The sequence below is a fragment of the Pinus tabuliformis genome, chromosome 3_1 (assembly GCF_031772625.1).
Source record: "Pinus tabuliformis cultivar Carrire ecotype Pingquan chromosome 3_1, CPIR1, whole genome shotgun sequence".
Classification (NCBI taxonomy): domain Eukaryota; kingdom Viridiplantae; phylum Streptophyta; class Pinopsida; order Pinales; family Pinaceae; genus Pinus; species Pinus tabuliformis.
The window spans coordinates 781,797,538-781,869,626 of record NC_142301.1 but is presented as its reverse complement, the minus strand read 5'-3'; the positions used below and the strand labels follow the sequence as shown (position 1 = coordinate 781,869,626).

The window sequence follows — 72,089 nt, the reverse complement described above, 5'->3', positions numbered from 1 at the left end:
TCCACCTGTTATGCCTTGATACCAAAGGTACATAGAAACAAACTTGGTGCTAGAAGTCGTGAGTGTATCTTTCTGGGGTATTCAAACACCTCCAAAGCATATCGTCTCTATGATGAAGTAAATAAGAAGTTTGTTGTATCTAGAGATGTAATTTTTCTTGAATCATCCAAAACCGACAATGTTGTTGAGCGGCAACTTGATCGCTTGGATAGATTTGCAAAAGAAAAATCATTTCAAGAATTTGATAATCAGATTCCACATCTTGAAGGGGGGATTCCTATACTAGATCAACATGTGGAATCTTCTTCTGAAGAAAACTCTCCCCTGCATGAAACTCCAACAACGGATGATGCTTTAAGTGATGTGATTGACAGACTTGGGAGACTCAACCTTGATTCAGTCCCAACTCAATCAGCGGAGCAGCCTGGACCATCTGAGAAAGGTCCCCCAAAGTGGCTGACAAAGACACTTGAAAGTGTTCATCCTGATGAGGTTGGAAAGACAGGAACTCGAAATTCAAACCGGAAAAATGGAGGTGATGTAGATGACTCTAATTCACCTGTTGATATTGATGTTTCTTATGATTGTGAATTGAACTTGTCTACAGATTTTGAATCAACTTCCTTCAAAGAAGATGCTTCCCATGATGAATGGAAAGAAGCGATGCAAAAGGAGTATGATGCCCTCATAAAGAATGGCACTTGGAAGCTGGTTGATCCTCCATTAGGAATCAAACCAATTGGCTGCAAGTGGGTCTAAAAGAACAAGTATAAAGTTGATGGCTCACTTGACAAGCACAAAGCTAGGCTTGTGGCAAAAGGTTTTGCACAGAAGGAAGGGGTCGATTATGAGGAGACTTTTGCCGCCACAGCAAAATGGGCTACCATCCAGACACTCTTTGCCCTAGCAGCTCAGAACAGTTGGAAAGTCTATCAAATGGATGTAAAAACATATTTCCTAAATGGAGATCTAAAAGAGAATGTTTTTATTTCCCAGCCTGAAGGATTTGCTGTGAAAGGATATGAACATAAAGTATGCAAACTGTTGAAGTCCTTGTATGGCCTCAAACAAGCACCGCGAGCCTGGTATGAAAAACTAATTGAGCATCTTCTGAAACTCAATTTCAAACATTATGATCTGGATGATGCAACCTTATTTGTCAAGAAAGTTGGAAAAACAGTTGTATATCTTGTGGTATATGTAGATGACCTTTTGATGACAGGGAATAATGAAAGCTACATTGCATCCATAAATAAGGAATTGGGGAAAAGTTTTGAAATGACTGATTTGGGTTATGTTCATTACTATCTTGGCATTGAAGTAACCCAACATCCGAAGTCCATATTTCTTTCTCAAAAGAAATACATTGGAGATCTGTTGAACAGGTTTGGCATGACAGAGTGCAATCCTCTTACTACTCCAATGGAACAAAACTTAAAGCTCACATCTATTGAAGGAAAAGAATTTGAGGATGCAACAAAGTATAGACAGCATGTAGGAAGTCTCAACTACCTAACTACTACCAGACCAAACATTTCGTTTGCAGTTGGAATCCTCTACAAGTTTATGCAAAAGCCTTTTGAGGGACATTGGTTTGCTGCAAAAAGAGTTCTAAGGTACTTGAAGGGAACTCAAGACATTGGAATCAAGTATACACAGGTGGACGACTTCAGCTTGATTGGATACTCTGATTCAGACTTCGATGGAGACAAAGAAACTGGGGTATCAACTTTAGGATATGCTATGAGTCTTGGATCAGGAGTTGTCTCCTAGAGATCACGCAAACAATCAGTTCTAGAAGATTCCACAACAGAAGCAGAATACGTGGCAGCAGCTGAAGCAACAAAAGAAATTGTGTGGCTCAGGAAAATTCTTGAAGATTTGCAGGTAAAACAAGTACAATCAACTCCACTCATGATTGACAATACCTCTGCAATAAAGTTGGCCAAGAACCCAAAGTTCCATGATCGAACGAAGCACATCAATACTAAATATCATCTGATTCGACATCATGTTGAGGCCAAAACAATCCATCTCCGTCATTGTTCCACAAATGAGAAAATTGCAGACATCTTCACCAAAGCGCTTGGAAGAGAAAAGCTTGAACGATTCAAAATGATGCTTGGACTCACCAACATCCCTTCAGATTAAGGGGGGGAATGTTGACACCTAATCCTTGTGATTGGGTGAATTTATGTAAATAGATAAATAAGAAATATGAACAGTCATCGGGAGATGAACTGAACAGTCTCTCCCTCATGTATATAATGAAGACCTACCTGATGGAATAGAACACACGAATCATTTTTGCCTTATGGAGTTACTGCCTGGCCTGACACTCAAGAAAGGATGAGGATGTGGAAGCATTGTTTTGTGCCATTTCTATTATCCAACCAGATTGGATAAACGAAGCAAAGGATGAATGGAAGAATGACGAAGAAGTGTAGGCACTCATCAAAAAGTTGCAGCAAGATCCCAGTACATCTAATACATTTAGTTGGAAAAATAATTTTTTATGGTATAAAGATCGCTTATACCTCTATAAGAATTCCCAACTCAAACAAAAGATTCTTCTAGAATTGCACTCCTCTCCCTTAGGAGGGCACTCAAGATTTTTAAAAACTTACCACAGGGTTAAAAATGATTTTTTTTGGGATGGCCTTAAATCTAATATTCAAAAGTTTTTGGAAAAATGTTTGGTTTGCTAACAAAATAAAGTTGAGACAATTAAGACCCCGAGTCTGTTACAATCTTTATCCATTCCAAGTCAACGAAGGGAGGAGGTTTCAATGGATTTTATCACAGGTTTACCCAAGTCCGAAGGAAAGAGTGTCATCATGGTGGTAGTTGATAGACTTACCAAGTATGCACACTTTTGTGCATTATCTCATCCATTTAAAGCCAGTACAGTTGCTACTGCATTTATGGAAACAATTCAAAAGCTACATGGAAACCCAAAGATTATTGTAAGCGACAGAGATCCTATTTTCACTGGAAATTTTTGGACAGAATTATTTTCTTGTTTGGGTACTCAGTTAGCTCATAGCTCATCTTATCATCCCCAATCTGATGGGAAAAATGAGATAGTGAACAAATGTTTGGAAGGATATCTTCGTTGCTTTGTATCTAATAAACAGACACAATGGGTCAAGTGGTTGCCTTTGGCTGAATGGTGGTATAACACTTCCTTCCATACTGCAGCAAAAATGACCCCATTTATGGCACTTTATGGATATCATCCACCGTCTGTCACATCATATTTAAGAGAAAAATTGAAGGTTCACGCAATGGAAGATCACATCGAGCATCAACAAGTTCTCCAACTCTTAAAGGATAACCTCAATTTGGTGCAGAATAGAATGAAACAATGGGCATATCAACATCGCAGCGAAAGAAGTTTTGATGTAGGTGACTGGGTATTTCTATGATTACAACCATACAAACAAATGTCCCTCAAGAAAGCTAAGAAGGATAATAAATTATCACCAAATAATTATGGTACGTACAAGGTGTTACAAAAGATTGGTACTATGGCATACAAATTGGAGCTTCTTGCATATTCTCGAGTGCACCCAGTTTTCCATGTGTCATGCATAAAGAAGGTTATAGGTGACAAGCTCCCAGTTCAAACAATATTGCCAGAACTTGACGAGGAAGGAAAAATCATATTAAAACCTCACGCAGTCACAAAAACAAGAATTTGACAACTATGAAATCGATCAATTTCAGAGTATCTCATCAAGTGGAAGAACTTACCCGCTCATGATTCCACATGGGACAATGATAATTTTATACAAAAGCATCCAGAACTACTCAAGCGTTGAGGAAAACACTTTTTGGAAGGAGAGGAGCATGTTAGGTCACTATAATAATAGTGTATTCCCTTATTATTATTTTCATTGAAGCCCTTATTATTATTGTTGTCCCCATATTGTTATTGTTGTGCCCCATAGAAGCCCACTATTGTTATTGTTGTGCCTTTACATTATTATTGTTATGTTGGCTCTGATTATATTGTGACCCTTTAGACTCCTATATATAGAAATGAGGTTTTTTCATTTGAATCGTCCAAGAATTGTTCATTTGTGTAATGTAAAGGAGGTTGCCCCCTCGAAGGGGCTGATTTTGAAGTCGTTGACCTATATTTTCTTCTATTTTGTGAGCTGGTTACATAAAAATACCTTGTTAATTTTTTTTCCATCATAAAATTGTTATATTTACTTAAGTTTGAATCCTTGTGTCAACACTAGACAAGGGGTCCTATCGATGAAGATTTTGTAAAAGAATAGCAAATATTGTCATCATTCCTCTCTCAAAAGCACCTTGGGGCTCAAAGTCAAAGGACGTCAAACAAATGCTTATTGCTTTTCAAATGAAATGTTTGTTAAAATAGAGGCCAAACTAAAAATCGTCATCCCTCCATCTCAAAAAAGGTTTCACTGCCTTTCTAAATACGTTCATAATACTATCTTAAAAAGTCAAACTTGACTAACTTTCATTTTCTATTATATGCTCCTTGATTTCTACAATTCCTTATAATACTTTCCAGTCCTTTTATCATTCCAAGACCCAAATTATACACTTAGCACATAGAGCAGTTCATTGAACATGGTTATTGAGATATGTGCACGACTCCTCAATCTCTCAAGGTAAAACACACTAGTTGATTTTATTGAAGGATTTTCATGCTTCAAAATCATCCCAAAGAAATGACATAATAGGTCTCTCAAATCTCCTATGGACACTTAAAGATGGTATCCAATATGCAAAGTGCTAGACATTAGAGGTCATTAAAACTTTGTTACATATTTGGAAGCAAAGTGTTAAATACAATTTTCGTAACTATTTTTCAGTTTTCCTTTATGCTTCGTACATCACTATAGTTATTCTCGTGAATCCTAAAGGATAATGGAAAATATACCCAACATTTTAAATTATTGTATGAAATGAATCTATATCCATCCTCTACTCAACCACCATATTGAGGCATGTTTAACATTGTATGTAGCAGTGAATACTAATCTACTTATCACTATATCTTGAAGTTAAGTTAAAGGTATCCACATAGTGCATTGTATTTTCCCCTGATTTGCAATTCTCCAAAATGCTAAAGGAATGAATCAATATGAAGTTTTCATGAAGTAATTTTCTTCATTCAAGATCATGAAGGGACTTCCTTAAATGAGACACAAACTAACTCTTTTGCAATCAAATAATTGAATCTGTCTATCACCATGACATGGAGGAGGACTAGAGAAACATGGCAACCTTGTCTACGTAATTTCAAAATTTCCACACCTTTGTATTTTTCCATTTTGATGGAAATGTAAGCTAAAGAATTTATAAACAAGTATTTCAGTAGCCTTCAAATTAGAGGCCCCAAAACCTAAGGCCTTGAGCCTTTTTAAGATAAAGGCACTCTGCCTTATTATAATTCTTCACAAAAAAAAAAAATGCGCACGGCATCAAGCCTAAACATTTCACTCCACCTATGACCCTCCAGTGCACAATAATCTTATCTAAAATTAATCACCTTTCTAGAAAGGTATCCTGCTCAAAAGTATAGTTTTGGGCCCATAATATAATAAGCAAGGGATTCTATGGATATGCTATAGCACACATTCAATAACATGACAAACATCCAACTAGTGATTAGCTTCAAGTCATTGCTCATGTATATAAATTTAGCAATACCTTTGTTTAATATTTTTTCTAATTATTACTTTCCAAATGCTTCTTCAAACACTTGCTTCTAAGCCACAAAATTCCCATGTAGCCTTGTAAATTTACAAAATAAACCATCTAATCTAGAGACTTTTAATAAGCATCTCTAAAAGAGTTTGGAATTGCTCATTCATTTCAACAATTGGTCATACATCCACCCAAACTAGACAGCGTTCATGGGATAATGTCCATAAAGGGTTGCATGGCTTATTTTTATTCATTTTTCCTTAAGACTAGAACACTATTTTATAATGGGATATGGATTGTTTTTCAAACTCAACTAATTGATATTATGTCTTAAGCATGGAGATTCTTTTCAAGGGAATCCCTAAGAGACTCATGCTTCAAAGACTCTTTGGTTTCTCTATCTCACTTACAAAGCCAATGAAGTCTAACCCTAAAATGAGCTTCATTGGGACTTCTCATTTATTTGACCACTTTGATACAATGTCGAAGCTTCATGTAAATGGCATTATAGCTATTCATTAAACAAATTGGCCTAGACAGTCATTTCAACTTTGTTCTTAAGTGTGTGACATGCATCGAATATATAGATAACACAACATCCTCAAGTTATTAATGCCTAACCATATTGAAAAATTAATGGGATGATGATTTGAAAAAGGTAGGCTTGGCCGCTAAACAAATCTTGACCCTAACAATAAAAGAAGAAAGTGTTATGCTTTAATAGCATCACTTTATTGATCTATTTGAGACCTTGATCATTGTTTTTTTTTTAATTTAACCACAAAAGACAAAACAAGATGGATCCAATCCTCAATTTTTTTTAAGATCATGAGGCACAAGTAAAAGTCTCAAGTCATTCCAAGTTTCTTTCCCTATCGCCCAACCTCAGGAAATGCAAGGTTTCTAAGTCTTGTAGATCATATCTATAATGTCTAAGCACTAAATATCAACACTGTGTTTCAAATAGTCCATCCCCCATCCATTTCCAAAATCTTTCACATTCTCCAACATCATTAGACATGTACAGGTTGACCAACCATTCAATTTCTTTGAGAACTTGTTCATTGTTTTTTTATTATAAAATTTAACCACAAAAAACAAAATTGGATAGATTCAATCCTCATAAATTTGTTTAAATCATGAAAGCCAAGTCAATGTCTTAATCCATTTTAGGTTCCTTCTCCATAGCACCCAACCTCACAAAATGCAAGGTTTCTACGTCTTCTAAAGGATATCTATAATGTCTAAGTGCTAGACAACATCGTTTCTCTTCTAAGGGTTCATGCCCTATCCATGTCCCAAAGCTTCTCCTTTCTCTAACATCAGTAGACATGCAATTTGACCAACCCAAACATGTGGACAATTAGATTTAGTGGAATCCATACAAGTTGAGATAGGTCAACGGTCAATGAAAAACACAAGATAACTTAGGGAAGACCAAGGTGGAAACTCTCTTTGACTTATTCATGGCTAGACAAGGATTTGGTTAAATGAAGTTATATGAATTATTAAGAACAAAACCAATAATCTTAACTTCTTGAAGGCAAAAACATTCGACCCCTCAAAATTATTTTGTTTGAAACATCACACAGTCAATTTGCGAGTGTCTTATCACCTAGAGCATTCCATGACATCACTTTGATCAAGTTGTGGTTGCAAGAGACTCAATAGAGATGTGCTTTGCAATATTTCTCAATCCTATAAGGGCATAGAAAGGGTTGAATATGGATAGTCCCTTTAAGATCTAGGTGAAATAATTCCATGGTCCTCACTCTTGCGCACATCTCAGGAACCACAATATTAAAGAATCCCTAAAAAATCCAAAGTCAAGGGGTACAATGTTTTCGCACTCTTTCAAGTGTGAAGCTTTTAGAGGAGCAAGCAAACTCCCCAATGGGATTGTCAACCCTTGGGCTAATTAGCAAAAGTGCATCGCATCCTTTAAACCTTATTAGCTTGAAAGTTATCTAGACTATTTAGGCCTAGCCTTCCTCATTTTTAGATGGGCCCTAAGGGGTTAACAAAAGTGTGGGGAGTCAACATTGCATAGGCTCAAGGTTTTATCATCAAGGGGCAGTCCATAGCACTGTGATTTAAGAATTTCACATCTAGAACATGTGATAGGGAGATTAATACAATAGACTTACTATCAAACTTTTATTCACCCTGTCCTTCCCTAGGTCCCAAGAGAGGTCTACTTGCACACGCTTTTAAAACAAAGATTGTAGAACCTTTCTAGTTCATGATAAACAAACTTGCCCGAAGGTATAGAAATACATTTTTAAAATGTCAATATTGTATAAGAAAGGTTAGGAATTCAACCCACATAAATCTTTTTTCATTTTTTTGGCAAAGAAATCCTCAAACCTATGTGAGAAAGCAATGGTGTTTATACAACTTAAGGTCTATGTGTGATGAATTGCTCACAAGCCTTTTGGTCAAAGGAAAACAAAGAGGAAACCCTTTGTTGGGTAGTATTTGATTTGGCACCACCAACATGCTCTCACACTTCAATAATACCCATGGCTTGTGGGGGGGGGGGTTGATCCATAATGTCATTGGGCAGTGCATTTTATACATACCAAGTAGAAGCCCTATCATACTCTAAAACAAAAACATCTAAAATAATTTCATCAATTTATAGAGCTAGCTTGTAATAACCCTGTGGATACTTGAGCAACACCTTGGAAATTAATTTAGACAAAGCAAATAGCTTGGATTGAAACATAATGAGCTCAATGGAACCCTGTGGACATAAAATACAATGGGCAAAAGCCAACCAAGCAAAATGCCAAGTAATAAATACAAACACAAGCACTAGAGAAACTAAAAAGCACATTAATTTTCTTGTATATAATAATTTGCTAATTTTTAATCTCTAATAGATGAAGAAGGCACAATATAAAGGTAATTGTAAAAAAATACTTAACCTAGTATAATGTACTTATTTAACACAAACACAATAATATTTGACATGACCTTTTGAGGTAACAACAAAAGTATAAAAAAGTCTTAGATACCAGCATCTCTAATGACACTCCCGTGATAACAACTAGTTCAAACATAAAAATGAAACAGACGCAAGCCAACCAAGTTAAATGACTATAAATGCAAGTGCAAGCACTAGAGGAACTAAAAAGTATGCAAACCTAGAAGTGTTATTTTCTTGTAAATTGTGTCTCAGAAATGAATCAAGCACACTAAAAAGGTAATTGTTCAAAAACACCTACTCCATTGTACTTTGTTTATTCAAGGCAAACACCATAATGTTTAAGTTTTTAACCTGAGTTTGACATCTAATAGCACAAGTATGCAAAGGTTTCGGATAGCATCATCACTAATGACGACAACACTTTGTGATAACCAATGACCAGGTTGGATATTGTTTTCAATCCCATTCCCAGAAGGCATTAGTGATTATCTAGGGTAACCTACCATGCAGATTCTCATCTTTGGGACCTATTATTTTCCTTTGTTGTAATTGCACCTAGCATTTGGATACTATTATTATCACACCTAGTGGCACAAACTTAATAACCGCAACCATTTATAAAAGTGGAGATATTTAATGATTATTTTGTAAATTTTATACTAAAAATAATTAAAATTTGTCAAGCACAAGCTTTATATAAAAGCCCCTAAAACTTTCCTGGCTGAAATTTATCATCCTTGGAAGGGTACAATCGTGCAGACTCTCAATAAATCTTCAGAAAGAATCCAAGCTATTATTTTTAATTACATCTCATCCTTACTATTTATTCTAAAGATCCGGCACACATGTTATACTTGTTTGTGATGGACTCTTTGAATAATCTGATGCTCTGATTTCTTGTGCACCTTTACCTTTGAACAATGCTACAATATCTCCACCAACGAAAATCTATGTAAGCGAGAATACCAGTATCATCTACACCTCATAGATCTTCCCCATCACATCAAGATATTATTTATGATTATTGGTTAAAAATTAAATAAATTTTGAATATTACAATTCTTAAATCAAGGTGTTGGTTTGGTGGTGAAGATCAAGGCTTGTTGCACCATCCACCATGGCTGCAATCTACATAGGTCCTTCCACACCTAACAGTGTAACTGGGTAAGTCATTGACAACTTTACTGAAACACTTACCCCTCAAAATATAGAAAAACACCTATATTTAAACAATAGTATTGCCAAAATATAAACATACAATATATAAAGTTGTGCGGCAAAACCTATCACAACATACCAACACTTACATGGATTTGGTCATGCCTCTGCTTTTACTTTCCCACGCTACTCAAGCAATGTTCATAACATGAAAAGGGGTCTATGTTATTCCTTGTTCTTGTGGGATGCCCTATGTTGGTGAAACTTAGCACTCTATTAATCAGAGGATTCATAAGCACGCAGTTGGCATTAAGCATGGGAGGACTCGATCTTCAGCCTTGGCAGAGCATGCAGAGAAGACCAAGCATCATATATGCATTGAGGAGACCAAGGTTATTGCTAAGATTGCTCACTTTCACCATTATAAATTTAGGGAGGCCATAGAAATCAAAAGAAGGCCGAGCAATCTCAATAGGGATGACAACTGGAAGATTAGTAGTTGTTGGATCCTGCCCTCTCCTCCTAGCCCCGTCCGGCCACCTCCTCCCTTCTTTGTTCTAGTTGTTTCCTTTCCTGGTTTTCCCTCGGCTATTGTATTGTTTGAATTCCCCTTTGTTCCCTTCCCCTTTGTTTTTAAATTTGCGTCGATTAGGTTCTTCCAAAAAAACGAAAAACAAAAAACAAAAAACTTTTTAATTCAAAATATTTGTATTAAAATTATTAATTTTATTTATAAACACAAAGAGTTATAAATAGGTTATTTATATCATATAATCTTATTAATGGTTTTAACTAATTGTTTGATTCCATTTATTCCATATTTATGGCAGAATAGTTTTAGTAACTCATTCATCTAAAAGAAATAAGCATTTATATATTTTTTTCATAATGCACATCAATTTAAATAAATATACTTGGTAAAAATGAGTTAACCATTAAGTTATACTTACTAATTATTTAATCATTAAACTTTAATGTTACATGGATTTATCCCTTAACAAAAGTTTACACATAGCAAATTAAATCAAAATTACTATATCCGAAAAAATTTAGCCTGGTAAAAGAAATTAAATACCATATATTCGTATCCCAAATAGAATTAATCTCAATTTACTTGAAATTTATTTTTTTCACAATTGAATCAATATTATTAGGTCTAAAAATTAACTAATTAAAATATATATATATAGTCTCAATTAAATTGAAAAGAGAGAAAAAAATAATAATAATTAACTACGGATATATTAAGTTACATATAAAATTGAATCAAATTTATTCTAACAAATTAACTAACTAATTAGTGATAGGAAGATAACGCATATTAATTAATTCAATTTCAATAATTCTTAATCCCATAACAATAGTTTTTTATTTAGTTTGAAATTGAAATGAATTTTTAATAATAATTATTAACGGTTATACATATGAAATTTAGTTAAAATAATTAAATATTACAAAATTTATTATCTAATTTATTAGTAAACTTCCCCTACTCTTGATCTAGTCAAAATTAATTGTAGTCCAATCAATTGTAGCCGTTTCATGTGGTCCAAATTAGTTGCTTCTTTCTAGTCGTTTGAATGAGGAGTCTCTCTATTTAATATGTTGCCATGATCTGGTTCTTCATCTTGTCCTGACGATGAACCACACTTGCTAGTTCAAAACGCGTCGACAAATAAATTTTGATGTGATTATCTTTGAAATATGTTTTTATAAACTTGTTATGGATCACAGAAGCCTCAATTCTTTAAAAAAATTGATGTTCAAATGGCAACAATCACCCACAATGCTTTGCCCCTTCTCCTTGCCCTTGATTTCACTCAACTCAACTCATCCAAAGTTAGCCCCTTCTCCTTGCCCTTGATTTCACTCAACTCAACTCATCCAAAGTTAGCCCCTTCTCCTTGCCCTTGATTTCACTCAACTCAACTCATCCAAAGTTAGCCCCTTCATGAAGTTGCCCTTGCAATAATTATTACCCAACTCAAGTGGCAAACATTCTTTCTCAGTTTAGTTGACTAATCCATGTTTTGTTTTAAACATTGTATGATGAAAACCTTTTATCGAAATCAGACAATATTGCACATGAATATATTTGTTAACATCATCTTGAATGAACATCATGAGACATAATAATATATGTAAATGCACTTAATAAGAATGTCCCTTAACTCTTGATCTACCAAGTGTCAAGAGGGATCAAATCGCTTTTTACTCTAACAAAGGTTTATATATCAAAAGATTTGATCCCTCTAAGTGCTTGGTAGATGAAAGTTAAAATGAATCTAGCTTGAATTAATTTTCTCATTTAAATAGACTATATTCCACATGAATACCATGGGTCAATACTATAGACCATATTTATTTTTATTATTATTTTATTTTTACAAGGTTTTTTTTTTACCTTTTATTTTATTTTGACCACTATTAAAATGTTTACATTACATTACATTAATCTTTTTATTTAATTCCCTTTTTAAAATAAACTATATTCTATATAGATACCATGGATCATATTTTAATTTTATAAAATTATTTTTTTTACTGAGTTAAAATATTTACTTTACATTACACTAATCTTTTTATTTTATTTATTTTCTTTTTATTTTATTTATTTTCTTTTTATTTTATTTATTTATTTTCTTTTTATTTTATTTATTTTCTTTTTATTTTATTTATTTTTATTTTTGTTTTAGTATAATTTGACTTTGTCAAAATATTAAATGTAATGTAATTTACTCTGCCGGACTCATTATTATTCTCCTTATTCACATGTTTGTTTGCCCTTAAAACTTCTTTGGTTATTACCATTTTCCCCATAGTTGGGTGGCTTATGTGTACGCCACCTGTAATTTAAGACTCCAATGACGCATATAATAATATGCAAATGCCTCTTATTAAGAATCGCGAATAGTTTGCATGTCCGTCAATAATATAGTATTATCATTCTCCTTGTTGAAATGCTTGTTCACCCTAATACTGCTTTGATTATTACTTTTTCTTCCGCATAATTAGTTGACTTGAGCGTATGAAAGGTAGAAAGCTCATTACAGTCTTAAAATTACAGGAAAGACGGCCCATAGTTACTAAACTTGGCTCAGCTAAAAACTCCGAGAAGCAGAATGATCCAGAATTTGGCTCAAACCAGAAAAACACTAAGCAAAAACTGGACAAGTACAAAATAGAAACCTTGGGGTTATAGAGACACTTCGGCCAGTTTGACTTGATCAATCTGAGTTGTACTCGTGATTAATTGCAAGTATAACTCAGTCAAGCCAAGTTTGACTTGCCCCAAGCCAGAAAAAATCATTTTTGATAGTCCGCTGTACTGTGATTTAGCTGTTGAGACAGGGAATTTCCATGTTAATAATCGAGGTTTGAATCAGAGCAGGAATAGAGCACTGGAAAATAAGTTGTTGGTCAATTTTGACAGCGTTACATATGCAGCATTCACTGTTGATCTGAATCAGAGTTGATTCATGATTCACTCACAATTCCTGTTAGATGGTGAGGACACAACCTTAAGAAATGCAACACATAACAGGCCATAACAATAAAATAACAGATTCAATACACCATTCCCATTTACTTCTAAAGATATACAGCACTAGAAAAGAGCAAACTTTACTCAAAATAACGAATAATGTACCAATAACATTTATGACCGTTTTCTAAGTAAAATCTTATAAAGGTGGTCAATGAGGCCTTGACAATGACCAACTATATCTGCAGCATTCCTTCAAAAAAAGAAAATTGCTTTGATGTTGATCTGAGTTAGAGTTGATTCATGACTCAGCAAGCATAACTCGCAACTGCTGTTACATGGACACAACCTTATTAAATGTAACACATAACAAGCCATTAGAAAGATAGTTCCAACATCTCATTCTTACAATAAAATAACAGATTCGACACAACATTCCCATATACATCTGAAGGTACATAACACTAGAAAAGAGAAAACTTAACTAAAAATAACAAATAATGTACTAATAACAATTCAGTGTTTTCTAAGTAAAATTTTATAAAGTTGGTCAATGAGGCCTTGACAATGAGCAACCACACCTGTGGAAGCTAGTACTCAATTACCAAAGTACTCTAATGCAAGTCAAACGTCAGCAGAAAAGGATTATGGATATCCTTCATTCGCAAGCAAACACAACCGCAACCATTCATGGGTGGGGCAAATGAAATTTCAACCATCTGTGAAAGAACTGAATGGTGCCAAGCCAAAATAATTTATCATAATCCTGAAGATCCCTTTCCATGAACATCTGTGCTTACGGTACAAGAATGAGTATTGAAAACATAAAATAAATATTGGTATTTCTGCTTTAATTTTCCCATCTTGTCCCATTTAAAACAACTATGAGACAATATCCATCATAAGCTTCTTTCTCACAGAACTAAGCAGTAATTTCCAGCTTCTAATGAATCATAAATTTTGGAAAAATAATCATGTCTATCAGCATAACATACATGCAAGGCTTAACTTGCAGTTTCAACAGGCCAGACAAGCATCAACAAATAAGAACAAAAAACTGTGCTTGCCAGTCTAAATAATGTCCAAGTCAGTCAACTGCCTTCCCTTTCAAAGCAACATTTTCAGCAGATTCATTGAGGGGACAAGAGGAAGAAAGATGGCCTGGCATACCACAATGATAACATGTTTGTCTCTTTTTCTTCTCTGTAGTGGATTTAGTTTTAGCACTGCCATTTGTTTCTGCATCTCCTTTTGCAATGGCATAGGTAATTTTGATCGGCCTCCCACAAACAACTGTCTGATCTAGCTTTAAGGCCATTGCCAAGGACACTTCATCGGCAAAATCAATATGACCATATCCCTTGAATTCACCTGTAGTTTTATCCTTTCCAAATCGTATAGCAGATATTTTACAATCTCTGAAGACATCTTTCAAATCATCTTCTGCTATATCCCAGGCTAAATTTCCAATGTAAGCTCTGTTGGATTTGTCTACTTTAGTCGGTACAAAACCAACAGCCTTATCATTCTTGGAACTTCTATGGCTTCGGCACTGCTGTATTTTCAAAAAACGTCCCCCCCTGTTAAATTGGTAAGGAGTGAACAATTATTATGAGAATCACAAGAAGGAACTGAAATCACAACTTGAAATAAAAGGATGAACAAAAAATGGCATACTCACATGTCTGCTCCATCAAGAGCTAAAGCTCGTGTTGCAGCAGCTTTAGTCTGTACTACAGACACAGAAGAATGTTATAACCTCCCATGATGTATATATTCAATTCCAATTAATCAACTAGGTAATTATTAATATCCCATGGTTGCATGTAAATGTTTAACATACCATTACAATGCTTGCAATATTCCATAAAACTAAAAAATTGGTGAAATTTGCAGCTAAGGTCTTCCCACTGTTTTGTAGGATATTCAATTTCCTACACATTTTTAAATTTCACGATAGTAGCTTTGCCTTCATTACATACCCCAGCACAAAAATTCCTGAAATCAGGTATCTTAACTCAAGAATATTCTGCTGATTTGATAAATAATAAAACAAACACATTCTGACAGTGAGACCCGAGAGAAATTGTTCTAGCAAATTTTACTGAGTTTTAACGAGTGAATGACGACAAATGTAATGGAAATGTCTTGATGAAAATTTCCGGAGATAAGTTAATCAACAACTGCTGATAACTCATGTTTATTCATTATTGTTCTTCTTTTAATTTGATACTCATCAAATATTGAAAGCCTTAATTTGTTAAACTGCTTTAAAAAAAACATATTGTAAACATATCTCTCAGAATGTTACAATTGAGTGCCTTCAGAGGAAGCTATTCCAGCTACTACATTCACACCACAGTTGTTATGAATCAGTCTCCATTCACCTCGCAACCAAACCTTGATATCCACATCTAGAAGGTAAAACATTAGCATGAGTGGGATCGAGCATGTCAAACATCATACTTCCCATGTAACGAAAACTCCAACGGTTAACATTGTTTGATGTTTATTATCGTTCCATTGATTGAGAGAATGCTCTTATGCTAACCCCAGCAATGCCTATTTGGCCTTTGTACATTGAGAAAACATTTCACTCGGAAAAGTCCACTCTTTAGAGGATATATCCACCATCCCATTTTACTACTTTAGCATCCCATATGGTGTCAAGGTTTACTACAATTTCAATGCACCGCTAGTGCTGCTCTATGATTATAATTTTTCTAACATAGAAGTTTAGGACACATGCAGATGACTTATCACAAGCATCTTTATGTGTTCAATCACACAGTTATGACAACTAAAGAAAACAGATTTGCCCCCGTCAGGTCCCAGACTCACCAGATGTGCTTTGGCTGCATGGATGTGAGGATTCACACTAGAACACATTCATTCAGAGGCTTTGTTGATTGGAGTCATTCTTGGATATTAGAAACTCCTTCAATCACTAGTTGGCCCAATCAGAGGTGTTTCCTTGCAATGGAAATGCCTCCGACATAGTGGGAGTCATATCCCAATAAGGGCAAAATCCCAACAATCAACACGAGAAGAAACTATACACACATAGACAATGGACACACAACCTTACCTAACTTGTAATCATGTTCAAATTCGATGACAACAAAATTTGAAAGAAATTCACCAATGCAGAAAAGTATAATGAAATTCACCATAAAGTTCACCAAAGATGATTTTTTGTTGTAACTTCTTGAAACATGTTATAACAACATATATTGCTCACAAGCATGTCTATCTATACAACCCCAAGGGGGTGAGAATGGCGCAATCCTCATATTCGGCTACAACTAACTCTTTGTCATTAAATTAATGCAATTGGTTGAGCATTAATGCCATCATGTATTGTATTACTATGGTATGGTTAAAGCCGACCTAGTCAACTTTAATATATAGGCTTGATACCCTTCTTGGTAGTGTGCCCTACTTATGTGGGTCCATCACCCCCCTTAAGAAAATGCTCTTCTTGAGTTGTGTAATACACAACTGAAGCCTCATTTGCAAATCATACCTTTTGATCACTGGGCTAAGGCTCTCTGACAAAAATGGTTTGGCCTACAGGTACTACCTCTTTAACATTCTCTTGTGGTAGACATATTTTCTCTTCTATGTGCAATTGTGTATCTCATGTGTATCACAATCATGCTTGTACAGCTTTCTCTCTATGGCACTTTCGTTTCAGCCCTTGCACAAGTCTTTAGTGCTGGTTTTTTCTACTTTCATTGCAGATCTTTTTTTGCATTGTTTCCATTCAATCCCTTTTTCTCTGTTTGTAATCTCAACATGGTATCAGAGCAGATGTAAACCTTGTCTCTACTCATTTCTGTGATCAGACTTGGCATGCAGAAGAAACCCTAACCAAAGAAATACCATGGTCGTTTCAAAGTCTTTTGCTAGTTGGAAAGGCACTTTATTAGGGTTGTTTGTCTCAGCGCTCTAAACTAATTACAGGGATGTTGCCCTTAGATTGGTGGGCCCAACAATAGGGTTTACTTGCTTATTTATTTCCAAATCTGATTTGTTCTACAGGTGATCCAAAGTATTTGCAAATTTTGGGTTTCTTGATCATCTCTCAGGGTTTCCTAAGGTTCTTCCCTCTCGTCAAAATCCAGCACTATATTCTTGTTCATTTCTTCTGCAATATTTTCTCTTGGGATGCATGTTTTTTGGATATGGTTTGTGCTGCCATTACAGAAATAGTGCACTGTAGATTTCATGGAAGTGCTGGTACTACTTCCTTCTCGGGTCTATACAGGGGATTTTTGAAGACTTCACAAAGCCTTCTCCTTTGTTGAACCGAATGACCTCAAAAAGTCTCTTTGCATATTCAATAAGGCTACTTATACTTGGGCAGATATAATACAAAAGAACTCTATATTGAATGGCTATCATATGGAGAGTTGTGTCTTCCAGACTTGCTTGACTTGTCTTCAAGAGATTGAAGAGCTTGTAAGAGTAACAATTTTCAACCAAGATCTTCTAGATGATACTACAAACACAGTTTACAGTGCACATCAAGCCACGCACTGTGCATTTAGGTTTGATCTACTGTGCCAAACCCTTGATCAAGGTATGACTTCATCAATTTAACATTTTAGGATTTTCCGATCAAGCATTTGGACCAATATTCTGGTATATTGTCAATATGATCCTTTCAATACAAATGCCATATTTGATGGAGTTCCTATTCATGATCCGCCAAGATAGTTCCAAGGGCCTCTTTAAGGATTTTTCTATAGATGATTCTCAATCTATTACAATGGACCTTTCTCTACAGTTTGATGTAACTTTCTTTATTGATGTAGCTTCTATGAGGACTTCTTCTACACTGTTGCTAGTTGAAAATATGGTACCAATGACGTGTTTTCTAGGCATTTGTCCTTTTGGCCTAGGGAGACACATTAATTAACTTTAGTCTAAATGATATTATGAGTTTAGTAACATCAAGGAGCTAAAGTTACTTTTTATGGGAGATGTACCTTGTACTTTAAGTTACTAAAGTCACATGTGTTTTAAAAGTCACTTTATGTGAAGTACACTTTCTATTATTAAAGTGACTTTTATATTCTAAAGGTGACTTTATGAGAGAAAAAGTGACCATGGTACAAATATTAAAAAGTACTAGGAGGCTCAATAAATGAGGGGGACCACATGAGGGAGGGGGTCAAGAGAGGGAATGGTCTCCACCCTAGATCTAATGAGTTGAGATTTAATCTCAGCCATTAGATCTGATGGTTAGGGTTCTCCTCACTTTGGAGAGGTAAAAGAGGGAAAAAGAGAAAATCTCTCATTCATTCTCATGAGAGCCATTGAGAAGAAAGCAAGGAGAGAAAAGAAGAGAAAGGAGGTAAGATTGCAGTCCAGGGAGAGTTCGAACAACAGAAAAAGTTCCATTTTTCCTCTGACACTACATGCACAAATCTCGAGAATCCTGGCACAATTGCCAAAAATCTCAGGCTGCTGAAATATGTTGAATTTTCAATGGTTTCCAAGATGAGTTCAGTCTGAAAAGTTTGGTGGTTTTCACACTGAAATCTGTGGTGTTTCTTGGCAAAGTTTAGGCCAGAACTGAAGGTGAAATTCAGAAATGTTTGCACGAAGAAACTAGGCCGAAATTTCTGGGTGAGAAGGCCTAGAGAAATGTCAGTCCGTCAGTGAAGAAATCAAGGTCTTAGCAACACAGAACTCAAGGTTTTCAATAAGAGATTAAGGAACAAATTTCCAGAAGTATTCCTTCTATCTTCAGCTCAAAAATCGAGGCACTGTCCGAGGGTTATGCATATAATTCAAAGCTAAACAATCAGTCCGAGTTCAAGGCTGTGTGAAGGCCATAATTTGTTTGCATTTTTTATAGTGATATCATCAAACTCAAAAAGGAAGATAAGTTGCCTTTTCTTGTTGTACAAATTTCCTTACGAAGCAAATAAAACCCTCCTTAGAACTCGTTTTCCCCTTGTGGGTTTTTTCGTGGTCATTAGACCAAAAAATACTGTCTCTATTTTCTGAGTGCATGTGCTTGCAATATTTCTTGTATTAGTTGTTGAAGTGAAAAGAATAGTGTAGTTCTTTGTTTCAAGTCAAATGCAAAATTAATGTATATATCAGTCATATGTTTATGATGGGTTTTGGGCATTAAACCATGCAAAAACTTGAAACTGCATGGGCTACAGCATAACCATAATTTTCTACATTGCTAGACTTGATGAATTCTACTTGCGGTAAACTTTTCCTATTGGGAGTTACTTGTTCCAATATGTGATGATTTCATTTGACCCCACCACATTTGGAGACATTGTTTATGTTGAAGAAGTTGGTGTGTTTCCAGTGGATGATTCCTTGTATTGTGATGTGAAGCCCACGTCTGACTTATTGGAGTTGGTTCATATTGACATTTTCAGGCCAATGACCACTTGTTCTTGTGGTGGAGCTAAAGTACTTTATCATATTCTTTGATGTACTAGGATATTTAGACACTTCGTTAAAGATCAACTTGGTCTAATGTATTTGTACGAAGACTATATAAAGAGGACTCGGCATCACTTGAAGGGGCATCAATCAAGCATCCACGAAGAAGAAGTGCAAGAAAGGAAGGAAGAAAGCCTCTTAAGCAGCAAAGAGAAGGAGAAGAAGATAGAAGGCTTCTAGTATTGTTTTGGGGTCCCTCCACTCACACGTGTGACTGCAGCTAGGGTTTCTGAAGTAGGGTTATATCAGACTTTAAAGGAGCCGAGATCAAGGTCAAGAAGGAAGCTTCATTACTAGCGCAAGTCGCAAGGAGAGGTGCAAGTCTAGCGAAGGATAAGAGCCTCATTGATCTGCCCCATCAAGCACTCACATGTGGCATCTTGGTAGTTACAGGTAGGCCGAAAATTACAGGTCTGTGATAAGAGGCCGAAATTCAAGAGAAGCCAAGAACAGTGGTGTAGAATACAGTTTGACTAATGTTGACTTGAAGAGGAAGAAGAATTGTCCAAGGAAGCTTTGTGTCTTGGTCTTAGAGAGGTTTTTGGTCAAGGGTCTTGGTCTTGGAATTCATCAATTGAAGATTCTATAAGAAGAATAATTTGTGGGTTTGCCTCTCAAGCTTGGAGAGCTTTTGGCCCTGGTTGATAGCCTATATCTTGTGTCCATTGTCTCATTGTTATTTATGATCTGATAGTTGTTTGATGATAGAGAACACTAATAATAAACAAGAGAAAGAAGAAGATAAATAGGTGAAGTAAAAATATACCACAAGTAGTTATCATTGAAAAAGAAATCACCTACACTTGTTGCCCCTAGATTTCTCAACATGGTACCAGAGCTAAGGTGACAAGTCAAGGGGAGCTCAACAAAGGGCATTTTTTGACCGAAGTTCTAGAAGATTATCAAGGGCATCAAATCATCAAGAAGATCCTCTCATCTCCAAGGCATTTCAAGGTCAAGGATTACATCATAATCTTGAAGGAAGTCAATAGAAGAAAACCTACAAACCCTAGTTCGTTCAAAAAGGATTCTACACTTAAAAGCATAATTGGGAACCTCGCCCAACCATCAAAGGGGAGAACTTAAACACCTCCATGAAAGGAAGGACTTTGAAGCATCTTGAAGTTTACAAGGGAAGCAGGAGAAGGCGTTGTCATCATCATCAAAATCAAGAAGGCAGCAGATTGAAGATATTGTCATCAAAGAGCATCTTCTCAAGTAAGTATCTTTAATGTCCACATCAGAATCTATCAAAATGTCTTTTTGCAAGGAAAGCAACAAGTTGGTTGGGGCTTCAAACTTTCTTGCATGGAAGAAAAGGACAGACCTAAACCTCATAGAAAATGAAGTTATGGAACATGTTAAGGGCTCAATCACTAAACCTCCAAAGGAAGAAGCTCAAGCTCATGCAAAATTCATGAAAGGGGAAGTAAGGGCTCAAAGGATTCTCATAGAATCTATCAAGGACCCCCTCATTCCCTATGTATCAAAATTAGAAACATCAAAAGAAATATATGACAAACTTGTAGAATTGTTCTCTATAAGCACTGCAGGAGAAGTGATCTCGTTAAGACAAGAACTCTACAAGATGAAGATATTAAAAGAAGAAGGAATAGCCTCATACTTTATGAGGGTGTCTGAAATAAGGGACCAACTACAAGAGTTGGGAGAGAAATATATGACAAACTTGTAGAATTGTTCTCTATAAGCACTGTAGAAGAAGTGATCTCGTTAAGACAAGAACTCTACAAGATGAAGATATCAAAATAAGAAGGAATAGCCTCATACTTTATGAGGGTGTCTGAAATAAGGGACCAACTACAAGAGTTGGGAGAGATAATGTCTGACAAGGAAATGACTACTATAGTGCTCAATGCATTACCAGAGGAATGGGGTAACTTTACATTGAGCATCTATGGGAAGAATGAAACTACTCCATTTAATGAACTATGGTCACCATGAAAAATCGAAGAAACCAAGTTGAAGGCGAAAAGTTGTTAAAATTTGCAACTAGGGCCAAACTCCATGTGGGTCACCTCATTTATGGCAGCTGATATTTTTCCTAGATTCCTCTTGTCGAGAAGTGTAGGATTGCTCTAAAGATCATCCAATTCCGACAAGTATTTATGGAGATATGAATTTCTTTGTATTTACTTGACAAATTGTCAAGGTCGGCCAACAGTTAAATGTGTGGCACACGTGTCCAGTGAATCATATAAATACAGGAGAGGTTGATTCATTTTCTCATCATCTCATCTCACTCATTCTTCTCTCTCTCCTTAGCTTTGCGCTATACAAGGAGCAGCTCACACGTGGGAAGGAGAACACATTAGGGCGAGGAGGACGCTGAAAGGAGGACGCAGAAGTTGTTGAAGGTCTGTTTGACCTGTGTTGACCAAGCGTTGACTCATCAAGGGTGCAGTTTTGGTGTCGCTGCCTCTCCTAGGCAGGCCGCAGATTATGGCACAAAAATTGAGGCAATCCATCCACAGGTTTGACTAGCGTTGACTGCCCTAGTTTTGGGCAGCGAGTTGACTTCAATCAACAGCAGTTTGACTGTGTTTTTGGGGTTGTTCAAGGGTTGTTTCTTCAGGCTGTTCGAGGGCTAGTTGACCAGAAATTGACCAAGCATATTGGAGGTCAATTTCAACTTGTTTGACCAAGTTTGACTTTGCTGATCTAGGGTTTGCTACTGCTGATATAAAATTACAGAATTCTGATTTTGTACTATTTTCTCTCTGCTGAACTATTGAAGATAAAAGAAGATTTGATCAAAGGGTTTCCCCGCATTGGAGTTTGTCCCTGGCTAGCTGCCACATCTTGTGTCTCTTGTCTTGGCTTGTTTTCTGTTGATCGTTTAATGTTCTATCTGCACTTTACTTAATGTATATGTGATTGCTAATCTATGGCTAATAAGAAGAAAAGAAGTAAACTACTCTAAGCATAGAACATACCATAATTTAACAAAAGTGATGTAGGATCAAACAAGCAAACTCAAGCATATGCTACCATGGCAAAGAGGAAAATAAAAGTTTGTAAGTTTGGTCCTCAGAAAAGGAAGAAGAATATGGCAAAGGTTCAATGTTGTGGATGTCAAGAATATTGGCACTACAAGGGAGATTGAAAGGGGAAGAGAAGAAGCCAATGTCAACAAAGAAGTGGAAAAAGTTGAAAAGAAGAAATCCAAGAAGGAAGAAGTAAAAGATCTCTACTATGATTGAGATAAGTCTTCTCCACCTAGTTCATTTCAGTTCTTGTAAAATATGCTTATAATGGTAGAAATCATTAGAAGCATGACAGGATGCATCGTTTTAGGAGATGGCATCATAGGAGCATATGACTGAAGCAAGAGCTCAAGACATCATCATAAGAAGCTGAAGTAGAATTCTATGACAGTCATCATTAGAAGAAAGTATCTCTTGGTAACCTTATTAGAAGCATAAAGTAGGACTTACGAGTAGAAGGAAGTCATCTAGTATAGAGCTCATCATACATCATTGGAAAGGAGCATTTGCAAGATGAGGATAATCAAGATCCTTTGTTGGAATCTTCATTAGAAGATTCATTTCTTGGAAGAAGCAAATGTATCGCTGAGAATTCCACTTTGAGTGGGAATCATTGTTTGAAAGAATGATGGTATGAAGACAAAGGAATGCAGCATGTCGACATGGTCAAAATACTTTCAATCACGGGAAAGGAAGTTGCTAAAGGAAGTCTAGATGACCAAAAGAAGGAAAGAGTTATGTATGCATATGTTGGATAAGTTAGGTCATGTCATCATATAGTTGCAAACAACTAGGATAGATAATCTACCTCATGAGTATGATCAAAAGAAAGGGTTATCTTCTGTTGGAAAGATGCATTGAAGGCATGGTTCACATATTAACTAGATGAAATCAACATAATGTGTCCTCATATAAAATATGATGCGGTTGACAAAGCTGAAGGAACTATACTTGAGAGTTCCTGGGAAACAATACGTGAATAAAGAAAAGAAGAGGTCGCAAAAAATGCAACTATGGTCACATAAATAAGGCAATCAACATCTGATGACTAGGAGAGTTGGCCATGATATCTCCATGGGAAAGATATGAAGACCTTGGAAAAGTTTGAAAAGAAAGAATACCTTTGACAAATGAATATCTTGGAGATGTGTCAATATATATGTGTGCAGGATGTTGATGTTACAACAAGCAGATGTCATGATGAAGGGCCATCAAAAAAGGTAATCTTTGATATGATGTTCATTTTTAATTTTGAACCATATCTGGATGGATTGATACAGGGCTACCAAAAGAGAGTTGTGGAAATTACCCACAGCTTGTAAATCATGTGATGGGATGGAAGATCATCAAAGAGACATGATATGGAAAGAGTAGCAGTATGAAGAAGAGCCAAATATGGTCTAGTAGAACACTTTCCAATGAAAGGAAGGATGATATGACTTACATGGTTCGAGAAGGAAAGTGATGGATGGTTGTTAAAATTTGAGTTAACATGTTCTTTGCTTTATTTAGTCACTTCATTATCAATTCTATTAGACCATAAACCATCAATAACTAACGAAAGAACATTAACTGAAAGTGCAAAATACAAACCAAGCCAAAAGAACACAAAGATATGGCACAAGCCAAGGAAAAAAAACCCCAAGATGGGGAAACCCTTGATCAATTCTTTTTATTATTATTATCAAATGTTCAGCAGAGGAAGAGAGAGTACAATCATAGATTTGCCAATATGAGGATCAGTACCACTGTCCAATCTTCAAGGAAACTGCCTCTTCAACACTAAGTTCTAGTTAGGTTTTACTTCATGTTGATTACTCATCCTTAGTTCTTATTTCAGGGCAGCGGCTTTCCTTCACAAGACTCCGTGCACTTTAGATAGAAGATTTGAGCTAATGTGTAAGCCTTTCAATCCACCTGATCATGGAGACTAGGCCCACGACCTTGTTGTGATGACAACCAAACTCTCGGCCTTCTATGACAAGTACTGTGGTTTATCTGAACCATGTTAATAGGAGTGCGGCTTACTGTTGGAGAGGAGACCCATACAAATATATACCAAAAACACCATCCAATAACCCTTGCCAAGTGCGGCTCCTTTTCTGCTCTAACTCGGTCCTGAAAAAGATGATAAATGAGCCCAAAATTATTCATAGATAAACCCAGACTTCCTCCATACTGACCTCGGCCTCCTGCCTGAGGAACTCAGCTCATGTAGAAGACTAAACAGATCTCAATCTTGCCCTTCATACCTTCGCAAGAGATCTTCCTCTTCTGTGGCCATTTCAGAGAGAATATGGAGAGAATTGATGTATCAAATGAGAATGGAGGGCACCTTTATATATAACAATTTGTCCTTATGGAGGTGAAGTCGACCTTAGCATTTTGGAGGTAAATTTGAATTTCAAATTTTCATTTTTCCCGCCTTAATAAGGTCATGACTCGTAGAATTTCTTTTAAGTAAATAAATATTTTTTCCTTTTCCAAATTTGATGATCATAAGGTCGATTCTGGACCTCTTGAAAAGAGGCATTCAATGCCATAATAATATTCCTCAAAGGAGCAGACCAAGGTGGAATTTGGCCCTAGTTGCCAATTTTAACACTCCCTCTCAACTAGGGAGAATTCCACCTGTCAAACTAATAGCGATTGTCACAAATCATAAAGCCATCCAGACACCATGAATCATCTCTGAATATCGTCTTTGCTTTGCTCTGCTCTGCTAAACATTGATGTAATAATGAAGAAGAATAGATCAAGAGTGAGTCACAAGACTTTACCACTCTCTACTGACAAAATTCAGTCCAAAGGTAAAACCTCAATCAGACTTTATCCCAGATCGAGTTGAAGAACACCATGCATCCTAGTCATGGGGAGAACGACAGTACCCGATGCGTCCATTGGTAGTGTTATGGTCCCTAACCACTTTTCCCAACTCATTGGCCAGATGATAGGTACTTCCCATGTGTCCCGGACTACATGGGTATAATGATACTGAATCAATAGCAGGGAAAGGATGTATCACATCCTGCTCGCAACCATAAGTAGGGAAAGGATGAACCACATCCTACAATCACACATCACAATCACATGTAGGGAAAGGACGAACCACATCCTACAATCACACATCACAATCACACGTAGGGAAACGACAAATCACATCCTACAATCGCACAACACAATCACACGTAGGGAGGATCCTACTCATGGGGAAAGGATGAACCACGTCCCACCGACATGTGAACCATCGATCGTAGGGAATGAGCATCCTACATGTGGGGAAATGATGAACCACGTACCACCGATACGTCCACAACCAGATGCCTGAATGCATATCTCACGGGGTATCTGTAGGAGAAGGTGCACCACTCATCCTGCTCATATGCCATAGGAGAACGTGAACCACTCATCCTATGCACTTGTCATCAACAGTAGGGGAAGGTGAACCACTCACCCTACACGCATGTGTCATCAATCGTAGGGGAAGGTGAACCACTCACCTTGTACACCGTGCACCTATAGGGGAAGGTGAACCACTCACCCTATGGTCGCTCATAGCTCAATAAGTACCCCAAGTCTTCAGGAGCTCCCAGAGCTCAATGTTCCATCTTAACCAAAGATCCTTTCATAAAGGGAATAGTGCCAGGTTGCTTTCTGGAAATCAAGACTAGATCTTGAAGATGATATTGATGATCAGATCGTCAAATGAAAGCCTCATAGCTCCCAGCAGCATATAGATGTATACACAGCTTACTGATTTACATCAGAGATCTTAGCAGCACTTGGCTATCCTCTGCTTCTTGCATATCTGATGAAGGAAATATTTAATTGTTCTTACTCCCTCTTACTCAGGGAGACCACAAGCCTAAGCTTGTCTTTCCAGAGTGCAAAGTGTCCATCTGGCAGCCTGCTTATCATAAGATCCATCCACTTTGTAATTAAACATGCCATAATCCTGGTAGTGTTCTTTCATAAACAGGAATGTCCCTTGTTGTACCATATAAAGTGGTATTTGTTGTTAATACAGGATTTTCTGAGTGCAAAGTGTCCATCTGGCAGCCTGCTTATCATAAGATCCATCCACTTTGTAATTAAACATGCCATAATCCTGGTAGTGTTCTTTCATAAACAGGAATGTCCCTTGTTGTACCATATAAAGTGGTATCTGTTGTTAATACAGGATTTTCTGAATCCTACTCTGAAATATACAACAATGTGTGCATAAATGGTTGTTGTGGAGTTTACTTAGATGTCCATGCTGGCTGCTTTATTCATTCAGCCTCAATGGAGTTCGTAGAGTCACAGACTTCAGTCTAGCAATGATTGATAGTGCACTAGAGTCACAGGGATATCTCAGCAAACAACTGTCCAATATATGAGGCTTATCCATAGGCATAAACAGGGATCCACAAGATATATGAATGCAGACCAGCAGCTTTTAAGTGCAGGGAACAATGCAACATGGTAAGGTCTTTCCATCTTGACTTTAAGAGACAACTTACATGAGGATCAACATCATCAGTTACTATATATTTATACTCTAATTGACATATTTCTTCCATGCATAAACTTCGAGCAACCTATCCTTCTGAGGTGACAAAGATCATCGGAGTCATCAAACCCAACTGCCATAACTTAAAAAAAATATTGGGTAGGAAAAGTCATCAGGGATTTTGTCACTCCCTCTGAAGCCTTGCTTCACCAATTACTTAATTCATGATTTCTTATTCAGGCATCTATATCTTTCTTCAAGCTACCTCTGATTTCTTGCACATAAGGGTTGTTATAAGAAACTGCTTCAAGGTGCTATGCACTTTTCTTAACGGCCAGACTTCCAAGATGCTACTAACACAGTTCCATCAAGTGCTAGGCTTCTTCATACTGCCCCTGTTTAATAGTCTTTGAACTTTGATTAGAACCTCAGACTTTGATTTGAAGAAAGCTCAGATTAGAGTTGTAGACTTTACTGAAAAAAGATCCTTTCCAGAGGTATTATCCTTCAACAGTTGTTATTTCTTCTATCTTAGTTACAATACTTCAAGAGAACCAGACTTATTGGAAGATGAGACAATCATAGAGCACCCTTAGATCTGTTCCTTTCCTCCAGAGGATTTACACTTCTTCATTGGCTGCCAGGCGCCTTATGTGAATGCATCTGACCTTTCCAATACTGGGAAGTATGGTTACAAAGATTGCTTCTGATCTTCGACTCCTTGTAGCATATGTGCCTGCAACACACCTCTTCATGATGCACTGAAATATAATAAAATGCTCAGAAAATTTTATGTTGGACTGAAATCACCACCAGGCTATAGGCTTTGATCAGACTATAGATTTGTTCCAGGTTTATGCACAGATACAAGGTGTGATCCTCCTTTTGCTGTGATTATCCTCTCGTACTCAAATTATAATTTTATGCTATTGTTCAAAAGTGAAGATCCATCGTCATAGGTTCTCTTTTCGTATAGGAGACTCAGCTCCCTCTTCTTTATGATAGAGGTTTGAATGTCATAGATTGGAGTAATGGAACAGTGCTTCTTCTTTTCTGAATGATGAGAAAAGAGAAATTCAAACTACCTACAGCCAGTCTTGACATCAGAATTTCAATATGATACTGTCGTCAGTAATTTATCAAAATATCATAATTGTCTCGGACTGCAAGTAAGATGATGCCAATGTTAACCTGACTGTAAATGAAATGCCAGAATACTGTATACTGAAGACGTAATGTCAATATGGCTTCTTATAACTATACAATGTGAATCAACTTACTTGTTTGGGATGATAATACATAAATCTGAACCTGAATGCCATGTCTTGCGTATGATTCAGTCATACCAAAGACAATATCTGCTTGAAGTCTGTAGCTTTTCAAGCTGCCTTCCAAAAGTTGAAGTGTTACAAGATGTACCGGACCTTTACAAAGCACCAATAAGTGTGCTTAGATTTCATAGTTCAGAAAACAAAACTTAAGTGCCGAATACTGAGGATGGATGATGTCCAGTGTATGACCAAGCTCGGAACATCCTTCTTCTGATCAAACTTATTAAATAGATCAAATAATGTTGGAGAAAATTTCAGAAGTTGATACTTGGCTTCTTGTTTGTCCTTCAATTTGCAGAGGTAAGGGTTCCTTCTCAATCAAGGATGAAGACTTAGAAATCCTTAAGTATTATACTTTCTTCACTCAGGCCGAGAGCTCATAATTGTTGAATAGTTGCTTTCTATATGAATCGAAGGAATATTTCCAAACAAAAATTCGGGCTTCTGAGAAAATATTGTTGATTTGATTTGATCCCCTTAAATTGTGATATGCTGAACCCAGAATTCTGATTTGATTGAAAGATAACTGGGCTTGGTGAGGGCTATTAGATTAGGCCCACAGACCTCCAGATCAGGGAATATATATGCCCTTTAAAAATCTTTGCTTTCTTTAGATAAGATTTAAGCCTAGTCACAGATACTATGACTAGAAATCATGTCCATAATGAGACCTTGATATAGGTCCGAGAACAACCCTTAATGGTAGCTTTTAAAGCAGTCTCAATTTATTAGGAAAAGAGATCCGAGCCTCAGGAAACCTCCTCAAAAGACATCAGAGCAACAGCTTTAAGAAAACAGGTTCGAGCTTCAGGCAGACATCAAGGATTAACCCTTTGAGTTGTGTGAGATAAATCACAGAATTGCAGTGTTTATCCAATGAAGAGCCTTCCGGAAAGATGAAAGATTAAACCTCAAAACTCAGAGTAACATACCTCAGAATAGACTCAAATCAACACAGAAGAGAAAGACAATTTAGCCCAGGTATGCCTTTTGATCTGTCCATCATAGGAGATTGTTCACGCCTCAGAATAAAATAGGATCGACACAGTAGAAGCTTGCAACTGAGCCCAGAAATGATCTCCGAGATTCAGCCTCCAGCATAAGAGTAGTCATTCTGCACCTGGCCTCAGAAGATAACTTCATAAGATCTGCATGACAGAGTGATTGCTTTCTTCCATTCTCTTGCTTGGGCTTGTCCTCATCCCAGCTCTGATACCATGTTAAAATTTGAGTTAACATGTTCTCTGCTTTATTTAGTCACTTCATTATCAATTCTATTAGACCATAAACCATCAGTAACTAACGAAAGAACATTAAATGAAAGTGCAGAAGACAAGCCAAGCCAAAAGAACACAAAGATATGGCACAAGCCAGGGAAAAACCCCAAGATGGGGAAAACCCTTGATCAATTCTTCTTATTATTATTATCAAATGTTCAGCAGAGGAAGAGAGAGTACAATCATAGATTTGCCAATATGAGGATCAGTACCACTGTCCAATCTTCAAGGAAACTGCCTCTTCAAGACTGAGTTCTAGTTAGGTTTTACTTCATGCTGATTACTCACCCTTAGTTCTTATTTCAGGGCAATGGCTTTCCTTCACAAGATTCTGTGCACTTTAGTTAGTAGATCTGGGCTGATGTATAAGCCTTTCAGTCCACCTGATCATGGAGACTAGGCCCACGACCTAGCTGTGATGACAACCAAACTCTCGGCCTTCTGTGACAAGTACTGCAGTTTATCTGAACCATGTTAATAAGAGTGTGGCTTACTGTTGGAGAGGAGACCCATACAAATATATACCAAAAACACCATCCAATAACCCTTGCCAATCATTTGGATCCATAAAACCTAGCTGCGGACTGCGCGCGCTCCTCTGCTCCGCCGCCATTGAAACCTGTTTTCTTCCTCGACCGCTCGGATGGCTCCTCCGGAAGCACCTCCGGAGGAGGCTGCGCTCCAACAAGCATTCTCAGCCTTGATTAAATCGTTACCAGCTCAACGTGCTCGCCCTTCTGTATCCAAATTTGTCAAAAAAACTGAAGGGCTTCAGGAAGTCTCTCTTCCTCCTTCCTTGCCCAGAAAGGCTGCTCTCGCTTTGGCGGAAAAAGGACTAATAGGACAATTTACAAGGCTCTGGCCCTCCCCAAAAACTGTTCAGAGATGGGTGGAGAGGAACTGGGCTGATAAAACCCAAGGAAAAATTTCTATCAGATTCTGTGGAAAGGGCTACTTTACCTTCCATTTTGAAACTAAGGAAGACAAGGATTTAATCTTCCGCAATGGTCCTTACTTCATGGATTCTAGAGGTCTGTACTTGAACAAATGGACTCGGACTTCGATCCGGAACTTGATATCCCCAATGCGGTTCCTGTATGGGTTCGACTTCCTCACCTACCCTTGCATTGCTGGGGAGACGAATCTGTTCGTGCCATTGGGAATGTTGTTGGGAATTACATTGACAGAAGTGAGCCGAGAGACAACATGCAGGCTTGTGCTCGTATCTGCGTCGAAGTTGATTTGGGAAGAGGCCTTCCAGAAGCAATTAAACTCAAAGTCGACGACTGGACGCACATTCAGCAGCTCGACTATGAGCAGATCCCCTTCAAGTGCAAGGTATGTCACAAGTATGGACACTTTGCTAATCGTTGCACTAAGAACTCTAATGTTGAAAATATTCCGCAAGAAGAACAATGGGAGCCCGTCAAAAAGAAAAAATCAGCCCCTAGTCAAAAATCGCACATGGCTGTTGGTCCCTCTACCCACCCCTCCACCATCTCTCCATCCTCATCTCCCCAACCTTCTCTCCCTCTTCCTCCTTCCTCCCATCAGCCTCTGCACTCTGTTCGACAGTTGGAACCCTTTCTTTCATCGCCCTCCTCCAATCCCTTCCATGCCATTTCCCTTCCTGAGGAATCCTCTGATCCCTTATCTCAACCTGATCCTCCCTCTTCTCCCCTTCCCCTGATCATTCCCTCCTCCCTTCCATCTGATCCTCCCCCTCTAAGAATAACCCGAAGCAACTCCAAGGAATCCACGGCAGACAGTCAAAAGAGACCCGGCAAAAAATCTTCCAAACAGCACAGGGACGAGAATGCGCAAAAGGACATAGCACTAGGAATCCAGAATCCAATAGAATCATATATACAAGGAACAGCAGATAAAGACACAGCATGCAAAGATAAAGGAGGGAGAGCAACTCCTCGAGTCCCTCTGTTGAAATGATTAAAATACTTTCATGGAACAGCAGGGGATTAGGGCACCCCTCCAAAACCAATTGCCCTAAAGGATCTTATAAACCAAGAGAAGCCAGCTATCGCATTACTGCAAGAAACAAAGCAGAGGAAGTCTGAAATCAGCAAGACCATAGCATACCATAAGCGCTATCAAGGAAGTATAAGTGAATCCAGAGGGGCCTCAGGTGGAATTGCCACTCTTTGGTACCAGGACGAGTGGAACAGTGCAGCAAAAGTAATAGATCAGCATTGGATTAAGACAGTGCTACAGAACAACCTAAATGGACAGCAAATAGTAATCGACAATGTCTACGCCCCTAATCATTATAGGGACAAAGAAGTTTGCTGGGATACCCTCAGCAAGAACATTGCAGAAGAAGACAGCAGTAACATCATTGTTGGGGGCGACTTCAATCTAATCTTGCATGCCAATGAAAAACGTGGTGGATGCTTCACACCAGACCCCTGCAGAAGTCAGCTGGAAAATATAATGCAACAAGGAGATTTAGTCGATGTCATCCCAAAAAATCGGAAATACACCTGGAGTAACCGTATATTGGGCAGCGGTAATATTATGGAGCGGCTTGATCGATTTCTGGTAAATATTTCTGTACTTTCCACCTTTTTAGCTGTAAGCGCCACCATTCTTCCATATGCTACCTCTGATCATTTCCCTATAACTTTAGCTCTCGAGTCTGTGGGTCCTTTGCCCTTTAAATACAACCATATATGGAATGGCTACCAAGGTGTTAAAGAACTAGTTCAGCAGACATGACGTCAGCACGTTGAAGGATCCCCATGCTTTATATGGGAAAGCAAACTAAAAAATGTGAAAAAGGCACTAAAGAATTGGGCCAAAACGCAGTATATCGAGCCAGAAGCAAAGCAGCATGAGGTGAAAACAAAAATCGAAGACCTCCACTATGTTATAGAAAAGCAAGCATATCAACAAGCTGAAAAGATCCAAGAAGAAAGCCTTTACAACCAGCTAAGCATCATTAGAAGGGAAGAGGAAGAAAAATGGCGTATGAAATCCAGGCAGACTTGGCTGAAAAGCGGAGATCAGAATACATCCTTCTTCCATAAACAGGCCACTGCTCGGCAAATAAGAAATAATATAACAGCCATCATAGATAGCTCAGGGACTCAACACAGCGAACAGGCAGCCATCAAAAGTGCGGCCTCAGACCATTTCAAAAAGCTCTTAACTGAAATTGGAGATGAAGGAAACTATGATGACCTCCTGCAACATCTGCCAACTAAGATTACATCTGAATTAAATGAAAGGTTGGCAGAAGAAATAAACGAGGAAGAAATCAAGGATGCAATATGGTGCCTCCAGCCAGACAAGGCGCCAGGGCCGGATGGATTCTCTATTTGTTTTTACAGAGAATATTGGGGAATGATAAAAAAGGACCTCATCAAATATCTCAAATGGATACAGAGAAAAAACAAAATAGGAGGATACACAAACTCAACACATCTGGCTCTCATCCCAAAGGAAAATCGACCTTCCAACTTTACCCGCTTCAGGCCAATATCATTATGCAATTCTTCCTACAAAATCTTCACAAAAATCCTTGCTTCTCGTCTCAAACCTCTCCTGCCAAAGTTAATATCTGAAAACCAAGGAGGCTTTATGGCTAACAGGCAAATCTCAGACTCTATCCTCTTAGTACAGGAGGCCATTCACTCAAGCCATTTGAGGAATGAAAAAGGCTTCATTCTGAAATTGGACTTGGCAAATGCATTCGATAGGGTAAGACACTCCTTTTTATTTGTTGTCCTTAAGAAAATGGGCTTCTCCTCTGCCTTTATTGAAATTATAAGAACTTGTATCTCTGGACCATGGATTGCACCTCTCGTCAATGGCAGACCTGGGCCTCCCTTCCGTTCCTCAAGAGGACTACGGCAAGGTTGTCCCTTATCTCCCTACCTCTTTCTCTTAATGGCAGAATCCTTCAGTTGTGCCCTTGATCATAAGTGCCAGACAAGCCTCATCACTGGTATTAAGTTTGAAGATGGAGTGAAAAACATAAATCACTCCCAATTTGCCGACGACACCTTACTGCTGGGAGGGGCAACCACAATTATAGCTCGCAGATTCAAAACATTGCTAGACAAGTTCATGAGATACTCAGGGGGATAAATTAATAATCTCAAAAGTTGTATTTATGGATGGAACGCCACAACCCACACGCTTCAAAGCATCGCCAACATTTTTGGTGTCCCTTGCAAACTAAATTGGAGTCATTTCATCTACCTGGGAATGCCTGTAAGTATAGGGAAAACAAGGGCTGACGTTTGGGAAACAATTCTGGACAAAATGAAAAGGAAAATCCAAAAATGGGGAACCTCTTGGCTCAACCCAGCTGGCAGATTGGTGCTCCTTAAGTCGGGCCTTTCCTCTCTTCCCCTTTATCAATTTTCCCTTACTCAAGCTCCAGCATCGTTCTTCGGCAAAATGGACAGTGCTCTCAGTTTTTTCCTTTGGCAGGGGGGTAAAAATGAGAGGAAGAAATACAATTTGGTAGGATGGAAACATGTCATTCAAAGCCAAGAGAAAGGAGGCCTTGGCATTCGATCTCCATCTCTCACAAATCTTGCCTTTGGCGGAAAATTAGTCTGGAGACTAATTGAAGGACAACCAACCTGGTGGAAAAAAGTTTTAGAGGCTAAATACATTAGTCAACCTCGGCAGCAACTTCTCACAGTCGAACTTCCCAATAGAAGCTGCACAAAGATCTGGAAGCTGTGCAAAAAAGCCATCCCCTTTATGGCTCAAAACGTCTCCAAGGTGCCTAAAGGAGGCAGAGAAATCAACATCGGCGCTGACAAAATAATGGGGAATCCGCCTCTCAACAGCCTCCCAGGTATGGCTGCAATTATTGTTTTTCTTCAAAGCAAAGGAATATGCACCTTAGAACAACTGTCTCAATGGGACACAATAACCCATGCTTGGAAGCGATGGGTTTTTCCTCCTATCCCTCAACGTCTCAAAGAGAAATTCGACCAATTCTGCAAACAACTCCACAGCATTGCACCCACTCTAAAAAACGACAAGGACACTTTCAGATGGGATCCCTCTGGCGCCAGCTATACAACAAAGGCAGGTTATGACTACTTGTGCAGCGAAGACTATCCGGCAACAGCTTGGCTGCATAGAAAAACGGTTTGGAAAGCAGAAGCAATCCCCAAGGTGAAGTTTTTCATGTGGACACTGTTAAAAGGGAAAACACTCACTGCAGAGAATCTTAAAAGAAGAGGCATTGTTGGCCCCTCCAGATGCCCTAATTGCCAAGAAGCAGAGGAATCGATTCAACATCTATTTATCTCTTGCCCCTTTGCATTTTCCTGTTGGAACAGCATCGATCCTTTCGTGTCTTCCTTCTGGCAGTCCCAGCTATCCATTGAAGAAGTCATTAACAACTGGAAAAAAAATTACCCTTGGCAATTCAAGAAAAATAACCCTGCCAAGCGTGTGTGGGATGCCCTCCCTCTGACCATTCTATGGAGGATCTGGCTTGCGCGAAACAATAAGATATTCAAAGACAAAGAGACATCTCTCAGGCATTTATGCAACAAAGCCAAAATTCTGGCAATCGAAACCATTGCATGCAAGATCACAAAAAAAATGGATACTACAAATCTTTGGACAGAGGAAAAAGAATTCATAGGGAGTTTGATAGACAGGCCTAACATCCCTCCAGCTATGAAAACCCACAGCAACCCGGGCAACTCTCGCAGCCACAGATGGAAAATTCGACTAAATCATGATGACTTCTTCAGCTGGCTACGCTCAAGCAACACCCACTCCTTGTTCTTTGACGGCGCCTCCAAATCAAACCCAGGAGCAGCGGGAGCAGGGGGCGTCATCTTCAATCCCAATGGAGAGCCCTTAGTTTCCTTCGAATGGGGGCTAGGGATTCTTTCAAATAACAGAGCTGAGGCTCTGGCTCTCTACCAAGGTATTCTGCAATTACAGGCTCAGGGAATTCAGAAAGCCATGATCTTTGGCGACTCAGCCATCATTATAAATTTAATGACTAGCAGAAGGACAGCCTCCAATATCTTCTTGCAGCAAACCATTAGTAGATGTCAAGTCTGGATCAACCAAGCGCAGGACTTTCAACTCTTTCATATCCTCCGCTCCATCAATCAGGAAGCAGACAAACGTGCCAATCAAGCTTGCACTCGACCAAAAGGAAGTCTTCTCTGCAATACCGAGGATTTGCATCAATTCCTTCCTTGATCATCATGACCAGCTCAATTTCCCCTTGCCCAATGACCCGTGCCCTCCACAAGGCGTGTCTTGATCAAGCTTACAACACTGAAGCTCTCTGCCATTTGTCGCCGGAAATCCTCCATTCTCTCCCGGCTAAACCCTCTGTTCCTTTGAAATCATGCAGCGCAGCTCGTCCTCCCAATTGGCTTACGCTCCCATACACAGCTTATGCTTCAGCGCTGCCAAAGTCCGCACTCGTCCTGCTCCATGAACATGAACAGCACCTTCAGCTCCAGACCCTCAGCGTTAAGATTGAAGAAGCTGTCAGCCGCCCTGAAGACTTCATTAATCGACCGACTAATCTCACAAGCAAAGATTAAATGAAATGTAAAATCTGTTTATTGTTGTTTCAGTTTGTTCGAGTTTATACCTGTGTTAGTGCTCCTCAAATCGAAAACAAAAATGAAAGCAATTCAGCTGACCGCCTAATGTAACACAATTGCAAGCTCACCTTATGAGCCCAACTCATGTAATGCTGGAGCTTAGACTCCCTCCTTTTTTTGAATAGAATCAGCAGCCGAAATTGTTAAAAAAAAAAACCCTTGCCAAGTGCAGCGCCTTTTCTGCTCTAACTCGGTCCTGGAAAAGATGATAAATGAGCCCATAATTATTCATAGATAAACCCAGACTTCCTCCATACTGACCTCGGCCTCCTGCCTGAGGAACTCAGCTCATGAAGAAGACTAAACAGATCCCAATCTTGCCCTTGATACCTTCGCTAGAGATCTTCCTCTTCTGCGGCCATTTCAGAGAAAATAAGGAGAGAATTGATGTATCAAATGAGAATGGAGGGCACCTTTATATATAACAATTTGTCATTATGGAGGTAAAGTCGACCTTAGTGTTTTGGAGGTAAATTCAATGTTTTAAAACTCTGACTCGACCAAGGGTCGACTTCGACTCCAACTCCGACTCGGTATCGACTCGGTCGCTCCATTACAATGACTTGGTCGTTGTAAAAAATACATTAAATATTTTTTTTTATAAAAAAAATGTAATTTTAAAGATTTTCATTCATGTTTCCAGAATCCAAACACACAGCATTAGAATATAGATAGAAGACAACATATGATCAAAGTAGGCTCATGAATATATCCATTATATCAAAATGGCACCCAGTGCATTGTCAAATACATACATGATCATGATATAGAGATCAAAACAAAAACACATAACCAAGGAGGCTAGAAATGGCCTCTACAACAAAAGTAAATTGTGACCAGTACTATTGGCTACTGCTAGAGGAGCCGAGATTGGATCAGAGTCAGACAAGGGGCCCCATGGCTCCTCCTCACCATCATCTCCAACTGCAACTGTAGAAGTGGTAGCACTAGTAGGCTGTGCAGCAACTGCAAGCTGAGATAAACAAGATATGCGCTTCTATCGTGGCTAAGCAAAGGAAGCGCCTGCAACTAGAGGACACGCTGGCTCTGAGACTGAGGCTGGTACAAGTGGATCAAGATCTGCATTCAACTGAACATTATGTTCGAGTGATGCTATCGTCTGTAATTCATAATCCATATCCTCATCAGAAGCAAACTCTGCTGGATGACTCTCCACTACCCAATCTAATGTTGGATCAATGTCTTCCAACAGAATGGGATCTGAATCAGGGCTTTTGTTCAGCAATTGGTTGCGCCCGATCCGGAGGTTGTATTGAACATATACTAGATCATTTAACCATTTTTTATCCAAACGGTTTCTCTGCTTTGTGTGAATCCTTTCAAAGACAGACCAATTGCGCTCACACCCAGTTGCAAGTTTGACTCAAAATACGAATTGCAAACTTCTGCAATTCAGGACAATGGCTACCAAAAGCCTCCCACCATTGTGTTGCAAAAAACATAGGAGTGTAATGAGTTAGCTCAACAAAATTACAAATTATATCCAACTTTCAAATTATAAATGATTTAACAAAATAATTATTAAGAATTTGAAAATTGAAATTTTTGTTTACCTGGCTCATCTGCTTCCCTTGCAATCTTTGCTAGGTTCTTCCCAAAGGTACCTAAGGCAATGCTGAAGGTTATGACCTGTCGGTGTATCTCCCGCTGATCACACTCCAATGGTATCATGCGATCAATGCAGTCAATCAATCGATCTCTAACCTCCCCCCTCAAAGCCCCTGTTGCCTTAGCTTTATAATGATACCGTGGTATCAAAAAATACTCAACTGCATGTATAGGGCGATGGAGTTGATTGTTCCATCTTTCATCAATGATTGCCCAAATGGGCCCATACTTAGCCACTTTATCCTTGTATGCCCTCTTTTTTTGCTCCTTTGCTTGATCCATAGCCTCATAAATGAAGCCCGTAGCCAATCTTTCCCCATCCACCAACTGCAACACCTTAACCAGTGGCTCAGTAAGCTTCACAATCTCTGCTGCCTTTCTTCAAAATATTTCTTCATTAACTTTCTTGTTCAATTATTTGCCTTCCAATTTGTGAGACCACTGGCTTTGGCTCCATTCTTCACTGGAAAAAATCTTTTGCAAGTTTCTATGTTGTGAAAGCATAGATTGCAATGTCAAAAAATGAGTAACAAATCTAGTGATGGCAGGCCTAATAATATCCCTGCCCCCTGTGTGTTTCCTCATCAGGCTCAAAATCCATGAATGGTTGTAGATAAATTTTGTTATGCTTTTGGCATGATCTACAGTGTTTTTGACCCAATCTAATTTGCCAATATCCTCAAGCATGAGGTCTATGCAATGTGCAGCACATGGGGTCCAAAAGATGGTTCTGTGTTTTTCCTCTAACAGTCTACCAGCAAGAACATAGTTAGAGTGTTACGAAACCAGCTCACAAAAAGATAGAAAAGATAGATCAACGCCTTAGAATTCAGCCTCTTCGAGGGGGCAACCTCCTTTACATTACATAAATGAACAATTCTTGGATGATACAAATGAAAAGACCCCCTTCTATATATAGAAGTCTAAGGGGAGCCAACATAACAATAATAATGTAAGGGCACAATAATAACAATAGTGGGCTTCTATGGGGCACAATAATAACAATAGTGGGCTTCTATGGGTACATCAATATAATAAGGAGGTTGTACTAATAACAATAAGGGGTTATACTAGTAGTATAAGGGCCTAACATGCCCCTCTCCTTCAAAAAGTGTTGTCCTCAACACTTGAGTAGTTCTTGATGTTTCTGTATAAAATTCTTGTCCTCCCATGTGGAATCTTCAGCAGGTAAGTTCTTCCACTTGATGAGATACTCTGAAATTGATCGATTTCATAGCTGTCGGGTTCTTGTTTCTGTGACTGCTCCAGGTTCCAATATGATTTTTCCTTCCTCTTCAATTTCTGGCAATATTGTTTGAATTGGGATCTTTTGCAACTTTTGAATAAGTAGCCATACTTGTTCGTCCTTCTTCCATTCATCCCTTACTTCATTTATCCAATCTGGTTGGATAATAAAAATAGCACAAAACAATGCTTCCACATCCTCATCCTTTCTTGAGAGTGCATCTGCAACAAAATTTTGCTTCCCTTTTCTATAGATGATGTCAAAGTCATAACCCAACATATTTGTGACCCATTTGTTTTGTTCTTCTAAAGATAATAGTTGTTTTAAAAAGTACTTCAGACTATCATGATCCATTTTTACCTTGAAGTGTCTTCCCATTCGGTAAGGTCGTCATTTCTTAAGTGCATATAGTATTTCCAATATTTCCTTCTCATAAATAGCTTGCTTGAGATGTAGCAGTAAAAATACCCAATCACCTACATCAAAACATTTTTCACTACAATGTTGATCTACCTGTTGTTTCATTCGATTTTGCACCAAAGTGGCATTATCCTTTAAAAGTTGGAGAACTTGTTGTTGATGCTCGATGTGATCTTTCACTGCTTGAACCTTTTTCTTCTTGATATGTCCTTCTATCTTTAGAGTTTGAGGAGTGGTAATTTCTTCCAATCCTTTACAAGATATGGTCGGATTCATTTCTTGATGCTCGATGTGATCTTTCACTTCTTGAACATTTTTCTTCTTGATATGCCCTTCTATCTTGATAGTTTGAGTGGTAATTCCGACCAATGAATTACAAGATATGGTTGGATTCATTTCTTCTTTCTCGATGTGATCTTTCACTTCTTGCACCTTTTTCTTCTTGATATGTCCTTCTATCTTGAGAGTTTGAGGAGTGGTAATTCTTGCCAATGCTTTACAAGATATGGTCTGATTCATTTCTTCTTTCTCTGGGGTTGGGTCCTGGCATATATCCTCTTCTTTTGATGTTTCTTGATCCTTTTCTTCCTCCTCTTCATACTTTATGTAAAATAATTTCTTCTCAGCACACTTATGACCTTTAGTGCATTTTCTATCACAATTGTAACAAATACCTTTTTCTCTTTTTTCTTCCAATTTTTGTGGTGTAACCCTTGTAGGTTGTGGAAGGCTAGGAGAAACAACACTTCCATCTTTATAGTTGTGAAGGGTAGACTTCCTTGTTGCCATAATTTTACTTTCCACTATGTTACAAAGCCCTTTTACTCTTTCCAATTGTTGTGGTGTTGCTCTAAAGAAGGTGTTGCTCTTTGTATCCTCATAATGTGCTATCATTTCCTCCGTGAAAATTGACCACGTAACAAGTTGTTTACGAGAACAAAGCCCTTTATACCATAAAAATTGATCTGGTTCTAAATATGAAGATGCAATACATACCTCTTGTAATAGTGGTACACCATGTAGATCAAAATATTGCTCCATCTGAAGTATCCAATTTACTGGATCTTTGCCATCCAACTTCCTCATCTTGCTTTTTCTTGATTTTAAGAGCTTGATCTTGAAATGACTGTAACTCTGTACTTTCAAATCTTTAAGTTCTGAAATTGCGACTTGCAGTGGCCCTCTGCTTCCTCTTTCCAATGCCACCAGTCTGATCCAAATTGGATTCTCCAGGGAAGAATTATGCCAAATCTCCCACAATGACCTAATTATAAACTAGTTCAGTAGAGCGAACTTGTACAATGTGCCACGTGTCACTGCTTCAATATTTGGCTCTGAAAAACATATACAAGAAACTACAGTCCGTCCTCCTTCTGTAACTTCTTACGAAATTTCAATCCGATGCTTAGAGAGAAAGTTATGACGATTTTCCCCAAGTCACCTGTTTGGAATGTAAATCAGGAGTCTGCACAAAGACCAACTTCCTCAGATCATATCTCCGCAAATATAGCGCGAAAAGCTCTGAAATTCAGACCCGAGGTTCAGTGCGATTTCGTCTCAAATGGGTTTTTATCGCTTCTGAAACGTCACAGAAAAAAGTTATAGCGAAAATGCCACGATGACCTATTTGGAGCAGCGAAACCCTAGAATCCAAAGCTCTGATACCAAATGTTATGAAACCAGCTCACAAAAAGATAGAAAAAATAAATCAACGCCTTAGAATTCAACCTCTTTGAGGGGGCAACCTCCTTTACATTACATAAATGAATAATTCTTGGATGATACAAATGAAAAGACCTCCTTTCTATATATAGTAGTCTAAGGGGTCATAATATAATCAGAGCCGACATAACAATAATAATGTAAGGGCACAATAATAACAATAGTGGACTTCTATGGGGCACAATATTAACAATATGGGCACTACATTGGTACATCAATATAATAAGGGGGTTGCACTAATAACAATAAGGGGTTACACTAGTAGTATAAGGGCCTAACATAGAGGCATTATCTGCTACGTTACCGGATCCGCGGGGGCCAATCGGTGAAACCTCGGATCCCCGAATCCGAAACGGGTACGGGTACGGATACGGTGGGATCCGTACAGTCAGTTAACAAAAGTTCCGGTCAGTTAACAAAAGTTCATGTAACAGTGGATCCTCAGTTAATAACTCAGTTAATTGAATTTTTTTTCTAGTTTAACTCCTAGTTTAGCTGCAAAAAATTCTATAAAAGGGCGATATTGAACTCGATTTTAGCATAAGCGGCTCCTCTGTGCGGCGTCGTGGTCGAGCTGTGGTGGTCGAGTCGTGGGTTCCGTGAGCTGATTTCTGCACAGTCGTGGGCGCTGTGAACCGATTTCTGCACGGTCGTGGGTGAGCCGATTTCTGCACAGTCGTGGGCGCAGTCGAAGTCTGCACAGGGGCACGCGGTAGGTGTTATTTAATTTTTTTTATTTTTATAACATTACGTTATAATATGATATGCGCCCGTAGGTTTTATTTTATAAATTATAAAATGTGCGTAGGTTATATTTTAATTTTTAAATTTTTTCACGGTTCAGTTAACTTATATAAAATAGGTTATATAAAATATGCGTAGGTTATATAAAATATGCGTAGGTTATAACTTATAACATATATATTATATAACGTTCACGGTTCATATGATATGGTTAAAATTTAAAATTTAAAATATTTTTTTTATAAATAAAAATTAAATGGCCCGTGGGCCGTAAACTATATTAATATAAAAATTAAAAAATATTTTTTGTTTATAGTTTATTTGATGCCCAGTTTAGTCTTTGCCCTTTATCCGGTAACGTAGTATAGTTTTAGTTTATGTTTAAACTTTATATACTTTATAATTGTTTATGTTTAAACTTTATATACTTTATAATTGTTTAAACTTTATATACTTTATAATTGTTTATGTTTATACTTTATAATTGTTTATGTTTAAACTTTATATACTTTAGAATTGTTTATGTGAACTTTATAATTTTATTTTAATAATTATAATAATTTTATATCAATTATTTAGAATGTGTATTGTTTTTTTTTTATTAATATTTATATCTTTATAACTTTATAAGTTTTTAAAATTTTAAATTATGTATATATATAATATTAATAATTTAATTAGTTATTTATTTAAATTTAAATTTTAAAATTATTTATTATAAAATAATAATTTAGAATTTTATATTTTTTAAAATTTTATAAGTTTTTAAAATTTTAAATTATGTATATATATAATTATTAATATTAATAATTTAATTAGTTATTTATTTAAATTTAAATTTTAAAATTATTTATTATAAAATAATAATTTAGAAATTTAGAATTTTATATTTTTTTAAATTTTATTTCGCCCTGTACCACTTTAGAATTTTGTTTTGAGAATGACAATTTTATTAATTTATATTTGGTTATCATCGCAGGTGTGATAAACATGGAACCATTACAACATGAATCTAGTGAAGGAATAAATGTCAATAAAGATCCAAGATCTCCTTTATGGCAGTATGTGGAAATTCTTGGCAAAAACTCTGGTGGTGGTTCGTACAAATGGAGATGTAGTGAATGCAATAGCATTCGAAATGGCTCATACACTAGGGTGAAGGCCCATCTCACTGGGCAAACTAACACAGGTGTGTTAGTATGCAATGGTCCAAATGGTCCAAATGGCCAACCTGGGACAGGTTTGAGTCCTGCAAAAGTTAAGTTTTATGCATCTTTGCAAGATGCTGCTGATAGGAAATTCAGCAAGGGAAAACTCCCTGTGCAAGCCTCTACAACCAAGTCGTCCTTGCCATCTACACCAGCTCTCACAAGTAATAAAAGGCCTACTCTAGGACCTCTTGAAGCAGCATTCAATAACCAGGGTAGAGAAGTTGCAGATGAGCATGTTGCTCGTTGCATCTATGCAAATGGACTAGCATTCAATTTGGTGCGCTCTCCTTATTGGCAACAAATGATTAAAGCAGTTAATGAAGCACCAAAAGGATACAAGAGCCCCGGGTATGAAAAGGTACGCACCACTTTGTTAACATCAGAAAGAAAATTTGTGGATAGACAATTACAATCAATCCGTGATACATGGGCAGAAACAGGGGTGTCCATTGTTTCTGATGGATGGAGAGACCAAAGAAATCGCCCTTTAATTAATGTTATTGCAATTTGTCCCCAAGGAGCAATGTTTTTGAAGGCCATTGATTGCAGTGGAGTGAAAAAAGATGCAACATTCATCTCGACAATTCTTATTGATGCAATAGAAAGTGTGGGATCACAAAATGTTGTCCAAGTTATCACAGACAATGCAAAGGTTTGTAGAGCAGCGGGCCTGATTGTGGAGAGTCAATACAATCACATATTTTGGACTCCATGTGCAGTGCATTCATTGAACCTTATGCTAGCCAAGATTGGTGAAATTGAGTGGATCAATGAAATATATGTAGCATCAAAGGAGATCCAAATGTTTATCACAAATCACTCAATGTCCCAAGCCATATATCGGAGTTTTGCAAAGTTGGAGCTACTAAAGGTACTCCAATTTTAATCAATGTTATGCATTATGAGTTCTCAATTTTAATGTTCAATTTATTTTATGTCTGATTTAAGATTTTACTTTTCAATATGTTTATGTAGGTTGCCGAAACTCGTTTTGCTTCCCACACTTTAGTCATAAAGAGGCTTTTGGAGGTCAGACAAGCATTACAGGCAATGGTCATTGACCCTCTTTGGGAATCATGGAGGACTTCAACTTCTGATAGAGGACAAAGAATAAAGTATATCATTCTTGATGATGCATGGTGGGACAAGGTCCAATACCTTTTGCAGTTCACAGAACCAATTCTAACCATGATTAGGGCATTTGACACAGATATGCCTTGCTTGGGGGAAGTCTATGAAAACATAGATAGTATGTTGGAGAAAATACGGGAAATTATCAAGGCAAGTGAGAATGACCCCTCTGAAGTATTTTACAATGAAGTGAAAGACATAGTTACAAAAAGGTGGAACAAAATGACCACACCATTACACCTTTTGGCGTATGCTCTACACCCCAAATATTACCATTCCAAAATATTGTCTTTACCTGGTAGAGCAGCACCAAACAGAGATTCTGAAGTGGTACAGGGATATAAGACAGCTTTGAGGAAAATCTATAGGGAAGTTGGAATTGCAAAGGATGTGCGTGATGAATTTGGAGCATTTGTACAATCCACTGGGATCTTTTCAGATCCAATAGCCATGGATGATCGAGGCCATATGGATCCTATTACTTGGTGGGGCTTTCATGGTGGAGATAGCACTTATCTCTCAACTCTAGCCACGAGGTTGTTATCGCAGGTTGCCAGTTCCTCATCCGCTGAGAGGAACTGGAGTACATATGGCTTCATCCATTCGGTAAAGAGAAACAGATTGGGAGCAACAAAGGCTGAGGATCTTGTATATGTCCATTCCAACCTTCGCCTTCTATCACATTCTACTTCAGAGTATAAAAAAGGTCCAAATAGGATGTGGGATGTGGAACCTGAGATATCTGACTTGAACATGACATTGAATGCCATGACTCACCTTAATCTACTTGAGGATGCTACACAACCACTTCCTACTTCTGCAACAACTTTTAACATTCCTGGCGCACGATCGTCTATTCATGATGTAGAGTTGCAATATGTAGATGATGATGATGTAGACCCATTTCATGATATGTAGACACACCTACTCTATATTATCATATTAATAAAGTGATCATTGATGAAACATTCATTTTGTTTTTACTACTATTGAGAACTCATAATGCATTATGAGTTATCATTGATGTGATTCATGAATGGTTTTGATTTTAAACATCAAATGTATTTTTTAAAATTTTAAAAAATATTATTATATATTTTTGTACTCGTCGTATCCTCGCCGTATCCGGATCCTGGCTTTTCAAAAATCCAACGGATCCGTATCCGTATCCGGATCCGGATCCGGATCCGTATCCGTATCCTGGTAACTTAGATTATCTGTGATGACTTGAACAACATTGGCCACCCCCACCTCCTCAACAACCTCATCCAATAGCTGAAACAACAACTATCCATCTTTTACCTTATCAGATGCATCCACTGATTTTAGAAACATGGTTCCCTGTGGGCAAAAGATAAGAAAGTTTATGATGGTACGGTTTCTTTGATCAGTCCATCCATCTGACATGATGGTACATCCTGTTCTTGCCCATGAGTCCTTGAAATCTATCAAATACTCGTTAATGGAGGAAATTTCTTTCTGCAAACAATACCCCCTTAGCTCATGCATAGTAGGGCCTTTGAAGCCTTTTCCAGCAACATGTATGGCATCAAACATAGGCTCATAATATGGTGAATGGGAAGCATTGAAGGGGATATCAGCACCATACCACCATCTAGCTATGTAATCACAAGCAATCTCCCTCAATTATTTCTTCCAATGGTCATCTAAAGTGGGTTGCATATGACTTTAGCTTGAGGACCATGTGCATCTGATGGAGAGGAGGGAGTGAAATAACTTTTGATATTCATATCACCCCTTTTCATTTTACCCTTTCCCTTTTCTTGAATAGACTCAAAAGAGGGAGGAACATCTCGGAAGGGGTTGGATGCATCAGTACAAGGGATAGAGGAAGAACCCTCAAAATCAAAATGGGGGTTGGTAGCCAGCATTTTTTGTATATTCCTCTTCCTCCCAATTTCAGCCTCAACTCTTTTTGCCTAGCCTTGTCTTCTTTAAACTTCTCAAGGCTGGCTAACAAATCCTTCCTAATCTCCCCAATCTCTGGTGAGGTACATGGAGTAATTTGGCCTCTAATCCCCGCCAAGTGTTGTTTCAGCCTATTAATGCCCCCAGGACCTTCCTTAATTTTCTTAAGGCAAAATTTGCAATGCATTTGACCCTCAACCATTTCAACATATGCCCAAGCAACATCTTTCACTCTAGGTGCCATTTTTTGACTTGGAAATGAAAGCAAATAATTTGAAAATGAAAACAAAACAAAAAAAAACATGGATTCAATTTTCATTTCTTTCACACAAAAAACTCTTTTCAATTTCCAGATTTGCACATAAAATTTAATAAGCAAAAACAGATTTTTACAAATGAAAAAAAAATACCTCCAGGCACATACTGCCTCTTCAAGGTTGCTCCAAGAAACCAACTCCTCAACGCTGCTCCAAATGGCTGCCCAAGAAGCTCCTCACTCCAGCTATAATGCTTGCCCAACACTCTTCACTGCTGCTCCAAAAACAAACTCAACAACTCCTCACAAACTCTCACTGAAATTCTCACTCAAATGCATGAGATGGTTGTGAGGAAATGAGAGGGGTTGGGTGGGTTAAATAGGGTTTAGGAGAGGGGAATGGACCCCAAAGACAAAATAAACAAAAAACAAACCGGTTTGGAGTCCCCCAAATAAAACATTTAAAAAAAACCGTTGTTTTTCCGGGTTACTAGGCTGTTGTAACTTGTACACAACCCGGCCGAGTTAATACCAGTGTTGTTAAAATCGCGATTTTTTTCAACTTAACGCATAAATCGCGCTTTTTATCCCAAAAAATCGGCGGATTTTTTTTATAGCGCGATTTTTTCGAAAAAAGCGCGATTTTTATGGAAAAAATCGGCGAGGCGCGGGGCAGCGAGTTATAAATTTAGATATTAAAAAAAAATTGAAAAAAAATGAATATTTTTGTGCCAAACGCTTTTTTCCCGCTTTTTCCCGCTTTTTTCCGCTTTTTTCCCGCTTTTGCCGATTTTTTCCGCTTTATTCCCGGCGCCGATTTAATCCCGATCGCGCTTTTAACAACATTGGTTAATACAGACTCAGCCGAGTCGGTCGGGTTAATACTGAGCCGGCCGAGTTGTTATACAACCCAGTCGACTCGGTATTAACCCGGCCGAGTTGTTATACAACCCGGTCGACTCGGTATTAACCCGGCTGGCCGAACCGTTTCCTAGATCGAGTCATCGCTGGAGGGTCTAGCTCAGACCAACTCGACCAAGTCGGTTCCGAGCCGACCGTTTTTTAAAACACTGGTAAATTTGAATTTCAAATTTTCATTTTTCCCGCCTTAATAAGGTCATGAATTGTAGAATTTATTTTAAGTGAATAAATATTTTTCCTTATCCAAATTTGATGATCTTAAGGTCGATTTTGGACCTCTTGAAAAGAGGCATTCAATGCCATAATAATATTCCTCAAAGGAGTAGACCAAGGTGGAATTTGGCCCTAGTTGCCAATTTTAACAATGGTCGATGCCCTACAAAGAAGTCCCAAAAGAAAAAGGCTCCATAATATTAAAATGAAATTCATGACATCAAATGGAGGAGCGCTACAAGCAGCTGAAGGTCCCATGATCTCCACCAATGAAGAAAGAGTTGTTGCTAGAAACATGTCCCTGGTTAAGAGGGAGCTTGGAAGCAAGTTTCTGATTAATGAGAAATTTGGAAACAAATCCCTAATTAAGAGGGAACTCGAGTACATTCCTTCATTGGAATGGATATATCCTCCCTAGTTGGGAGGGAGAGATAGACACATCATTCTTGTCTTCACTTGAGAAGAAAGAATGGAGGATTGGGTAAGCATTTGGCATCTGATACTCTTTGAGGATGTGGTAGGGCATCCAAGATAAGTGTAGTCATAGAGGACTGGGAACCCAAGATAAGAATAGTCGTGGAAGGACATACCCTATGAACACCCGGGTGGGGTATGCTCCTTGAGAGACAATGATGAAGGTGTCTATAAATCATTGGTCTTGTCAGCATTGTGCTCTGATCTTGTGGGGAGATAGAGCTATTAGTCAAGGCCTTGCTATGTGACAATGTTGGATGATATGATGCTATACAGATGGCTTACCAATCCGACTCTTCTTATGAGAATTATTCAAATTGAGAATGTCCAAGTACCTTGTATGGATTATGAATACCTCCCTAGTTAAGAGGGAGTGTTGAAATAGGTAACTAGGTTCAGTCTTCATAATGACATATGTAATCATGATTTTAAATATTTAATGTAATGAGAAAAATAAATTAATTTTTGTTGATCTTGAAACATGGGTTTCATGCTCAAGGAAATCGATTTTTATAGGTCAAGCTCCTATTGAGAGCTTCTAGGTAATTGTCATGTATGAAAGACCCATTTGGGGGATGTTACATATTGTAAAGAAATTTATTTGAGTCATTGTAAGAGTCAAAAGACCCTCCAAGACCTTGTCACAAGTGCTCAACAAGTCGGCCTTTAAAAGAAGCTATAGACAAGTCGGCTTAATTGCATGGGTAAGAAGACTATATAAAGAGGACTCGACCTCACTTGAAGGGACATCAATCAAGCATCCACGAAGAAGAAAGAAGTGTGAGAAAGGAAGGAAGAAAGCCTCTTAAGAAGCAAAGAGAAGGAGAAGAAGATCAAAGGTTTCTAGTATTGTTTTTGGGTCCCTCCACTCACACGTGTGACTGCAGCTAGGGTTTCTGCAGTAGGGTTATATCAGACTTTAAAGGAGTCGAGATCAGGGTCAAGAAGGAAGCTTCATTACTAGCTGAAGTCACAAGGAGAAGGGTGCAAGTCTAGCGAAGGAGAAGAGCCTCATAGATTTGCCCCATCAAGCACTCACGTGTGGCATCTTAGTAGTTACAGGTAGGCCAAAAATTACAGGTCTGTGATAAGAGGCCGAAATTCAAGAGAAGTTGAGAACAGTGGTGTAGAAGACAATTTGACTAACGTTGACTTGAAGAGGAAGAAGAATTGTTCAAGGAAGCTTTGTGACTTGGTCTTGGAGAGGTTTTTGGTCAAGGGTCTTGGTCTTGGAATTCATCAATTGAAGATTCTGTAAGAAGAATTCTGTGGGTTTTCCTCTCAAGCTTGGACAGGTTTTGGCCCTAGCTGATATCCTATATCTTGTGTCCATTGTCTCATTGTTATTTATGATCTGATAGTTGTTTGATGATAGAGAACACTAATAATAAACAAGAGAAAGAAGAAGCTAACTAAGTGAAGTAAAAATATATCACAAGCAGTTATCATTGAAAGAGAAATCACCTACACTTGTTGCCCCTAGATTTCTCAACTTAGGCATCACTCTGGTAGGTAGGGTTACCCTAGCCACAACACTTGAATCTATTTGTAGACCCATCCGATGCTTGATCCATTTGAGGCTGAACCAATTTACAGATTTTTGACGCTAACTGTATGTACCTAGTAGTTAAGTGATTTAACATCATGCTTGTTGAAACTGCACATTCATGAGCAGCAACAAGGCTTTTGCATGATTAGAGTCATCCACTTCAATGTTTGCTAGTAGAGTACATTGTGTTTGCTAGTCTTCCTTCTACACCAGCACAAGGTTGCGGGGGAGCCCCCCCCCCCTTCTCGCTCCCACTCCCAATTCGTGCTCCGAGTGCGAGCACCTCGGGAGCGCGCTCCCTAAAAAAAACGCTCCGTCTTTTCAGGAGCGTTTAGCCTTTTTTGCAAAAAAAAATTGCAATAATGTTCCAAATGCAATTTTTTGTCAAAGAAATAAATAAGTTTTGAGTGGGGCAACTTAATGATCAAGCCCATAGCCCTAGTATTGATATGCGATTCATGGTAATGTTAAAGTGACATTCTCCTTAATCTTCATTTTCATCCTTCTACTTAAATTTTTAACATTACCATGAAATGACTCAGGATGTTTGAGAGTGGTTCTGACCTCACTGAATTTCATATGGAGAAAGTAGAATTTTATATTTCATTCAAAATTCAGCAGACTTATCAATTTTTCAGGATTTCAGGATTGGGGGATTGCAATGTTTCCATTGAATTTTGTCATGTATTAGGGTATGGAACTCGTATTTGATCAAGAGCACCAATCCCTCTATGTACCTTTATGTTAGTGACATTGGTTGTCGAACTCCTCTATCATGACCCTCCTAAAAATGTATGCATCACTCAAACAAAATCTTGACTTAACAAGCTATGCTTTTTCTATATTAGGTTAATTCTTAGAGGGTGATATTAATGACAAAGATCCCTATACAGATACAAAGGTAATGACAAAGATACCTCTGGATATTAATGCTTAGAGGGTGATATTAATGACAAAGATCTTGATTTTCCAACAAGACTAAAAATTAGACATTTATCGTGGTGGCAAGAGGCCCAAGCATAAGCAATAGATAATAGATTTACTTGTCTTTTCTAGTTTCTAGTAGTTTTTATAACTATTGACTCTTTCATATTTATTATGATATTTTTTAAAACAATATATGACAATTTAAGTTTGAAGTTGGCAATTATAACTCATTAGTAATGAATTATGAATATGATGCTTCATGAAAGTTGAAAGTTGTTTCATTTTATAACATTTCATTTCATGTTAGATATTATTTGTTGTAATGGTTACACTTAGCTTACAAGTACAACGTTGGTGATCAATGATGATAAATGTTATATATTGAATTTTGAAAGCTTGAAACTTTAAGATTGATGAATCATGAGACTCAATTTGTTGTATGTTACTATGTTACTAACTTGTGGACGTGGTTGATAAAGATTATAACTTCTAGATGATTGTTGTTCTATGGTTCAATCTATGTTTTTTTATGTTTTTATATCTAATTCATCATTCTACATATTTTTGTTGACATATACATATCAAACTATAAAGAATATAAAATATATATAGATATATATATATATATATATATATATATATATATAAAAACGCTCCGGGATTCGCTCCCAAACCGGGAGCTTCTGAAAATGTCACTCCCGCACACGTTTTCGCTCCCGCTCCCGCTCCCAAGTAACACTGCGCCAGCACTTGATCCTTCAATGCACGAGGGGGGAATTCGTTGGGTTCAAGTAAGAATTTGTAGATCACGTTGGGTCACTAAAATCTCTAATCATGGGCCCTAGGTTGTCCTTGCTCATCATGGCCAAGACTCCCAATCTAGAAGAGGAAGCATTTGCTTTTTTGATCAAATTCCTTCAGCTACCAGTGAGAAGTGTCCTAAAAAGGGTAGATTTGTCAAAAGAGTAGGATTCATCCCCAAACTAGATATAAAGTCAACAAAGGCAAGAAGAAAATCCCTTATTATGCATGAGGGAAGCTTGGATGGCAAATTCACAAGGCTTTGGCCTAGTCCCAAAGCAATCCAAGATTGACATCTCAAAAAAATAGAATGTTCCAAGTAATGTTCATGGGCAGTGATAATGGTTTTTATGCGTTTATCTTTAGCACCAAAGAAGAGACTAACTTGATCTTCAAATCGAGCCCATATTTGAAAAGTTCAAAGGGAATGTTCCTTCCCCACTGGACTCTTAACTTTAATCCAGACATGGAAATTTCATCTACACCCGTATGGATAAGACTACCTCATCTCCCCATTATTTTGTGGGTAAAGCACTGAAAGGAATATTCTCATCTACACCAGAATTTGTGTGGAAACAGACTTTGAAAAGTGTCTGCCAGATATGGTTCAACTCAATCTTGAAGACTAGAGCCATCTTCAAGCCCTTGATTATGAGCAGATCCCTTTTTAAGTGTAAAATTTGCCATGAGTACAGACATTTGGCTGAGAGCTGCTCAAAAGTTCAAGCAAATCAATCATCTGTAAAGAAGGTTCCAGCTCCCCAGAATAATTCTGAGTAACAACCATTCAAGCAAGTTTCAAGAAGGTGCAAGAAACAACAGCCCAAGGAGACTCAGAGTAAATGGAGCATCTAACAACAACAACAAATTTGCTACTATGATTCATCAGGAGGAAGAGGAAGAGGAACCTGTTCTATGAAGACCAACCCAGATTTTAATGTTGGGCCTTCAGGAAAAGATAAAAACAAAACAGTGGTAACAGCTCCAACCAACAAGGATGAGACTTCAAATTGGGATTCAGCATCTCCCCAAGAAATGGTTCCAGCTTCAAAAGGGTAAGAGTTCAAAGAAGAAAGGGAGGGAGAGAAGGAAACTATGGGCAAACAGATCCCTGAAGTCTTCGATTCTCCTTCCTTTTTAGAAGTTCTAAAGAAGAATTCACGTCCTTCTCCTCCGTTAACAAGAGGTAGGAAATCAAATAGAGAGAAAGAAGCATAATCAAGAATCTCAAGGGGTGCTCTACAATCCCACAAAGCCTTCGCATATAACAAAAGGAAAGCCCAACATAATAGATAACTATGTTTTGTTTTTGCATTGTTTTATGTTGGCAATTTGTTTGAATTTATTCTTGCATCAGGAAGCAGCAAGATTAAATTTTGGAAAGTCTAGAATTAGATTTATCCCTTTTCATCCTTTTGTTGGGAGAAGGCTTGAAACATCCAGTTGGAAAACCCTACATCAACACTTTAATCCTCATGTAATTTTGCTGAGAGTAGTAGCTGCAGTATTTTTTGCTTAATACAAATAAGTTGAATAACTCTGATAAAATAAATCAACATAGATCCATATTCACCCCAGATCTATTTAGTACCACGAGAATAGTGTCTCCATCTATTTCTTTTGATCTTTGTTAGTGCTTATTAGATCCAGGGTTATGATATATCTATGCTGGTGCAATATGAGCAGCTCTTCCACTGCTACTACACAAACCTAATGGAAGATATCTCGTGAGTCGTAAGTATAAAAAATAAGTATATTATTTCTCAACATTGGCACCAGAAAGAAATTAGGGGTTGAGATAATAATGCACACATCAAATAATCAAAATTTATTTTTCTGATGACTCGACCAGTTGTGATTTCACAACGCGCAAGAAAATTACAGTTACTCCTTAACCCTTATGTGTTAAACCTGTCTGCAGAATAGAAATTCAATAAAAACCTATTTGAAGTGCTACCGTGAAGAAGATTTGTCTGTAAGAAAAACAAAAGAAATAAAATTCATAGTGTTTAAGCTCAATATGATAATGTCAAAACAATCTAATCAACAATCCATGAAGGGCTCTTCCATGCAGTACACAGCATCCCAAAACTTACCTTAAATGAAATCAGGGCGATACCCCGGAACTTCCCGGTGTCTGGAAACGTCATGCAATCCACTTCGGTAACGGTGCCACACCCTTCAAAGAAGCTCCGTATGTCATCTTCATTTGAGTAATAAGGAATTCCGCCCACATAAACTTTAGATTCATCGTAATTGCTCTCCTGACTGCAAGAAAAAGGGGACCACGATGAGCTAAGCTTCCTGGCTTCATTAAGCACGAGATAAACTATGCCATAGCCACCAGGGGCGATTTTGTAGAAATGTTTTCCTCCAGAGGAATCAAAACCCTAAGCAACCAATGACAATTGCAAAACACTACCCAGGGGGTCCAAATTCGTGCAATTGTTATCATTCCAGAGGGATCAAATCTCTAACCAACCAAACGCAATTGCAACACACTAGACATACACGGATATATACCAGCAACTCAATTGACCAAGCAGGATAGTGAAGAAATTATTTTAAAATTTTCCATCTACATGGGAGGTAATCATTAAAAAAGCAAACCCTTAATTTCTTCTGTGATGAAACAGAAACAATATTCGTTTGTAAGGCTTAAAAGATCGATAAATTATTTTAGGCATTTAAGGCATCCTAAATAGTATATGAGCTTCTTACCTCTGAGGTAAGGTGCCTTCATTTGCATTGATCACAATATCTTCTGCTGCGTCTGCTGCGTCTGCTGCTGATGACAATGCTAGGCCATCTGATGCGCTTTGCTCACTTTTGTTCTTCCCCTTCTTCTTCTTCTTCTTCTTCTTTTTCTTGGATTTAATGTCACCAGCATTCCCATTTTCCAAGTGAGTGTTCTCATCTTTTATTTGGCTGTCCTTACCTTCCTTTTTTCCCTCCTTTTTCTTCTTCGTTTTGGATTTTCTGCTTTCTGGATGGCCATTTTCCAAGTGGGTGCCCTTATCGTCCTCTCTTTCCTGCATTAGGGCACCCTTGTCTTCTATTTGCATGTCCTTGTCTTCTCCTTTTCTCCTCTTCTTCTTCTTCTTATTGGATTCGCTGCCCTCGTCATGACCATTTTCCAAGTGGGTGCCCTTGTTTTCCACTAAGACGCCCTTATTTTCCTCTTTTTCCAACTTCCTCTTCTTCTTCTGCTTATTGCTTTCGTCTTCAAGGGACTGTTCTTTATTAATTTTGCTTGGGGTAGCATCCTGTTGGGCTCCTTTTATTCCTACGGCATTTGATAGTTCTCTCAGTTTTCTTCTCTTTTCCCTTTTGGACAGCGATTGGCGTCCCTTTGCTGCAGAATCCAGGAGTCCCTGTATACCTCCGGAGGTTTCCCCATTTACTTCTTTCGAATTGAGAGGTAATGCTTTTGCAGGAACTTTTGCTCCGTCTGTTGTTGTTTTTGTTTGTGTTATTGGCGTCCCTACTGCAGAAGCTGCTTTTTCAGCCAAAGCTTCTCTTAGCTTTTGCTTGAGCTTTTTGTTTGACAGCACCATTTTATTGCTCGTTCCCTACTAAACTTCTATCTCCATTCGTTTCCTGTAAAAACTTCTCTCAGTTTTGAAAATATATATGCACATGACAGAAAACAACAATCTATGTTAGGGCCACTGTTAGTCATCATCGTACAGCTCTTTCATCGTAAAGTGAGCTCCACCGCTACTGAAGCTATTACAGGGATAGTTCGAAGTGCCTTTCTCATGAATGTTGTGGAAGGGTTTGGAGGTGTCATATGAAACATGGCTCCGCAAAAGAAATTCAAGAATGAGAATTTTATTAAAAATGGGATCGTAACTCGTATTGGTATCAGAATTGATATATTTCTTCGGCTTGAGGCTTTGTTAAAGGGCAACAAGGACTATTGTCACACCTAGTTGCATTGGTTGGGTTAATCATGTGAGGAGTTGTTCTTGAGTAAAGGAGATGAAGGACGCACTTTTTATCATTGAAATTTTGTTATTTTTGGCCCTTTTTATCATTGTAATTATGTTATTTTTGACATTTTTATTTGTGAAATTGTATTATTTTACTTTTTAGGGGTAAGTGTTTAAAATATTTTTGGTTAGTTGTTATAATTTGTTTAAGTGGATGGAGAAGCTTGAGTTGGAGGGGTCATTTTTGGTCTTAATGAAAAAATGGTTTCTCATTTTGCTTGGGAATTTGGAATAGCCACTAACAACCAAACAGAGTTTCTAGCCCTATGGAACAGATTGGAGATTGCCTAGGATCATAAAATCTCTAGAATAAAAGTCTTTGGGGACTCCATACTCGCCATATGACAGTTCACCAAAGCCAAGAAGGCCATTAGCAGTGAGGTTGTGACCCTAAGTCAAAGGATCCTTGCCTCAATATTTCATTTTGAACAGGTGAATTTCTATCATGTGTTTAGACATCTAAACTCGACTAGCAATGAACTTACTAAAAATGGTGCTAGCATAATCCAAGGAGAAATAAAATTAAATCAGAGAAGAGATTTCTCTCCATTCCCTTGACATGTTAGGTAATCTAAGTCTTAACATGATATTGTCAAAGAGAGCTTCTCGTCCCTCTCTGAAGCCTTTGAATATATTGTGCATGTCGAGGAGCAATCAAGTATATAGTATAGTAGATTATATTTTTTCCCTACAGTCTCAGATTATCAAGGTTCATCCCAGGTGTCCAAAGATAGTGTACAGGTGACCTCCCTCTCTGACATATTTCCTTATTGGAGGTCTTATCTATTTATTTTGCATGAGGTCTAGGTCATTACAATTTCACCTAGTTGAGGTGCTTAGTGCAATTTGCCTAAGAATGAAGTTAATTCCTTCGTCCTATAGCATCCCTTCAACGTCACTCCTCAACTCAGGTGAATTTTTTATGGAGATTGGGGTCTTCTCGTGGCGGGATGGCTCGTGCAAAGTTCGTGCTTCCTCTATATATTAATCTTATCAGGCCCACGACTTTCATCATGGTATACTACAATTGTTCTTTGATTCCTGGTTCATCCCTCTCCCCTCCAATTTTTTCATTGGACTGAGGTCATTAGAGTGAATATTTTAGTTATAGACTTCAAAGTTATGGGTCTTCAATTTAGAATGGCAGGAAATTTTGACTTCCAAGGGAACAATGATGCATCATCTGTAATTGGCAGGTTGTTGAATGCCTCCCAGACTCTACTTCTCTTTATTGAAAAGCTAGAAGACATGGTCAAGAGGCAAAGGTGCTCCTTCCAACTCTTCTTGGAGGCTACACTGCTCTCCCATCATGTAAAAATGGAAGACTCTTTGGATGGACTGAGGGAGGAATTTCACTTGCTTTTTTCTTAGGTGGTTATGTTGGAAGTTTCCTCATCCACTACTGCAAGAGCGACTCATAGAGGCATTGGTTCTAGGGCTTCCGCAAAACGCAAAAGGACTCACCATCTTAGAGGGCCCAAAGAGGGTGATCATAGTTTCGGGTGAACTTTGTTGTATGTCCTGGAGACATTTTTGAATAAGTGGTTGGTTATAGTTAACTTTGTCTATATGCTATGTTTTTTTGTAAATGCATCTTCCTGCTTGGGGCTTTTTGCAGAATATATAGTGATCGTGTTTTTTGGATGAACTAGTTTGCTATCTCGAGGGCTAGTAAAATCTCGATTTACTATGATGAAGATATTTTTTTGTATTAGAGACCAAATGTAAGGGTTTTGGGCCCTCTCCCAACTTTTATTAATATAAATATCACTACTTATTCTGTTAAAAAAATGTTTAAGTTGAAAAGTCTAAGGAAATTACATCATTATTGAGAGCCATTTTAGGATAAGTGGAATTATGTTTTTTTTTTAAACAATATATGGGGTTAGTTTTGTTGTTAATTAAGAAGGGTTTAGAGATTTTTATGTATAAGTTTTCTTTTAAGGTATTAGGTGATTTAGGTACTTGTATTAACTTCAACAAGATGGCTATATTAGAAAGATGAATGTTCATAAATTTTGCCTTTTTCAATGAAGTTAAAAAAAAAAAGTATAAAATTTATAATAATGTTGATATAAATAGTTTCGTAAAGGAATGTGAGTTTGGTTTGTGATTCAAAAAAATGGATTAGACATGTTTCACAAATTCACTTAGGTAATCCATTTTTACATTATTTGGGGAGCAAATGTTAAATACCTAAAAGAAATTTCACAGTGAGCTTGTATTGGTTTGCTTGGAACTATGAGGAACATTGATGGAATCATGAAATTTGCATGGTTTCACATTTGTTGTCATGATTTTGGGCAATTCTCATGGTTGCACTCCCTACTGTTATAATTCTAGATCCTTACAATTTTGTATTATTATTTTTTCCTAGAGGCTGGCCTATTTTTGTCCTTTGAGTACTTCTTGTAGAAGTATGCTCCATTGAGATCTATGGTTATTATCTAATCTCATGATCGTATGCTCATATTTACTGTCTTGAATGTGATAATTCAAACTCTTCTTTTATTCTAATATTGTAACAATTTTATGCAACTTCAACCATCTCTTCAATGGTAAATAATGAAAAAGTGTTATACTTTTTCACAACTTTCCCATGGAAGTTGATCATTCAGATGAATTTCCTTAGAAAACAATGCCAAATTCCTATAACAAAGGGAAGAAATGTGGTTTCCACTATATTGATCAATTCTATTGATCCCTTTTTCCCTCTCCTTTATAGTAAACTCAAAACCATGTGCTTCCACTAAGTGTAGCCCTTATTCTTCATCTCTTTGAGCTAAATATATGTAGCATATCCAAGAACTACCATGTTCTTGTATTGTATACCACCACCATGGTTATTTTTTATGTTTTGATTATGAAATTGAGTTACATAATCATGAATACATAATCATGAAGAAATAGGGGTTAGTACTAAGATCGAGCAAGGACAACTCCCCTATTCTACTTCCACTAATCCTAAATCATCTAACGAAAAATGAACCTTGTTCTAGGATTTTGTTACTATTGAGTGGGCCTTTAGAGATATCTTTGCATACATAGTTAAAAGCTTTAAAGTTGTCCCCAAGCTTCATGCAGAGAAGGTTAATGCATTACTTAGTTCGTTAAAGAGTTTGTGCATTGCCAATGAGCATCCACAAGTCTTGGTATGCAAACCAACAATTCCGAACCCCTCCCCCTATTAGAAATAATGTTATACCCAATTTAGCTCCATTGCCTACAAGAAATCCATTACAATGTCACTAATATTAATCTCAATTTTATTATAGTTGATATTTTTAATGCTTGGAGCATCTTCCTCTCTAGACCATTCAAGAATATAATGTTATTGTTCCAATCGCACCTTTAATATTTCCAATTGTGACCATGGGATGTAGAATAGAGTTACTAGTACAGGGAATATATGACTCATGATAACCTATTTTATATAATTCTACAACAAGAAGTCATCATGAAGAACACAGTCGACTAATCGGGAGGATGTGTTTCACTACTAGTTCCAAGTTTTCACTACTTGATTTTAAATTGACAATTTATGATGTTTCTCGACATTCAATTGAATAAACTAATTTAAAGCCCCAAAGATCCCCTATTCAAATGAATATGATATCCTTTCGATAAAACTTTGACATGTTATAAGCTTCATAAATTTCCACCTCCAAACTCTTATAAAACAAAAGAATGGTCGGATGGCATAACATGACAAAGAAGGATCAATTTTTTAGTTGCATGATATGCAATATCTATTGAAGGAAGATTGGGTGTGGTTGGAAACATATATGGAATTATCTTGTTGGGATGTAAACAAAGCTTCTTCCTTGATTCATAGTATATCGATAGCTAAAAATGATTTAGGAATGTTACTGCGAGAGAATCAAAGTTATGAAATGAAACTCATTAGAGCTCAATGTACCACTTTGCTACCATTGTAGTTAGGGTGCACCAAAAAATTCTAGGCCTAGTGGAATCGTCCATCAAAGAATTTTATGAACATCGAAGTTGGTGCATCATAACATAATTTGCAGTATCTTCTCCAACTTTTCCTTTAAAACTTGGGAATGTCTAGAGATAGGTTTGTATGAACCTAGGGCCAAACAGGATGATGTAACATGTGGCCATTCATAAGCTTTGTCAAATGGGGAAGATTCAACATTGCCAATAAAGGTAGTCTTGTTTGGGTCACTACATTCTAACTTCTAAGATTGTGCCCAAGCATTTGATGGGTACTTAAGAAAGAATCTCCTAGCTCATAATCAGTACCAAGTGCAAAAGGAGTGTTTGTTCATAATTTAGGGTTTAAAGGGAAGCTAGTTAAAAACTAGATATATAAAGGAAGTTCCCCGCTTGATGGATTTCTCATTATTCTGAAGGAATTGTTTTCTATGGTAAGCTAGGAGTGAGAAAACTCTCCCTCCCAAAGATGGATTAGACATGAGCATATACCCCCTCTAAATAGAAAGGTGAGGAAGGAGGTAGATGAACTCCCTGCGGACATGTTGAAACGAGGGATGCTCAATAATGCATTGGCTATATCGTCCAACATCACAATCGATGTCATCCGAAAAGGAAAGGCACCAACGCCTCCTGATATAGAGGGTTGTGTTCCCAAACCATTATTAGGAGCTAGTACAAAAAGGTATTATACCTCCATTTAATGCTCTAGAACGGGGAGGAAAAGTATTTATAACAAGGACACTAGGGATGGGGGGTTTGACTCATTTCCAAGAGATAGTCGATGTGATGGTGTGTGTGCCCTCTATTATTGAAGTACTAGTGACGTTATCCATTCTAGACCACTATAGAAAATGATTTATGATGTGAATTGAATTCTTTAGAGCTTGAGCTTGTAAATGAATAAGACTATTCGAACCAATAAGGGGGGAATTCTAGCTCATTCCAAATGGATCAAGGATATATTCAATTTTGATAACATTGATATGTCCTTGAGGTGGAGGACATGGAACCCTTCCAAGATCAAAATATGGCCAATCAAATCCCTTGAGAATCCTTTGGCCAAAATTTCTTCCTCGCTAAGATCTTCCCTATGGGATTATTGAAGTTTAATTGGGTTAGCTCTAGTGGTTCTCTCAAAGGAGAGTTAGTGTTATTCATCCTATGTATTTGAGGAGGTGGCTCCACACTTCATAGAGAAAGAGCTTGAGTCCTTCTAAACTAGTGAAGTGGTTGGTCAACCACTTTGAATCTAAGACTCAAAAGCAGTACGACAAAGACAACCTAGGTCTAACTAAAAATTAAAAATAAAAAGAATTTAACTACAAAAATTCTTGAGACCAATCAACAAACAAACTACTCTTCCAAAGCTTCATTGAGGATGGCTAGGACTTGGATCCAAAATAGTGAAGAGTTGATCACGAGGGGATTTTCGAAGTCACCTTAGGATGATTATAGCCCAATTCTGATCAACAAAGGTGTGGTAGATAGTTCCAATAACCTACTTGCAACATTCACCAAAGGTGCAAGTACCCTCATGAAGATGAACACCCTCGAGGGGAGCTGAAATGGTGATTATGAGTTTGCCTCTAGTACCATAAGCACTTTCCTCTTACGGACAACTAAGAGATGGTCAAGATTATGTGTATGGGTAGTGTAACATCCTTGGTGAAAATTTCATGTAATAAAAGTTAATAAAGGAAAAATAAGACCACGATTAAGGGACACTTATTCCAAGTTGAATCTTGGGCAAAGATATCGTAGTGGGCATCATTAGATGTGTGTTTTGGCTAAGGAAAATTGGCAAAGGCTAAGGAAAAGGCATTAAAAGGCAAAAAAACATTTTTGGCACATTTATTTATGAAAATAAAGGAAAATAGGAGAAAAGGAAGGTAAAAGGTCACAAGTTGCATGTGAGGAGGAAATTGAAGGAAAATAATGGAAAATGAAGAAAATAGAGGCCTCATTAATAAAAAGGCTTTTGAGGATTAGTTGGTAACCTTTTATCGGTTCAAGTTTGGAGCTATCTCATTATTCCCTCTCTCTCTCACTCTTGGTCACTTAGAGTTTTCTTGGAGCACTCTAGCTTTGGATCAAGGAAGGAAAAGAAAGCAAATGGAAAGAAAGGAAAGCAAGGATTAAGGAAAGGAAAGCAGGATCAAGCAACTTCAATAGGAATACTTGCAGGTAACCTTTTGCATGTGTGATTTCCTAGCTAGTTTAGACATACATGGCTTTGCATGTTGGTGTATGGTTCTCTTGTTGTTGGTGGCATGGTTTTGTCGGGTTATGACAGTGGTTTTCAACCTAGCCTTTCCTTTTTCCAGATGCCATGGTATTGGGATGTGTTATCACTCCTCCGGATCTCCAAGGCTAAGGAAGAGTCTAGCTGAGGTAACCACAAACCAATCTTTTGACTTGGTAGCTAGCTCTACCAAGCCGGAGAGGGATCTCTCCAAAGGATCACAGCGAAAAGGGTTGTATGGGTTAGGGTTTTATGCTAGATATAGTAGCTTAGGGTTTTGATTTGATTTTATTGGGGTTGTTGGAAGAGTATTATGTCAAAGAGATTAGGTCAGGGCAAATAAGGGTATGATTGCAGACATCTGATGGAGCAAGGTAAGTAGGCACTCAAACACTTTAAGGTTATGAAGTGAGATGGATAAGACTGGTGAGGTGCTAGAAAGAGCAAGACAAGCATGTATTATTTCTAAACTGAAGAAAATGGATAAACTATGAAGATTTCCCCAAAACAGAGCATGTAAGATGTATTCTGCTCATCAACTTGAAAATCAACATATCATAGAAGTGAACTGAAACATGGGAGTACAAAACATTCAAACATATGAAACATAAGAAGAAACTATGTCAAAATTCCATACCACGGGTATTCCACCAAAATAGCTACAACTCATTCATTAAATTCTGCCAAATACTGATTACACTAGTGTCTCTGATCAATAGTATAACATCCAACTGAGTCCAACCCTTGTCTATGGTGAAGAAAGGGACTAAATAGACATGAAAACCACTTCCCCTCATCCTCAAGGGTTGACTCCATGAGGTGAGGAAGATATTACACAAAAATCTGAAATGATAGCTAACTTGTAGGATGGTCCAAGTGACTCATTCCTATCTTAAGTGAATTGATTCATTACACCTCATCTACTTGATTTACCTAATGCATTTACCCTAGGTAATAGTAAAAACATGATAATTACATCCAATTTGATCATTTACATAGGTAAAATCATAATTTTCCAAGGTGAAAATGAAAACATGAGAGAAACTCAGAAAATTGGAGAAGACTGTCAAACGCGCCCTCTCTTTGTCAAATGCGCCCTTTCTCTGTCAAACGCACCCTCCAAGTTCAGGACTGCTTTTGGGTGCCTTCCCAGTGTCCAAATTTGCTCCAAGATGGCTTGTTTGAAAGCCCTTCAAGTCTAATTTCTAGACATGTCATCAGTTTTCAAATTGGAGCTCATATGCCTTGTAAAAAACTCTATCCCCCAAGACTGGTAAACGCGTAGTGCCCAAGCCATAAATGAGGCAAAAAGGTGGGTTTTTGGTGGTTTTTGACCTTTTTGACTGACTTGTTTGTCTCCAAATGCCTAGAAAATGCAAAGGGGCATGTCCTCATCACCTTGAATCCAATTATGTTGACCTTTTTCTCATTGGATGCCCCAAGAAAGATCGCAACACCCTAGGTATTGCGCGTTTGACCTTTTTACTGTGTTAAAAATGCCTCAAAAAACACAGAAATTCACAACTTGAAAAATTTGCTCAAAACTTGTCAAAATTGAGCCCAGGAAATCTCGTTGGAAAGCTTATCCTGTCTAGTTTCTAGATATACCTTTATTTTTTAAAATGGACTTGATTTGACCCTCCAAAAATGGATTCTCCCAAGACTGGTCAAAAAGTGCAGAATGAGGGTGCAAAAATGAAGTGTGCTCTTTCAGGAAACTTTTGGAGGTCTTCCTCAACTTCAAATTGAGCTCATGATAGCTCACTAGAAATATCTTTCTATATAGTTATCATTTGACTCATCAAGAAAGTCATTTGGACACTCCATCTAGGAGAAAAAATGATTTTCCCAAGGTCACTCCAGAAGTGCAGCAACTCTCTTGTAGCAATTGTATTTTTGAAATTTCTCCAAAACCATGACACCTGTGTAAAAACTGAAGGATTTTTTTCATCCTTGGCCTATTATGGACAAAAGCCTCTCTCACTTTTGTCAATTTTTTTTTTAACCGCAACGGATATTTTATTAAAGGGTGGCCAAAGCCATATCAAGTTTTACAATTTCCTGTTTCTAAAAGAACAGATTTCTGCATTTACAAGATCAACTTGTCCTTTCAAGGAATGGCTGCCATGTACGGTTCTCCTGCATCTATGCTGATCATGTTCTTTTCTAGATTACATCCAATATTTGCCAGGCTGTCTGCTTCTGTGTTTAATTCTCTTAGGATGTGGTAGATTTGAACTGAAGAGAAGTCCTTCAAGAGTCTATTCACTCTTAAAATCTGTTTGTTCAATATTGGATCCTTGAGCCCTTTCTTATTTAATAGAGATTTTATCAGCAATTCTGAGTCTCCAAACACTAGAATTTCCTTTGGGTTTCCTTTTCTGACCTGTTGGCAAGCTTTTAAAAGACTGAGGACTTCTGCCTGATTGTTGGTTTTAATTCCGAGACCCCATCTGTAATCCTCTTTTCTTCCATTCGGGAAGTAGATGACCCCCCCAGCTCCTGACCTGCCTGGATTACCTTTCGAAGCTCCATCAAAGAAAATGGTGCATTTTCCTTGAGATTTCCACCACTTCTGGAAGTTTTCCAAAGTGTCTCGAATCTGCCAGTTTTCCTTGTGTTTTGGGCGAGTGATTAAAGAAGGGCTCGATGAAGGAATGTAATCACCCAGCCATGCTCTTTCTTCATCTCTTAGGGAGTTGTCTCTGACATTGGTTTGTCTCAGAGTTTCTATAAGTAGTTTCTTGGCCTTTTCTGCGACATTTCCTGCAGACATTTCTTTTTGGTTAAAAACAATTTCATTCTGGGAGAGCCACAACTTCCAGCACACATATTTTGGAGCTGCAATCCACACCTTATGCCAAAGAGTCTTGTCTGCGATGCTATAAGGATACCGAGCTTTCCAAGACAGAAACATGTCTGTTATTGAACAATGCACCGGTGGACTAACATTCAGTCCCGCCAAGAAGCTGGCCCAGGCCATCTGTGCATACTCACATTCAATGAACATGTGAGCTGAGGTCTCCAAGGCTTTTTTGCAGAACACGCATCGATGTGGACCTGCAATGTTCCTTTTACAAAGATTTTCTCTAGTCAGTATTTTGTTATGAAACAAGGTCCAGAAGAAGAAATTGATCTTCGGGATGCTGAAGTTTTCCCAGATCTGCCTCCACACTGCTTCCGGATGTAAAGAGTCCTTTTTGCCTTGCATCTGTAAGTACCCTTGCTTGGCTGTGTAGACCCCTGTTTGTCCCCAACCCCATGAATCTTCCTCGTCTTTGTGCACTGGAGTGAAATCTGTGATTGCATCCATGAAGTAGTTCAGCTGATTTTTTAGGTGTGCTGGTATGTTGGGCAGAGTCCAACACTGCCAATTGCCTTTATTATCCCACTCTGCAATGTCCTCGATTTTCCTGATTCCTTTTGATCTTAACCATACTCTTAGATCTGCGATTTCGTTTATGACCGAAAGAGGAGGGTGGCCCATGATTCGGTCTCTCCACAGCAATGATTTTTTGTCGTTCCCTGGAATTTTATACAAATGTGTCCTGAAGAAGTCTAACCCTTTGCAACAAAGCCTCCAAGCCTGTGTTCCTCCAGGAGAAGGCGCTGGGTTATAGGAAATGATCGACCGATTTCTGAGATATTTTAAATTTAGGAGCTGGCTGATTGGATGCGTGGGTTCAGATATAAGCTGCCACAGAAGTTTGCAACCCAAGGCGAGATTTGCATGTTGGGGGTCTCTGATTTGGAGTCCACCTTCAGCAATGGGGCGCTTCACCATTTCCCAATTAACTAAGTGAAAACGATTGCTGTTCCCCTTCCCTCCATTCCACAAAAAATTCCTCATTAAACAAGAGATCTGGTCTGCGATTTGCCTTGGAGCCATTAACAAGGAGGCTTGGAAAGTGGGCAGTGCTGAGAGCACCGAACGGATGAGAGTGAGCTTGCCGCCTGTGGAAAGCCAGACTCCGCCCCACGCTGCTATCTTTTTTTTAAACTTGGATATTACCTCCTCCCATAAATAATTTCGGTTGGATCCCATCGTCAACGGGAGACCAAGGTACTTTATTTTATCCCACTCTACATAGCCTTTGAATCCCAATTCACTGGCTATCCTTTCAATTGTTTGTTGATCGGTATTCCATCCATAGACTGCACTCTTCCTCTCACTGATAAGTGCTCCAGTGACACTACAGTACTTTTGGAGAATTGTCTTGAAGGATTTAGCAATTCTCATGGAAGTGCCCCCGAGCAAAAGGGAATCATCGGCAAAAAGCGCATGGTTTACTGGGGCTGCGCCTTGTACGATTCTTATCCCAGGAATGATGCCACTTTGTTGCTCCCGTGTCAACTTTCTGCTTAAAGTGTCCGCCATCATAATATAGAGAAAGGGAGACAAGGGGCAACCTTGCCTCAGTCCCCTGGTGGCTAAAAAGAACTCTGTTGGTCTCCCATTTACCATTGGAGCTATCCAGATGTTTTCAATGCAGGCTTTAATAAGGTTTATGAATTCCTGTCTAAACCCGAAGGCTGCAAGCACCCTAAGCAGGAAAGAACGGTTAACACGATCAAAAGCATTACTCATATCTAGTTTAATAATCATACCTTGCTCTTTCCGAGAGTGGCTGGAATGGAGAGCCTCTTGGATTTGAATGACATTGTCCAAAATTTGCCTGCCTTTCACAAATCCTCCTTGGGCTGGAGAGATGAGTTTTTGGAGAAGAGGCTTAATTCTGTTTGCCAGCAGTTTAGCTACGATCTTGTATGATGTATTACAAAGAGAAATCGGCATGTATCTGTCAAAGGATCCTGAGTTTGTTTCTTTTGGAATTAAGGCAAGGAATGTCGATTTTATTCCTCCACCCACTTTTGCCTTTCTCAAGGTTCCTCTTATCATTCTGAAGAGGTCGGTTTTGATGATCTCCCAACAAATTCTATAAAAATGTGCTGTGAAACCATCGGGACCTGGGGCTTTGTCTGGCTCCATAGCCCAGACTGTATTAGTTATCTCTTCTTCCGTTACAGGTCTCATCAGAGAGTCATTATCTTCCTCACTGACTAGATTTGGAATGGTTGAGAGAAACTCTACTTCATCCTCCTCTTCCCCATTACTTTCTGCACTCAGAAGATTCTGAAAGTGATTTACAGCTGCTTCTTTGATTTGAGAAAATCCTTTATGGACCTGACCACTGGTGCTGGTGATTTCTGTTATATGATTACGCGAAAGACGGGCCCTGCACTGTCTGTGAAAATATGAGGTATTTCTGTCCCCAGATTTGAGCCACAGGCTTCGAGACTTTAAACGCCAATATTCCTCTTCATTTCTGAAGGAACAGTATACATTCCTTTGTGCAGATTTTTCATTAGCTAAATCTGTAGAAGAGGGATCTTTCTCCTCCATTTCAAGTTGTATTCCTTCCAATTGAAGAACTGCCTCCTTCCTCTGTCTATTGGGAGATTGCATGGATTTCTTTATCCAGCTTTTGAGCTCTTTTTTTGTGTTTTTCATTTTTTGTTCCCACACATAGCTTGGGGAACCGAATACATCTATCCTCCATGCTGCTTGAACTGTATCTATAAACCCTTCTTTCCCTGCCCAAAGGGGGTTGAAGCGAAATGGAAGGGGACCTAAGTCTTCTTCTTCTTTTAGGCATAAGAGAATATGCTTATGATCCGATGTGAGCTTTGGGAGAATCTTGGTGAATACTATTCTTTTGTCCATCATTAGAGAGCTGCTGATGAGAAACCTGTCCAATCTGGCGGAAATATGATTTTCTCCGGTTCTATTGTTTGTCCAGGTGTATTTTCCTTTCACTGGTTTGAAGTCTACCAAATCCCATTGCAGAATCAGATTGCCCACTGTATTGATGAAAGGATCTCTAGACTGAATCCCTCCTTTCTTTTCTTTGGGATCTAGAGTTATATTCAGATCACCACCTATGACTAAATTTGAGGGGCTGATTTGCGCTATATAATCCAGGAGTGTCCTCCAACACTCTCTCTTTTCTTCATACTGAACAGGGACATACAAGTTGAACAGAGCGAGGGAAAGATTACTTACTGTGTGTCGCAGCTCTGTGAAGATCCAATGTTGGGTTGCTAAGAATCGTTCAAGGGAGAAGTCTTTTGTCCAAAAAGTACCTATTCCTCCAGCTGTGCCTCTTGCACTAACAGCCTTTCCTGAATCAAATTTCCATTTCATAGCACTGGTGTTTAGAAGAGTTTCCCCTTCTATTTTGGTCTCTTGGAGCATTAGGATGTCCGCGGTCTCCATCTTCAATAAGTCTTTGATAGCCTCTGCCTTGTTGGGATTACCCAGACCCCTACAGTTCCAAGAGATCAACTGCATCATTTACCGCTAATAGGGATAGGCCCTCCTCCTTTGGAGGCTCTAGGCCTGATATTCCTCCCTAGTGTCATTTCGATAGTAGCTTGACTGCCTAGGGTTTTTTGTCTTTCTGACTCCTCTTCTCTAGCTTCCTTGTTTGATCTTCTCCCAGCCCTTTTTGTTGACCTTTCAAATGTTTCATCATCTGATGATCCCATATTCTCTACGGTTTTCTTCTTTTTTTTGATTATATCTGCGTATGTAGGGGAAGAGATATTGCATGAGTTGGGGATTGGGTTATTACCTGGTTCTGTGGATTCAATATTCTCCTGCTGTGGAGGTTCTTCTTCCCCTGCTTCCGGTGGATTTGAGGGAGGCGCGAGGATTTCAAAGGGGTTTATGTCCCCCTCATTGCCTTTTTTTTTCACTGCTACCAACGTTTTGGTTACTCGTGCTTCCGTTATCTGTTTTGTTCTCTGTCCCTTTAGCCTTGTTTTTGTTATTCTGCCTGCTGAATGTTGTCTTCTTTGCCTGTTTCCATTGTTCTTCTTTTTCCTTCTCTGATGTCTCCTCATTTCTTTTTTTGCAGTATCTTGCAAAGTGCCCGTACTCATGACAGAATCGACACTTGAATGGCAGCTGTTCATAATCAAGCTCTTGTATGTGTGTCCAGTTTGCCACCGATAGCTGAATCGCTTCGGGTAATCCTGTTTCCAAATCGACCTCCACGCAGATCCGTGCACAAGAGTACTGATCCTTCCGTGGGGCCTGGTCTATGTATTTTCCAAGTGCATTTCCAATGGATTGGAGGGAGCTTTGATTCCAGCAATGCAGAGGAAGATGCGGGAGGCGCACCCAAACAGGAACCGCCTTGGGCACGTCTTGCGCTGGATCAAAATCAGTAGACCATTTGTTCAAGTAGAGACCTTGAGGCCCCATGAAATATGGCCCGTTTCTGAAAATCAGGCCTCTGTCCTCTGTACTGTCAAACAAGAAGACAAAAAACCCTTTGCCTACAAAATAGATCTTGATTCCTTCGTTTACCAAGGGTAGCCAATTCCTTTTGACCCATTCTTCGACTGCTCTCGGGGATGGCCACAAACCGGTGAATTGACCAATCAGACCTTTTTCTGCAAGGTTTAGCGCGGATCTGCAGATTTCCTCCTCAGGTAAGGCTACCTTGGGTATGCTGTCCAGTTTTTTGACAAATTTTTGCTGATGGCTAGAGGCCTGGCGTTTTCCTGTTGCTGAAACAAGAGCCTTGAAGGCTTCGATCTCCGGAGGGAAGGGAGGAGGGGCCGCAGGGCCGCCTCCATTCTCCATGAGGGAGGGCGCAAGCGGGATCTCTCAGAAGACGCGCTAGGGTTGCAGACGCGTCCGTGGATAACTTTAGGGAATAATATTTAACCGTAGGGAAAAATATTAATTAGAAACCCTTCTCACTTTTGTCAATTTCATCTCTGTTTGGTCAGAAACATAGTTTGAAGAAAAATTGGCCCTATGTGTGGCAAATGATTTGTCCCTTGGAATGACTTCTTAAAAAATGATGGAGACATGATGTCTATGAGTTGGAATGGCCTCATACTTGCTTAAATGACCTCCCTTATGCCTCCTCTACTCAGATGTCTCTGATTCCATAGCCAACCCTAGCTCAGTGGGAGAGGAAATTAGTGTTAGTGCTTGTGGAAAATGATGATTTGGACACCCTTGGGAAAAGACAATTCCCTTTGGCATTCACTTAACTTTTTGAAACATTACCCTTTCACTTGAATATTTCCTTTGAAAATTTATTCTTTTTATGGTCTTTGAGAACTCTTTGAATTTCACTTTGCTTTAATGAAGTTGACATATAGAGATTGAGTTGGCAGCTTAGGAACAATACTTATTACATATAGTGAACATAAAATTACACGATGAAATAAGAATTTCTCTTTACAAATCATCTTCACATGGTGAAGAAATTTCATTTGATCACCCTTTACTTGTTGGTATTATGCAATGGAATGGAATTCTATTGGAACCTTGGAAACCCTAATGACCTAATGAAACCTTGAAAAACCCTAAAAGACCTAATGAGACCTTGAAGGACTGAATTTCAAGATGACATGACTGATGTGATGGCATGATGTCATTAACTTTATGGACAATGGATACTCAGCAAGTTTGAAATGAGCTAGCAAGGGGTAAATTTCTAAAAGGAGTAAAGGAAACCCTAATTCAACCTTCAGTGACCAAATTTTTGCATGACGACCTAGTGGAATGACAAAAAATTCAGAATGGGACCCTAATATGATATGAAAAGAGGATTTTTGATCACTAATGGTAGTATGCAAATACTGTCTCTAACAGGATGTTTATTTCACTTTTTGAGCTTTGGTTTGTCGGATGGATTTCGGAATTTGGGGCGGAGGTGGTCTCAAGGTTCATTCCCAAAGGCCTAGGAATCTCTTTACTGGTTTTGGTGGGATACACGGTAAACCCTGAGGGAGAAGTCTTGGTTTAGGGCCCAGTGATCTGGGTTTGGATTGCGATAAAGCCTGATAGACTGGTCTCAGTTTAGGGCCTAGTGATTTGGGATTAGATTGTGGTAAATCCTGAGATACAAGGAGATGGAAAATTCCTCAAGGATAGTGATGGATTACGGATGACATTCCAAGTTCGGTTTGGTTGTGATCGAAGCACCGATTTTGGTGTGATCGTGGTTTGGTGAGTGTGGAGGTGATTTAACCTCTGGATTCCCTTGGTTTCTTTATGAGATCCCACATCCATGCTTGGAATATGGCACGTGGGTGATTGACTGAAAGAGAGATTTGGTTCAGCGATGTCTATGGTCGCATGGTACATGGAAGTCCCGAACCTGGTTGGATTTGCCTATGATTAATAAAAGCTAAGTTCTCTTACTTTTGTACTTATTTATATGTGGATTTAATGGCTGCCATATATCTGATATTTATATGGTTTAATGTTGGTTATATGTATGGTTATGTGACTGGTTCAGGTCATGGTTATTTCATGTATTTACTTGTAATTGTTAAATGGATGGATGCAAGACCTAATTGATGATATAATAGTCCAAAGGGGCAGTAGGTGATCCTTCTAGATATGTTTCACAAGTTCCTTTAAACATTTATGCTATGTCTTGTATCCTAGACCTATAGGTTACATTGATGCCAAGTGTTTGACATAATGTCAGTCTTGGTTAGGGATGCTCAGGCCTAGTCCTGAGGTTTATTTTTGATTTATCATCATTTTTATCATGTCTTTGATGGATTTTGAAGTTTGTAGCAAGTTTTGGGCAGAGGCCAGGATTCTGGGCTAGAAAATTGGCTCAAAACTCGGGGTCACTAGCACAGGTTTGTTGAGAAAAGTCCATAGTCATTGGCACAGAGGCCTATGAGAGAGACTTTGAGTTGTTGGTTGATGTCTTGCCTATAGCATGAGAGAGACTTTGAGTTAAGAGGCTTAAAACATCAGTGGGACCCAGGGACAGAATGTCTGAGTGGCTGACATGTCTCATGGGGTGTAATTGCTGATGTGGATGGGTTTGTTTGATGATTTCAGTCGATTCCATTTCCTTAAGTCAGCAAGGAGATTTATTCCCTTAATCAATCTCTCTCATCACATGTTTGCCCGACTGGTCGGCTGCTTGGGTGGACCTGGGAGGAGGGGGTGTTACAGGTAGGCAATATAAAACATCACCCTGGACTAAAGCTTTAGAGAGAAGATATGTCACCCTATGTACTTTCCAATTCAATCCAAAATATGCAATAATCCTACCAAACATGTGAATAGGGGATTACACCTCCACTTTCTTAGCTTGACCTCATGCTTAAAACCTATGTCAAAGGTGCTTTCCCAATAAGTGCTTCTTGCTACTAATGGATATTTACACTCACGATTCAATTCTAGTTT

At 38.3% G+C, this 72,089-nt stretch overlaps 2 protein-coding genes across 2 annotated transcripts; both read right to left on the bottom strand.

Moving 5' to 3' along the window:
• Positions 1-14,000: 14,000 nt before the first annotated feature.
• PHIP1 (phragmoplastin interacting protein 1) lies at positions 14,001-55,508 on the bottom strand. Its single transcript, XM_089411898.1, has 4 exons — positions 54,371-55,508; positions 53,746-53,917; positions 14,947-14,993; positions 14,001-14,845 (listed from the first exon to the last, which is right to left on the bottom strand). The coding sequence occupies exons 1-4, from the start codon at positions 55,204-55,206 to the stop codon at positions 14,353-14,355; spliced, it is 1,548 nt and encodes a 515-aa protein (XP_089268024.1). The 5' UTR covers positions 55,207-55,508; the 3' UTR covers positions 14,001-14,352.
• Positions 55,509-68,585: 13,077 nt separating this feature from the next.
• On the bottom strand, positions 68,586-69,500 carry LOC149189732 (uncharacterized). Its single transcript, XM_089410321.1, has one exon. It carries the CDS (start codon positions 69,498-69,500, stop codon positions 68,586-68,588), a length of 915 nt encoding a protein of 304 aa, XP_089266447.1.
• Between the last annotated feature and the right edge of the window lie 2,589 nt (positions 69,501-72,089).

What these genes read in the sequence shown, in the direction of transcription:
- PHIP1 (XM_089411898.1), bottom strand. Translation starts at nt 55,206, where the DNA reads ATGGTGCTGTCAAACAAAAAGCTCAAGCAAAAGCTAAGAGAAGCTTTG. An exon ending in GAAGGCACCTTACCTCAGAG is followed by an intron (nt 53,918 to 54,370) that starts GTAAGAAGCTCA and finishes TTTTTCTTGCAG; the next exon opens with TCAGGAGAGCAATTACGATG. An exon ending in GCTCTTGATGGAGCAGACAT is followed by an intron (nt 14,846 to 14,946) that starts GTGAGTATGCCA and finishes CCAATTTAACAG; the next exon opens with GGGGGGACGTTTTTTGAAAA.
- LOC149189732 (XM_089410321.1), bottom strand. Translation starts at nt 69,500, where the DNA reads ATGGAGAATGGAGGCGGCCCTGCGGCCCCTCCTCCCTTCCCTCCGGAG.